General features: G+C 33.5%; 4 protein-coding genes across 4 annotated transcripts; 1 reads left to right on the top strand and 3 right to left on the bottom strand.

The window, feature by feature from the left end:
* Positions 1-35663: 35663 nt before the first annotated feature.
* Positions 35664-40995, bottom strand: LOC119665843. Its single transcript, XM_038075095.1, has 3 exons — positions 40957-40995; positions 39919-40277; positions 35664-36414 (listed from the first exon to the last, which is right to left on the bottom strand). Exons 1-3 carry the CDS (start codon positions 40993-40995, stop codon positions 35664-35666), a joined length of 1149 nt encoding a protein of 382 aa, XP_037931023.1.
* Positions 40996-43085: 2090 nt separating this feature from the next.
* LOC119665844 lies at positions 43086-43544 on the top strand. The gene has a single exon (XM_038075096.1). It carries the CDS (start codon positions 43086-43088, stop codon positions 43542-43544), a length of 459 nt encoding a protein of 152 aa, XP_037931024.1.
* Positions 43545-57216: 13672 nt separating this feature from the next.
* LOC119665845 lies at positions 57217-58899 on the bottom strand. The gene has a single exon (XM_038075097.1). The coding sequence runs from the start codon at positions 58897-58899 to the stop codon at positions 57217-57219; it is 1683 nt and encodes a 560-aa protein (XP_037931025.1).
* Positions 58900-59255: 356 nt separating this feature from the next.
* Positions 59256-62549, bottom strand: LOC119665846. The gene is made up of 2 exons (XM_038075098.1): positions 62292-62549; positions 59256-62213 (listed from the first exon to the last, which is right to left on the bottom strand). The coding sequence occupies exons 1-2, from the start codon at positions 62547-62549 to the stop codon at positions 59256-59258; spliced, it is 3216 nt and encodes a 1071-aa protein (XP_037931026.1).
* Positions 62550-67685: the final 5136 nt, after the last annotated feature.

Consider the following 67685-nt stretch of genomic DNA (forward strand, 5'->3'; position numbering starts at 1 on the left):
GTTGTTTTGATCAAGAGTCGTGGCGAAAAGTTTTAGGCAAAATTAGGAGTTAAAATGATCAATGCTGCCAGAGCAATGTACAATAGTAATATTAATAAAATTATAAGAAATGATGCCAATGTTTTGGAAAATTCGGAATGTATAAAAATGATAAATCACCGTATTAACTGGTACTTTTTGGAAAAACGGTTGAAAGGAAAGGCGCCAGTATTAAACGAGTAACAGGAGTGCCTACGGAAAAGATTTAGGATATAAAAGGAGATATTTGCTGAAAAAGCCTTCTTCTTTTTGATGGTTTGTTGCTTCGATGTGATCGTTTTTTTTTAAGAAATCACAGAAATTAATAATATTTTTAAAGATAAAAAAAAGTGATTTTAATAAGTTTATTAAGTTTGGAATGAATCGCTAGCAAAAGAAATGAAAACGAAAAGTCTCGAGTAAATTAAGATTTGTGTTTAATTGCAAACAAGAAGTCTATAAAGTTATAAATGCTAAAAAGACTAAAAGAAAAATTTTCGGTTACAATATTTTGGTGAAATTTCTGACTGAAATTAAAGAGCTGCGAGTAAACTTAAGATTTGTGTTTAATTGCAAATAAGAAGTCTCTAAAGTTATAAATGCTAAAAAAAGACTAAAAGAAAAATTTTCGGTTACAATATTTTGGTGAAATTTCTGACCGAGCCAAGTGAGTGACAGAACTTGTAATTCATATTCCATGGGCGAATTTACCAGATCAACAGCAGTGGATTCCCATCAAAAGCAGCAAGTATATGGTTAAGTAACCCCCCCACAACTACATCAAATGGCGGCTGTTGCGGTAAGCTAACCTATTTGTAAGCGGAGAGTACAGGATTTAATATTTTACTTGTCGCGAAACCCAATGGAGGTGTCCAGAGAAAAAAAAAAACTTTTTAGTTTTTTTGATGTGCTTAATGTCAATTTTTTTTTTTTGTTTAATTTATTATATTATAAAAAAAAATTTTTTTTTACCTCATTTATTTTTTTTAAAAAAAAAAAGACCTTTTGGTTAACTTGAATTTTCTATTAGTGTCATTTGTATATAAAAGAATTTTTTATTTTTTTTACATGAAAATAAATTCATTTATTAAGAGATTGTACACCTTGTAAAAAAGAAAGAAAAAAAAAATCTTTCTACCAACGTATCAGGTGTCTGGTTTTGTTTATTTTTAAATTTTTATATACATATGTATATATATGTAGATTTTTTTTAAATTTGACTAACTAGGTACTCCAACAACATGAAGTGACGTCATTTCGTCGATGAGGGTAAGTGCCTATTTACAAAATTGCTTGATTTATAAATAAATACAAAAAAAAAAAAGGTAGAAAAACAAAAGCCAGCAAACTGATGTGCAGTAGATTTTTTTTGTTTTTTTTTTTTTAATTGCTTTTTTTTATTATTATTGTATATTTTTTTTATACATATAGTATTTGAATTTTATTTTGATACATATATATATTTATATATACATTTATTGAGAATTTTTTTTGTATTTTTGAGATAATTATTTGAATGATAGTTAACTGAATAATCCGAATAAAAGAATTGTTATTTAAAATTATATATATTGATATTAAGAATTGTTATTTAAAATTATATATTGAACGCTTTTAAATAAATACATATATATAAAAAAAAACACATAATAGAAGGATTATATGCTAGGTCTTTATATTACGGAAAGGTGAGAAGGTTTGTCTCTGTTTCTTCTAATTTTCTATAGTTACTGATCAATCCAACATGATGTCTGGCTAGGAATATATTAAGCTCAAAAGGGTAGTACAGGGACATGTTATGAGGTGTGTATAGGAGTAGAATGAAATAGACTGCTTATGAAGATAGAACAAAAATGACTAAATAGAATTATATAGAATTTGTCAATGGCACGATATTTTTTTTTGTTTGTTGTCAGCAGGTGGCCAATAGTTGCCAAGAACTTACACCCAAAAACGGCGAGCATACCGGGCCTGCCAGCGTGCCATGCTAAGCTTCTAGAACAACCATAATCACAACATATGCTGACACAACAAATGGCGCCCAACGCACGACGAGACAACGACGAGATAACAGACACAACTTTGGGACAGACAACGGAGATTCACACAAGAAGATTTGCATTTCCTTAATTGATTGAGTAGCATTAAGTGGCATAGTTAGTGATTAGCCAGTGGTTTAGTTAACATTCGTCTTGTAAAAGTTTGTTAAAACAAACTATGCATTGCGATGTCACTTAATTTTTTTAGGTAGATTTTTGGTTGAAAATGTTTAGTTTTTTTTAAATTTTTTACTATGAAGTATGGTTAGTTAAACCTGGTAGGTTGACTAACAATTGTCTTGTCTAATTTCTGTTCAGACGGAATAGGCATTGCAGTACTAGCGTAGTTTATTTCGTTTTATATGAAGTCGTTTTACCTTGAACCAGTTAAAAGTAAAACTATGTCTTCAAAGTTTTTTTTAGGAAAGTCAATTACATGAACACTTTCATCCATACCTGAGTAATGATAGATTTAGGTATTGTTGTGTTTGGGCCAGTGGGATTGACTTACTTAACAAGTTATTCTTGAGTAGATATCAGGACGATAGGATTACATGAAAGGCAGACAGATAGACGGACGTTTTATACAAATTCATAAGCAAGGTTACGCCTAATCATGATGTGTCCCGATTAACAGTACTACCCAGAGCTTAGTAGTAATTTGAATTTAATTTATAACAAGTACACAAATTGTCATTATAGTAAGTTGATAATAAGTTTAATAATATCATAATATAATAAGTTTTTTTTGAGTTCCCAAAATTACATTGATTATTTTTTTATCAAGTGGTAACCGAGTTTACCGTTTACTATAATTAGTTAAGACATCTTGTTAGCAAATAAACTCATTATTTTTTTTTTTGACGTATATTATTATACGGATATTGATGTATTTTCCTTGTTAAGTTATTGGTATTTCTGGCATTTAATTAGGAGTTAATGGTAGAAGCATTTTTTTTTGTCCTCTTCTCGTTTTGCAGGGATGAGAACCTAGATTGGCATACCCCTGTAGCTCCTGAAGAAAACAGAGGGGAAGTGAATAATCTTCGACGTATTACACGGAGTGTAACTAAAGCATTAGGCAAGTACGCGACCGGCTATTTATTATCGCAAATTGATACAGGAGTAACTAGGCCTACAGATATAGTGCCCTCGCGAGACGTCCCTCTGTGTGCAGGCGTATTATTTCAGAAACAACCGTCTTCAGCTGAAGAACAAAAAGTGCCTGAACAGTTGAACACAACATCTGATTTCATGTCGCAGGTTGAGAAACTTACACTAAGGGATACCCCTAATGAAGAAGTGGAAGTGGAAGGAGCTGTGGGAACTTCACCTGCTGCCATGGCTAACAACAACACACAAAACTTAATGAAGATGCTAGCTCAACAAACCGAAATAATGAATAATGGTATGCGAGAAATGCAAACAAAATTGGGTACGCTACAGTTACAAGTAAACAATATTTGCAACGAGTCTTCAAACAGGTTGATTCCTAATATGAATGGAAATACTAGATTGGAAGGTATAAATATCGGTAGAATAGATAATGACAAGAGACGAGAATCCATGTTGTTTGTTGAGGATGACAGCGCTCCCAGAAAGAATATAGATTTAGACCGCTGGCGCATCAAGTTTGACGGGTCCAATAAGGAAATGTCAGTCGAAAGTTTCATTTTTAGGATCGAAAAGATGCGAGAACAGTACGAAATTCCATTCCACCAGCTATTCACTGATTTTCATACCTTAGTAGCAGGTCCAGCCGCGAGGTGGTATTGGCAGATACTAGAAGACCATGAAGGTGATAATACATTTGACTACTTTCAGCTAGTTTCCATAATTTAACTTTTAGATTAAGAAAGAAAATGCCGGAGAAGAAGTTAGCTGAAATAATTAAAGCCAACGTGCAGCCAAATATTGCCAGTTTGTTGTTCGCTGCATCGTTTCAGAGTTTCGCAGAGTTAAAAAGGGAATGTAATAGGGCAGAAAAACTGATAAAAGCTAACCGATCGAGGTATAGGCAAGTAAATGAGATTGCACAAGATAGGGAAAGTTACAGAAGAGACGGTTTTGCAATACAGGAAGTAGAAGCTTTTTGCATAGAAAACAACGTTGAAAGAGATCCAAACCAAGTACATACCGGTCCGAAAGGTGGATATAGACCCAAAGAAGTAAATGAACCAGAGAACAAGAAAACGTTAGATCTGTGCCCATTGCCGTTCCATACCACTTTATGCTATTCTTGTGGGATGCGTTAGATCTATGCCCATCGCCGTTCCATACCACTTTATGCTATTCTTGTGGGATGCCAGGTGACTTTAATCTCCTGAACAAAAATATCTCCGAAGAAAAAAAATGTAAGTCCTCGTTTCATGGTATGGTGTGTTTTATTTGTTAGAAAAACATTTCATATTGTCGTCTTAAAAATGAGACGGGAAACGTGTGGCGGACAGCGACGACCGAGGGTCGATGTCATTCCGGAAAGAACTCGGGCAACAAATACAGATTCTGAAGCGGAAAGACCCTATCATCATCACATCTGAAAAAAATGGAGAAAAGCTAAAGCAGAAGTCGTTACACCGAAGGAAACTTCAGTATGAACAGGCTAGGAAAAGAAATAGTAATGAGGAAATCAAAAGTAAAAGATTCAGGAAAATTGACATAATGCGCAGGAGACAGAGATTGGCAAAAGCGTGTAAAAGGAAGTTAGTATCTGCGATAGTGACGTTATCAGAGGATAATAGGCTTTTCGCGAAGACTGAGGTTGACGGTGAGGAAGTCGTTGCTTTATTAGATTCTGGAGCCAGCGTGAATTGTTTTGGTAAAGGGGCATCAGAGTTTTTAGCGAAACGAACAAAAACGATAGGTGAAACTTCCTGGACAAAGTGTCAAAACCGCAAATGGGGAACTAACGGAGGTACAAGACATGATAACACTGCCAGTAAAGTGGGATGGAGTGACGAAGCATATGGATTTTTTTATAGTCCCAGCGTTACAACAACATTTCTATTTTGGAATAGAATTTTGGAAAGTTTTTAATCTGGCTGTTGTCAGTAAAAGAAATAACAGTGAATGTAAGAATTTGAATTTTAAAGGTCTTGAGGAATTAGATTCTACTAACCTAGACCCAGTAATTGTAAGTAAGCAACACCCAATTGACAAGGTTCAGTTAGAGCGTTTAGAGTCAGTAATTAGTAAGTTTCCTTCTTTTAAAGCGTTGGGGCTCGGAAAAACTTCCTACGAAGAGTATGTCATCGAAGTATTAGATGAGAAGACACCCGTGAAGCAGCGACACTATCCAATCTCGCCGGCAATGCAGAAATTAGTGTATGCAGAGTTAGATCGTATGCTAGAGCTTGGAGTTATCGAGGAAAGCCAGAGCAGCTGGAATTCGCCGGTAACACTTGTAATAAAAGGGGAAAAACATCGGCTTTGCTTAGATGCTAGAAAGGTGAACGAGCACACAGTTAAAGACGCATACCCACTGCCACATATTGAAGGGATATTAAGTCGACTACAAGAAACCAGATACATCTCTGCGATAGATTTAAAGGATGCCTTTTGGCAAATACCTTTAGAAAAAAAATCTCGAGAAAAAACTGCCTTTACAGTACCAGGGCGCCCTCTTTACCAGTTTACAATCATGCCTTTTGGGCTCTGCAATGCGGCTCAAAGGATTTGCCGGTTGATGGATAAGGTGATACCAGCGAGGCTCCGTGAATGTGTTTTTGTGTACCTTGATGACCTGTTAGTGTGTTCAGCAGATTTTGATACACATGTAGATTTGTTGGAGAAGGTAGCTGATTGCTTGAATCGAAGTAACCTCACCACTAATGTAGAGAAAAGCAAATTTTGCTACAAAGAAGTCAAGTACTTAGGCTTCATAGTAGGCGACGGGTGTTTGCGAACCGATAAAGGTAAAATCACAGCTATGGAAGAATTCCCTGAACCAAAGACCCCAAGGCAATTACGTCGGTTTTTAGATATGATCGGGTGGTATCGGAGGTTTATAAAAGATTATGCCACAATAGCTGCGCCAAATATATCAATATAAAAAAATTCATACTGTCAGATGAAGCCAGACATGCGTTTTTGGCGCTCAAAACTAGTTTGTCAACAGCACCAGTACTCACTAATCCTGACTTTACAAAAAGATTTTATGTACAATGTGATGCGTCAAAGGAAGGAGTGGGGGGAGTTCTATTTCAGAAAGATGATTTTGGTGATGAACGACCCATTGCGTATATGTCTGCGAAGCTCAACCGAGCTCAGCGAAATTACAGTGTAACGGAATTAGAATGCTACGCGGCCGTATTAAGTATAAAGAAATTTCGTGCCTATATAGAGGGGTTACCGTTTACTGTAATAACTGATTATGCAAGTTTAAAATGGCTAATGCAACTTAAAGATCTATCAGGAAGATTAGCTAGATGGAGCCTCAAACTTCAAGCCTTCGACTTCAGTATTGAGCATCGCAAGAGGGCGCAGAATATTGTACCTGATACGTTGTCAAGAGCACATGTGGAAGAAGTGATAGTGGAGAGAGTAGAGTTGGGGGTAGATTTAAGTTCGCAATTTTTCAAGTCAGATGAATAGAAAAGATAGTTGCAGACCAAGAAAAACTACCAGACCTAACTGTATCTGAAGGGTTCGTGTATAAGCGTTTAGATTTTAATACGCGTGACTTAATTCAGGAAGATAGGGAATGGAAACTTTGGGTTCCGACCGAGTTACGAAAAGAACTTTTAGCATCGGCACATTCTCCTCCTTCAGCAGGACATGGAGGAGTACACAAAACTATTGCAAGATTAAGATCTAATTACTATTGGCCGGGAATGGTAGTTGAGGTACAATCTTTCATTAAGAACTGTGATATATGCAACACCAGTAAGACTTCAAATAAAATGCATAGACCGTTGATGGGTGCACAGCACATCACTGAGAAAGCGTTCCAAAGACTATATATCGACTTTATGGGACCATACCCACGATCATCAGATGGGAACACGATGTTATTCGTATGTTTGGATCACTTTACGAAATATATTTTCTTAAAGCCAAAGAAAGCAGCCACGGCCGCTAAGGTTACTCAATACATTGAAAATGACATTTTTCATATGTTTGGGGTACCTGAGTATATTCATAGTGATAATGGTAAACAATTCACAGCAGAAAAATTTAAGATCCTGCTTTCGAAGTACGGAATCACACATGTCAAAACGGGATTTTATGCTCCGCAGGCAAATGCAGCTGAAAGGGTAAACCGCAGTGTGCCTAGACCTAGGATCGCCATGTCAGTAAGGCGGCATGGGCACTCAGGAGTGTAATACATAGCGCGATTGGGATAGAACCTTACTATGCCTTATTTGGAACTCAGATGATGCTGCATGGTAACTCCTACAAGGTGATGCGAAATATTACTACTATAAAAACAGGTGATTTTTCTGTGATGATGACGTCTGATCGGCAGCAGTTGCTAAGAGAAAAGACAGGGCATGAACTCAAATTGGCTCATCAAAGAGCTGAAAAGGTGTATAATACAAGGAGTAAACCAATTTCTTTTAAAGAAGGACAAATGGTATATAGAAGGAATTTTAAACAAAGCAATGCAGCTGAATGTTATAATGCAAAACTAGCTAAAAAAAATATTAAATGTATTATTCAAAAAAGTGTAGGCAATTCCCTATATATCTTAAAAGGGTTGGATGGTAAGGATATGGGAACTTACCACGCTAAAGATATTTTTGCCAGCTAAAATGTGTTAAGAAGACGTACCTGGCTAATTCATTCAGTAGAACATGAGATCTGAATCAGGGTATGGGTCGAAGCCACACGCTGGGCACAAAAACGCTGATTTTATACACGACAGACTACATTAAAAATATTTTCTACGAAGACGCTCCATATCGCAGGCGACATCGGCAGCTTCGATCCTGTTGTGTAGTCCTGTGTGTGTAGGAGATGATATGTTAACATGAGTTATGAAATGAACAACATGATATTACCTCGCATGTCCCACGTTCTCCAGGCAGTCTCCGTGCAGCACCTGCTTCTTTCACTGTGGTTCCTTTTGTAAAGTTGGCATGCATTTCATCATACAAATTCGCGGCAGTAATATTGTGGCGCACTGTTTACACATTTTTTTATTTTTATTTTATTTTTTTTATATTAATTAAAATTAGCCTGTGCATTGCATGCACAGCAAAATGCCAAAATATGCGAGAAAAAAAAAAGAAAGCTTTTGTACATTTTTTTTTCTTTTGATGTTGTTTTGATCAAGAGTCGTGGCGAAAAGTTTTAGGCAAAATTAGGAGTTAAAATGATCAATGCTGCCAGAGCAATGTACAATAGTAATATTAATAAAATTATAAGAAATGATGCCAATGTTTTGGAAAATTCGGAATGTATAAAAATGATAAATCACCGTATTAACTGGTACTTTTTGGAAAAACGGTTGAAAGGAAAGGCGCCAGTATTAAACGAGTAACAGGAGTGCCTACGGAAAAGATTTAGGATATAAAAGGAGATATTTGCTGAAAAAGCCTTCTTCTTTTTGATGGTTTGTTGCTTCGATGTGATCGTTTTTTTTTAAGAAATCACAGAAATTAATAATATTTTTAAAGATAAAAAAAAGTGATTTTAATAAGTTTATTAAGCTTGCAGTAAATCACTATGTCATCTAGGTAAACGAAACAATTAAGCCCTTGGAGTCCAGTAAGTATGTTGTTCATAATGCGCTGAAACGTCACTGGGGCTTCTGTTAGGCCGAACGACATTCTGAGAAATTCATAATGTCCTGCATTAATGATAAAAGTGGTTTTGTCTCGATTATGGCTGTCGAGGAGCACCTGATGATATCCACTAGCCAGATCAAAAGTAGAAAAATATCTGCTGCAACCTTGTTGGTCCAGAATCGATAATGGGAATAGAAAATACTTGCTTGATAGTTATGTCGTTTAACCACCTGAAATCGACTACCAGTTGCCATTTTTTCTACCCGTTCCTTTTTTTGTTAGGAACTAGTATTATTGGGGAATTCCACGAGGATACACTTGGTGCAATGAAGTCATTTCCAGCATCTTCTCCACCTGTTTAGTAATTTCGGCCTTGTGGGCCTCTGGTAGGCGACATTGCCTAATATTAATGGGGGGTTATCCAGGTTCCGTTTGTATTTCGTGACTCAATGCAGTTGTACAAGTCAGTTTGTCGCCCTTTAGAGTAAATACATCTTTATATTCTTCTAGGCTGCCCATTATGACTGCCCTCTCTTCTCCGTTGAGATATTCATTTAATTTTACCGAATTCATCAGAAAGTCTAAATGCTCGATTCAAGGTTAATTAAGAAGATTAACAATGGGGCCATAATCGATTGTATACCTTATAACACAGATTTCTATAGCAAACTCCAATGGTCTTCGTGGGTTTCGTTTCCATACTGAAGAGTGGGGTCGTAACAGTAGATCTGCGGTTTGCCTACAAATGATACCTTTTTAGTGAACTTCGTTACGCGTTTTAAACTAAACGGTTGGTTCACATTGTAAGTTATTCTAAAGACCACACTCTCGTTGTTTACTACAACTGGAGCCCCTGAGGCGAGTAACCTGTTAATTGCTTCGTGCGTTGAGTTTTTTCTGAAGTCAATAACTCCTCTACAGAAATGCATGAAATATCGCATTCATTTTGAGTATCAGCTTGTAAGGGCTAAATTTACATAAGTAAATTTTGCTCTACATAAACACACAACCACACATCATTGTTTATTTCAAGAAAATTGTTGTAAAAAATGAAGTAGATGAATAAAAATTAATAAAAAAATGGATTTTATTTGAAAATATGATACGTACTTAAATGATTTATTTAGTTGGCTTTTGTATAAATTTTCAAAAGCTACCTACACTGCACACAACTGCAACACGTGGAACTAAGAAAAATAAATTTAAATTAAGAAGTATTTAGTAAAATTATAAATATATACCTTCTAATTTATCACCACAAATTTTAGTCCAACAATTATTCACAATTATTCACAATTATTTTGCACGTTAATAATTTTTATGAATATAAAAAGAAAAAAACCCAAACACCACAATGAAAATAATGAAAGGTTATGAAATCAAAACAAAACAAACAAACGTCAAAAACGTCAATAGTATTCGCCACAGATAGATGATCAAAAGTTGCTAAGCGCACAACTTTGAAAACAGTATCCATAACAAGAATCAGAAACGGGAAAGTAAACAAATCACCACCAAAACGATAGAAAATATTGTATGTGCGCTACACAAAAAGCTCGGCTGATCAGTATAAAAGACGGCGCGTTTTATTAGAAGGTAGTGAGTCTTGTATGATCACTCGGTAGTATTGTATGCCAAAAATTATAAAATAGGATAAATATAAATTGTTCCGTAACACGAAGGCGGTTTTAAGTCGTAGTGTATAATCTATTAAAATATATATATAATTGTTTACGAGTGCATGGGCGGTTTGAAGTCCAGGCGCGTGGACACTATATATATATTCAGTATAAAAAGACATATATACATTCACTAACCCCGTTTCGTCCAGTAGGTACTCATCGAGCAGGATAATCATCGAAATTATACAAAGTTACAACCACGAAACCGGATCAGTCACCACTGTGAACTATACAGGGACTGCCTCCAAATACACCTGGTCTCAAGGAAACATCTCAAGTCATAGCTAATTATGTTTAACCAACCTCTTTGAAATACGAGTAAAGAAATAACATTGTATATGTATATCTTTGAAATACATTTAAAATCTGCATGCGTTTAATTGAAGGAATAATAATTTATATAAAGCTATCTTATATAAATCTTTGAAAATTGTACAAATTGTTAATCTCAAGGTTTTATCTAGTTACGTTTAATTGAAGAAATAATAATCTATATAAAGCTGTCTTATATAAATCTTTCAAAATTGTACAAATTGTTAATCTCAAGGTTTATCTAGTTACGTTTAATTGAATTCTTTTCTTTATTACATATTATTTCAATGAATTATTAATATTTTAAATATTGCATTTAAAATTTAACCGCCATACTTTTATTTTGAGAAGTCCTGTCTTCGCGATTATAAATTTATTGTAGCGACCCCCTGGAAAAGACTGAGGATTCCCCAGCATAAATTATAACGAGACGGGAAAATCCGTGTCGTTACAATTGGCGCCCCAGCAGGGACAGATAGACTTCTCAAATAAATTATAGGGAAACATAAATACTGATATAGGTAAAAATAAATACACAAACAACAATTGCCCAAGCGAAACAAACTGTAGATACTCTTGTCCCGAATACATTAAACATTACAGAACATAAAGCAGAAATCATACAGAATTTTCACGAAGCTCGGAGATCCCCCACGCCAAGTAAATCATGGGTCTATAATATTCGCAAAGATCAACTTAGCAAACAACTAGAAAATTTTCAGTTAGATACGACGGGAACAATGGAAGAACTACTCCGGCGTATGACTAATTTCATTGAAAAAGGCAACTGTGATTCGGTCACTCGCAACGAATTAATCGCATTGGCTCAAAATCATACAAGAACAAGTACCCAATCCAGTCTAGAAGGAAAAATGAGTAACACATCAACACTAGTCCTAACATCACTTAATGTCCCAACCATGGTTTAAATAAGGAGCTGGTCAGTACAATATAATGGTGGAAGGGACCCACTAGCCTTTATCGAGAGAATCGAAGAAGTGGCGGCTATGGGCAATGTCGACACCAACGCTATTCCTCGCACAATGCCGGAACTTTTGAAGGAAAGAGCCTTGATATGGTACCGCAACAATAATAGATAATGGCAACGTTGGGCCCACTTTAAAAGTGATTTTCTACAATTCTTTCTACCTGTTCGATACTTTGAAAAACTGGAAGACGAAATCCGCTCAAGACAACAGAGGCTAAATGCATTATTTAAAGACTATGTCCTAACACTGGAGAATTTAATGCGACATGCTGATTTTTCTCCATTACAACAACTCGAAAGAATATACCGGAACTCTCTGATCAGTTATCAAATATATATTAAGCGAAGAGACTTTGCGACGTTAAATGAACTAATCATTTTAGCTGGAGATTTTGAAATTTTGAAAAATGAACAAGACAAACCTCAATACAATCGAACGAGGATAGAACGCAATCACCTACTAGAAACCTACGAAGGGAAAGTTTCGAATCCACAGCAGGCCTGTCGTCGATGTGGAACATCTGGGCACATAGCTAGGCAATGTCAGAATAATTCAATACGATATTGCTGGGAATGTGGTACTACAGGCATACGTACAATCGAATGTTGTCGTAAGAGTTCGGGAAACTTCGGACGGGGCCGCTCTGTGACAGGGGAAGCGAACAACCCAAGATTCAACCCTGTTCCAGCACCGAAGAACCCATTTGACTAAAACGAAATCGCCTACTAGCACAAATAAGACTAAACGACCACCCCTCTGGAAGCTACCTTAGATACAGGAGCGTCACGCAGTTTCATCAGCCTAGCACAATTGGGCCTCACGTTACGAAAAAATAGTACTTCCATAAAGGTTCGTCTTGCGGATAACACCACAAGGTGTATCCATTCGTATATAGAGGCAGACGTTCAATTGAGGCGAAAGAATATGCGGCAGAAATTATTAATTTTAAATGAAAGTACGGATGAAATCATGTTAGGTTTGGACTATTTTCAAGCAATAGGAACAGCGATACAAGTGGAGATCACCACATCGTCATGAACAATTCGGACCCAATACCAGTGGAGGAATACATATCCAGTGCGTCCCCAGCACAAACAGAACGCGAGCTACCATTAAGCAATTCCTGTACAACGAGCTTAAATATTTCCATGATATGAGTGGCGTCTCTAATATCACCAATTATCAAAGAAAAAGTGAGTGAACTACTTGACAAAAAATGTATAGAGCCATCCAAGAGCCCCTATAGTGCCCCGGTGGTCCTCGTAAAAAAAAAGAATGGCACATGGCATTTCTACGTAGACTACCGGCAACTAAATGCGAATTCAATTCCAGATACCTATCCCTTGCCTCGTATTCACCATATTTTGGATCGTCTTCGCAATGCAAAATTTATAAGTAGCATTGATCTGAAAGACGATTATTGGCAGATTCCAATGGATGAGAAGAGTAAACCATTCACAGCTTTCACAGTACCAAGACGAGGATTGTTCCAGTGGCGCGTACTACCATTTGGCCTACATTCCGCACCGGCTACGTTCCAACGTGCATTAGATCAAGTTATTGGAGCTGACATTGAGCCACACGCATTTGCGTACTTAGACGACATCATCGTCACGGGTACCACATTCGAATATCACGCACGTAACCTAAAGGAAGTACTATATCGTCTCAAAGCAGCCAATCTAAGGATAAATGTAGACAAATGTGAATTTTTCAAAACAGAGACAAAATACTTGGGACACATGATTAGTGCACAAGGAATCCACACTGATGCAGACAAAGTCGCCTCCATTCGAGATCTCCCAATTCCAACCAATATCAAACAAATCAGACAATTTCTTGGTGTAGCGTCATGGTATCGTCGTTTCGTACCTGACTTTACACAAATTATGCACCCACTCACGTCACTATTAAAGAAGGGCAAACATTGGAAGTGGACAGAAACCCACCAACGAGCATTCCAGGAAATTAAAACGCATCTAACTGAAGCACCGATCCTAACATGCCCTGATTATAATATAAAATTTTGTCTACAAACAGATGCCAGCGACATTGGATTAGGTGCCGTATTAACACAAGAGATTGAGGGTGTGGAGAAAGTGATACCGTACGCTAGTAGGCATTTGACCGAAACCGAAGTAAAATATTCTACAACAGAGAAAGAGTGTTTAGCAATTGTATGGGCAGTGCACAAAATGAGGCCATATTTGGAGGGGTACCACTTCGTCATTATAACCGATCATTTAGCATTGAAATGGCTCAATTCCATCGAAAATCCAACAGGGCGAGTGGCCAGATGGGCTTTAGAATTGCAGCAATATCAATTCGACATCCAGTACCGGCGTGGTAAGTTGAACGTAGTAGCCGACATCCTCTCACGACAACCAATAGAAGACGCGAAAAGAATTATAGAGAACCCGAAGGTGAAGCACAGTTGTTGTATATTGTTAAAATGTTGTCTATCGTAGGATTTAAATGTTGTATATCGTACAATGTAACCTTTTTATATTGTACAATATTGTATATTCTTTTTCTTCAACGACTTCTCCAGTAACGTTGTATAGCCAAATAGTTGTTTAATACACTAATCCCATATTCTTTACTGTCCTGTTTCAACTATGGATGTTACGACTAATATCCAAAATCCCCTTAAAGATTGTTCCCATAGTAAAACTACTTTTTTATTTTCTTCACACTATTAGTTCATATGTATATTTTATTATGTTTTGTTCAAATTTTAGTCTTTACTTATGGTTCAGTTTATACACCATAATTTATTATTACAATATCACATTTTTCATATAGATTATGATTTAATTTTTATCCACTTGATTGTTCGTTTTAAATTCCAATTTCAATATTATTTTTTTATTTTTTGTTCACTTAATTGGTTTTATTAAATTTACCTTATGTCCACTTTTACATATTATTTGCCTGACATATCTTTGAGGCTTCACTTAATTTAGATTAATAATTTATTCTTATTTACAATAAAACTTATTTAGAATCCACATTAAGATTTAGATTCATCTTTTAGACTAAGCTTAGGATTTAAATTAACTGCCAAATAATCTTTAGACTTCCAACTAAAAATTAGACTTTTAGATTCCTTAGGACTCCTTCAAAATTAATCTTTTGACTGACACATTTAAAATTCACTTCAAAAGACAACTGCTCTAATTAATAAAACAGACTCTATATATATAGAGCTGCTTTCACCTACGCTTATAACTTTCTCTAATATGACCTTTTTATTAGACATTGCCCCAATAACCCAGAAAAACCTAAAAATTAATTAAAAATTAATTCTGTAATAATAATTTTGCGTAATTCGCAAAATTATTCATTCTACATATTTCAATCTTTACCTTGTTACCATTTCTTTTTTCAAAGTCATTTACAATTGACCCAGATAATAAATATTAACAAAAATCAGCATTTCACTTCGACAATTTGTCTTACTGACTTTTTGTCTTCTTGTTAAAATTATTGCAACTGTAAATAACTTTGCCTTCTTTTAGGTGTAAATAGAAAATGTCCCCATAAAGACTGCTATGCATTTATTAATTATTATTGACTATAAACTTTTAACTTTATTATATTAATTGTCCCAAAAATACGGTCTTAAATCTTACTTTGAGGAACGAAACTATTGTTAACTTTACATCACAACATTCCTTCCCCCTTTGAAGAACATTAAGGCACGAGAATGTTAGGTCTAAAATCCCTAAGGTCAAAAAAAAAAAATTAAAATTTTCTAAGCGTAAGTTTAAAAACTTTGAAATTTATCCTAAAAATATGTCATTAAATGCAACTAGTTCAGTTTGCATATATAATTTTTCTTTAGTCTTCTGCAAGTAAGTTGTATATTGAATTTAAAATTTTCTTTAGTCTTCTGCAAGTAAGTTGTATATTGAATTTAAAATCTCTTATAAACTAATTATTTTTATTTGATGTAGCTGTAATAATATCAGAAACAACATGTATTCCATGGAAGATGATAAATATTGTGCTGGATATGTCCCATATTTTTCCCCCGATAGTTCCGATGATGAGGAGTTCATCGTGAAAACCAATAATTGGTGTAATAAATTGTTTGGTCCTCGAAAAAACAATTATCAATTATGCGATGACGGCCCATACCCTACTGAGAGAGATGAGTTGGATGCTATTCGCCCTTGTGACGAATCCACTGAGCTGGAAATCGTCAGAGCGGAAAATGTTAATTATCAGGAAATACGAGATAGAACCCAGGACCTGCCAAAAGTCCCCCCTTCCTCCGAGAAACGGAAATTGACTAGTCCCAACCCCGGATTTTTATTCAATCGAGGAAAAAGGTTGCGGTTCTGATATTATTATTTACAAAATTTTGTAGAGTAAATAATAAAAATAAATATTAAATATGTATCGTTAACTTACATGAATCTTTTATTTAATATACTTAGATATTAATGGTTTTTAGTTTTAACCTTATTTTTGTTTTCTCTTGCTTAAAACTAAATACTACTAAATATTTTATTATTTAATATTTCAAATATTTTTTAAAGTTTTTATTGTTTATATTTGACATTTTCTTAAAATTACCTGATTTTCTAAATATTATTTATATATTACATTTATGATTATTATTCTTGTTTTTTACATTTTCCCTTGCTTATTTTAAAGTTTACTATCTTTTATCTATTCTTAATTTTACCATTAATGACATATTTCTAAAAATATGATATGTTCAATGAACCCTAATTTAACTAAATTATATTACTAACATTATATACACCTTTCTTATAACAAATATAGTATTAAAATACTCCAGTGAACTGTATTCCTGGATGAGTTGGTGCTAAAGTAGCATTGTTATATTGCATTGGTTGAGGTGGTAACTGTGTTGGTTGTGGTACATAAGGAGTTGTATTTGTATATTGTACAATTGGTGCTTGTACCGGTGGTGGTGATGGTGGAGGATAATGTCTTATAACTGATTGTAAACTTGGTGTTCGCTGTAACGTAGGTTGTTCTTGTTCCGTTGTAGTCTGAGTTATTAACTTCTTATATATTACATACAATAATAAAGATAGCATTACACATGCTCCTACTGATAAACCTCCAACTGCGTTTAACGTTTTCCTATGGAAATGTAATTCTTCAATTCTTTTCAAATTTTCCTTTTGTTTAATTACAATTTCTTCAAATGTTAAAAATTGTTTTCTAGGTTCTAGTTTTTCCATGTTGGTGGGCGGTAAAGCAAAAACTTGATCTATTTTCACTACAGTGTTTCTGAAAAAAATATTATTAACCTGTACCGAACAATTATTAAATGTTAAAAAATAATGTCCCTTAATTGATAGCCTTCTCTGATCACAAGTGCTATTAAGCTGACCATTATTCATATTTAATACTACTATCATGTTACTGTCAATCTCTAATACCTTTTCTTCTAGGTATTTAGTTACAGTACATTTACCTGTAAAAACACAACTTTTACTTGGCTTTAATTCAAAAATAGACTTATCATTTCAAATCTATACCTAGTACCCTTTTTTTCTACTGTTGTTTCTAAATCTATATTTATCTGATTATTTTGCTCATCTGGTATCGGTACAGTTAATCTTTTTTCTACCCATATTGTTTCCGCTGGCACCTTTATTACTAACACTATTGATCTTTGTTTAAACGTGGCTGTTCCTAACTTTATTTGTTTAAGTTTTTGGAAGTCAATATCAAATCTTTGTATCTCTTCCCTACTTAAAATGTTCGGTTGAATCATTCCTGACTTAGCCGCTGCAACACTTTGTTGAATTTTTTCTACTTGCCTTCTTAAACTTGTTATAGAGAAAAGCTGCATAATCGCTATACTTTCCTCTATTATCCCTAAACGAACTTCATCAAACTGCCTCACGTTTTTTCTAATTACTTCTCTGTCATGTTTCATTACTTCTCTGAGGCCCACTATAGTTTTATTGAAATTATCATTAATTAATACTTGTTGATTTTCAGCCGATATTAAATCATGATTATTTTGTTCTAATGTTTTAATGTGTCCCTCTATCGCAGTTTTATCTTCGTCGTTTAAGGTACCAAATGCCCAATTAAACAAACGTCCTCCTGCATTTACTAAACCTCTTTTCATTCTATGGGGCAGTAAGGTATGTAACATATTTTCCGTTAAGGTAATCTCTGAATCTATCAATGTTCTGTAACCTGTATGTTTATTTGTTCTATTCACTGTATATTTAAAACTTTCTAACAACTGTTCAATTTCATATGGGTCTATTGTGTGTAAAATGTAATTGTATTTACTGTCAATCTCAGTTTTTCCAACGTTGATTTCGGTATATCCCAGATTCGTTTCTATCTTCTCCACATACAATTCGGAATTTATCAATACTATTCCAGTGAAAAATAACTGTAGAAAAAATAAAATAGCTTTAAAATTTGTTAAGTACTATAATTCTTAGGGCTAGTTCAAACTATGTCTCATGTAGTTTTAAAAGATTATTGTGAAAAATCTTTTCTCTACCCTTTATAATTATTTTCGTGTTTACGGGAGTAGGTATTTCTGTAACTTGAAAAGGACCTTCCCATATAGGTGAAAATTTAGTTTTTCTATTTGGGTTTTTCAACCACACTTTTCCCCTGTTTTGAACATGCTATTTTTAGTTCCTTTATCATAGTACTCTTTTGCTTTTTCTTTAGCTATTTTATGGTTCTTCCTTACTAATTCATATGACCGTTGTATTTGAAATTTTAACAATTTGGAATAATCGTTATAATTATAAACTGGAGTTGGCTTTCGCTTTAAACTTATTGGTATCTCGAATTCAAAACCAAATAGCGTTTTAGTAGGTTTTTGCTTAGTGGTTGTATGTATTGTATTATTATGTACATGCATTGCATGATGTAACCACTCATCGCAATTTGACTCATCTTCTTGCACAAAATTCCTCAGGAACTCTGCTAAAGGTCTATGACTACGTTCAACGGCTCCGTTTGCCTGTGGATGATAGGGTGTAGTTTGTAAGGATGGAAATTTTAACTAATTTCCAACCTACATACAATCACTGTGGAGTTAATATCTACAATGAAAACTGGTTAATTTTTATTGTAAATTTAAAACGTAAACAACTTACCATAAACCCACCCCCACATGCACGTAATTGCACCAAATGAACAAACCTAAGATTACATTGAAAATGCAAGTAATATAAAATATATTTAAACAAATAAATAATACACTCACCTTTAATATTTGTAATATTTATTTATTTAATAATAAATATTTATAAATAAATAAATTTGTCAATAAATAATAAACCACACACACCGGCACTATATAAAAAACAACAGCAGAACAACAGCAGCAAAAGACAAGTATCAAAAATACCAACGGCAAATGTACCGATGCGCTACAGGAAAAGCTTCGGTCATTTGAGTATAAATAAACGCGCATTGTACAAGCAAAGGGACTTGTTGGGAAACTCTCAAAGATAGTAACACGTCTTTGCGAAACAAGTCAGTAGAACTATAGTGTCAAGGTAGTATATACGTCTTGACAAGTAGATTGTATATGTAGTCTTATATGTAAATCAAGCCAAGGTAGTCATGATACATCTTGACTAGTAGGATTATCTGTAGGTTGAGTTAGGGTAGTAATACGTCCTAACATTAATGCTAACCAAGGCTGTAACCCAGCATAACACTTCTAATCTCTAGATAACGACGTCTTCTGACAAAACACCAAGATTAGCACAAGTAGTGTCGTCTGACAGCAACATTTCAGGCACGTGGAAACAACAATCGGAACAATCATCGAAGCACAATTATTCCAAATAATCGTAGTCATCAAATTAGCAAACTAGCATTATATTATAATTATATTAGATTGTAAACCTTATTTTATTTTAAATTCTCCTAAATAAACAATTGAATTACTATATCACATTGTTTTTGACTTCCAAAATAAAAATTCTATTGCAACGACCCCTGGACGACGGCTGAGTATACTTCAGCATCATCAGCGACAGAAAGTGTGTCGTTACAAGTTTGAAGTTTTTTAATACCCAGAATTTTACATGATTCTTTGAAAAGCTTTGATGTAAAACTCGTTCCATTATCCGTAATTAAAAGTTTAGGAATATTAAACTTTGCGATAATTTCATTAAAAAACTTTCTCGCCACTGTTGAGGCTTCTGCATCTGGTAACGCAGTACATATTAGATATTTTGAGAAATCATCTTGAGAAGTCAAGATGAGTTTATTCCTACTTTCCGTAGTCGGTAATGGACCTACTATATCTATGAATACTTTATCAAACGGTCTTTGGGGCCTGTCAGTTAGAATCAGTGGTAATCTCTCCACTTTTGAACTTTTGTTCTTTTGGCATTTATGACAAGCTGTTATGTATTCTTTTATTTGTTTTTGCATGCCTGCCCATTTGAACTGCTTTCTTATTCGGAAATACGTTTTAGTTACCCCTTTATGACTTCCTATTGGTAAATCATGAAATTTTTTCAAAACTTCCTGAATGTCTTTTTTACTTGTTAAGTATACTGCAAAATCTTCGTGTGTATGCGCTATCGAATTCTCTATTTCCTCTTGGTTTTTTACTGAAATTGTATTTGAGTTTTTTGCAAGTTCCGGCTCTTTTGCTTTACCCCTTGTTATAACCGCTATTGGAAGTCTACTCAAAGCATCCGCATTTTTGTTAGTCTTTCCCGGTTTATAAAAAATCAGAAATAGAAATCATATTCTAGTAGCTTCAAACGAAATCTTCCCAGTCGCGTGTCTTGATCTTTTAGATTAGCAATTCCACGTAATGGCTAATGGTCCGTATATATTTTAAAATGTCTTCCCAGCAAATATGATCTAAAATTTTTTATTGCCCATACTATAGCAAGTAATTCCTTCTCTATAGTTGAGTATCTTTTTTCAGTACTGCTGAGAGCACGGCTTGCGAAGTAAATGGGTAAGTCTGATCCAACTTCTCCTTGGGATAGTACTGCCCCTAATGCTTCGTTATTAGCATCCGTTGTTAATAAAAATTCTTTTGAAAAATCTGGATACTGTAAAATTGGTGGACTAGTTACTGCTACTTTCAACTGGTCCATTGCTTTTTGACATTTCTCATTCCATTCGAACTTTTCCCCTTTCCTCAGTAATTTGTTTAATGGTAAAGACACTTGAGCAGCTTGTGGAATAAATTTTCTATAGTAGTTTATTAGACCTAAAAATGATTGCAGGTCTTTTACATTTCTAGGTACTGGGATGGCTGTAACACATTTTGTTTTCTCCGGGTCTGGTATCACTCCTTTGTCTAAACATTTATGTCCTAAATAAACGACTTCTCTCCTTAATAGTTGACATTTCTCAGTTTGTAGCTTTAAATTGTTTTCCCGAAGTGCTTGTAATACATTCCTAAATCGTTTGTCATGTTCTTCTAAATTACTGCCGTGTATTACAATATCGTCAAGATATACAAAGCAATCAATTCCCTGGAGTCCTGTGAGAATGCTATTCATTATGCGCTGAAATGTTGCGGGTGCTCCCGTCAATCCAAACGGCATACGTCGAAATTCAAAATGTCCAAGTCCCGTACTAAATGCTGTTTTTTCTCTGTCTTTGTCTTCAACTATCACTTGGAGATAGCCACTAGCTAAATCCAAATATCTACTGCAACCTAACTGATCCAAAATTTCATCTATTCTCGGAATTGGAAAAACTTGTTTGATGGTTTTTTCATTTATTTTTCTGAAATCTACCACTAGACGCCATTTCTTTTTCCCATCCGTACCAGGTTTTTTAGGTACTAAAATTATTGGTGAATTCCATGGTGACTTGCTTTTAGTTATAATTCCTTCCTCCAGCATTTTATTTACTTGTTTGTTTATCTCTTCTTTATGTGTTTCTGGTAATCTATATTGGCGTTGATTTATTGGTATCTGACCTAGTTCTGTTGGAATCTCATGTTTCAACACAGAAGTGTATGTAAGTCTATCTCCTGGTAAATGAAACACATCATTATATTCTTTAATAGTTTTTGTTATTAGACTTCTTTCCTCTGCATTTAAATTCTTGTCCAAATTAATTGTTTTTAATAGCAACTCATAACGTTCCTCCATATTAATTTCCTTATTTAAATTGACATTTGGTAGCCTGTATTCATCAAAATTAGACATATCACTACCCTCTAACTCAATTTCTGCATCAATTGTAACAGAATAATTATTTGCATTTAAAATTTTTACGTAGACTATGCCATTTATTACTTTAGTAAGGCATTCTCCTGAGTAAACTTTTGGCAAAATTTCTTTTTTATGAACAATTACTGTTCCCCTTTTAGGTGCTGTTTTTATTGGCACTACCATTGTAAATCTAGGTGGGATCGTGATACACTCAGTTATACAAATCCTACCGTGATCTCCAATGTCTATCAGAGGTAAAACTGCCACTTCTTTCTTATTATTATGAAATTTTAAAACCTTTCCAGTTGTATCCATTGTTGAACGATTCCATAGTTCATCTCTTCCCAGTAATCCATCTGCTGGTATCTTGCTTCCCAATGGAACTACTGTACCCAATGTACTTATGTTACCACCAAAGGCTCCTATTAGTCCCTTTGTATTGCGTTTACATATACAAAGTGTATACAGCGCATTAACCCTTCCACCGTTCTCAATGAACAATAAAATGGTCAAGCACCATATTTTAGAATCCAAACCTAAAGCCACACATATTGTGGCCTGAGCTTTGTTTCCTGCTCAACCCTAACACCAACAATCTATGGTATTAGTGTCAAACCTTAGGAGTTCTACCAAATGGCAAACACCCGCGAGTGACTCTAAGGTCAATTACCCTAGTCCCTAAACCTTTAGAAATAGTGATGGTGAATAAACTTGAACTAAACATATCCTCAACACATATATATATAATATAAACATATATTAAAAATATAAAAATATATTAAATATATTAAAAATTGCTAAAAAATTATTAAATTAACTTAAAATTATTAAAAACATTAATAATATTAAAAATTATTAAAACATTACTATTGTAAAATACTATTTATTAAAAATCTTATCAGTCCACACAAACGTCCGTACAATATGGATTCAAAATCTACAAACTCCCTTTCGGAAGCTAAAAAGTCTCAGTCCTCTGTCAGTTTCCACTGACGCGTTTCGTCTGGGAACTACCCAGACTCATCAGAGTGGATTTAAAATTCTTATAAAGTCGTCGTTAAGTATTTATAAAAGTCATAGTCATTTCCTATTACTTACTTTATGCGAACCATCATATATTGCTTCACACTTTCTATAAACTTTATATATCTTACATATTTTACTATATACACGCACTGACATGCGCACTTCACTATTTACTACAAAAAACTGAAACATGAAGCACAATTTGTCGTCTCAACAAGAAACTGTAAAAACTATTAACCTGAATATAACAAAAATTAGTACAAAATATAGTACTGCCTTATTCTTAAAAGGTAAGTGCATAAACTGCCTTATTCTTTAAAATCAAAAATTGCTATATAATAATAACATGAAATAAAATAATATAAAAATATATAAATTTATATAAAATAAATAAATAAATAAACAAAATAATTAAATAGTTAAAATACAAGCAAAATAAACATAATACTTTGTGTACTTCTGTATATTCTACACGCATGTTTTATGTGGGCTCCACCACACAAACTGGTCTCGAATACAACAGATGTACTCATACCTACATGCACTATGCAATAACTATGCTCCTATAATATCTATTCTCCGTCTGATTACTGCCCTAACTCCACCTACTACATCATATGGCCTATGTTTTCTATTCAATATAAATTAATGCATATCGATCTCTTAAAATAGTTTCTTCACACACAATGTTAATTTTAACCTTACTAAACCTATGATGTTCATTAATATTATATATCATATATCAGCTTATTTCTGGTGGTACCACACCTTAACCTAATTATATCATTATCCCATGTCTACACTATAACTGTGCTATTTCACACATGTTATTATGCAGTCATTTACCCTTTCCTTTGTATCTATCTGTCTATTAAATCTTAGGATAGTAACATAAATATCAAATCCTGAAAGTAATTCTAATTTATACAGCTAAATAAGTGAACTGTAACAATACAAATAATCCTATTTATAAAGCCAATAAAAATAAAATAATAACGATTATTACATAATCTATCTATTATATCACACTACCTTTTTTTTTTTTATACTGAGATATATACTCCTACCAAAAATATTATTATTATACAGCATTCCCCGCGCACAACATATACTAACAATCCACCACCTCCACCCCGCCTGCATATACTTATGACTACAGCGTCAATGGAGATAATAGACCATCTGTAATATGCATCGGTTCTACTGCACATCTTAATGGGTTCCACCATTATCCTATACAAAAATATACCCTTATACTCTTACTAGCTTGCTGGTACACATGCTGCCATCTCAGCTACCATAATTAACAAGCTCTCTACCCTATCCTAAATACCATAAGCTGATCAACATCATATATACAAAGTGTATACAGCGCATTAACCCTTCCACCGTTCTCAATGAACAATAAAATGGTCAAGCACCATATTTTAGAATCCAAACCTAAAGCCACACATATTGTGGCCTGAGCTTTGTTTCCTGCTCAACCCTAACACCAACAATCTATGGTATTAGTGTCAAACCTTAGGAGTTCTACCAAATGGCAAACACCCGCGAGTGACTCTAAGGTCAATTACCCTAGTCCCTAAACCTTTAGAAATAGTGATGGTGAATAAACTTGAACTAAACATATCCTCAACACATATATATATAATATAAACATATATTAAAAATATAAAAATATATTAAATATATTAAAAATTGCTAAAAAATTATTAAATTAACTTAAAATTATTAAAAACATTAATAATATTAAAAATTATTAAAACATTACTATTGTAAAATACTATTTATTAAAAATCTTATCAGTCCACACAAACGTCCGTACAATATGGATTCAAAATCTACAAACTCCCTTTCGGAAGCTAAAAAGTCTCAGTCCTCTGTCAGTTTCCACTGACGCGTTTCGTCTGGGAACTACCCAGACTCATCAGAGTGGATTTAAAATTCTTATAAAGTCGTCGTTAAGTATTTATAAAAGTCATAGTCATTTCCTATTACTTACTTTATGCGAACCATCATATATTGCTTCACACTTTCTTTAAACTTTATATATCCTACATATTTTACTATATACACGCACTGACATGCGCACTTCACTATTTACTACAAAAAACTGAAACATGAAGCACAATTTGTCGTCTCAACAAGAAACTGTAAAAACTATTAACCTGAATATAACAAAAATCAGTACAAAATATAGTACTGCCTTATTCTTAAAAGGTTAGTGCATAAACTGCCTTATTCTTATAAAATCAAAAATTGCTATATAATAATAACATTAAATAAAATAATATAAAAATATATAAATTTATATAAAATAAATAAATAAATAAACAAAATAATTAAATAGTTAAAATACAAGCAAAATAAACATAATACTTTGTGTACTTCTGTATATTCTACACGCATGTTTTATGTGGGCTCCACCACACAAACTGGTCTCGAATACAACAGATGTACTCATACCTACATGCACTATGCAATAACTATGCTCCTATAATATCTATTCTCCGTCTGATTACTGCCCTAACTCCACCTACTACATCATATGGCCTATGTTTTCTATTCAATATAAATTAATGCATATCGATCTCTTAAAATAGTTTCTTCACACACAATGTTAATTTTAACCTTACTAAACCTATGATGTTCATTAATATTATATATCATATATCAGCTTATTTCTGGTGGTACCACACCTTAACCTAATTATATCATTATCCCATGTCTACACTATAACTGTGCTATTTCACACATGTTATTATGCAGTCATTTACCCTTTCCTTTGTATCTATCTGTCTATTAAATATTAGGATAGTAACATAAATATCAAATCCTGAAAGTAATTCTAATTTATACAGCTAAATAAGTGAACTGTAACAATACAAATAATCCTATTTATAAAGCCAATAAAAATAAAATAATAACGATTATTACATAATCTATCTATCACACTACCTTTTTTTTTATACTGAGATATATACTCCTACCAAAAATATTATTATTATACAGCATTCCCCGCGCACAACATATACTAACAATCCACCACCTCCACCCCGCCTGCATATACTTATGACTACAGCGTCAATGGAGATAATAGACCATCTGTAATATGCATCGGTTCTACTGCACATCTTAATGGGTTCCACCATTATCCTATACAAAAATATACCCTTATACTCTTACTAGCTTGCTGGTACACATGCTGCCATCTCAGCTACCATAATTAACAAGCTCTCTACCCTATCCTAAATACCATAAGCTGATCAACATCATATATACAAAGTGTATACAGCGCATTAACCCTTCCACCGTTCTCAATGAACAATAAAATGGTCAAGCACCATATTTTAGAATCCAAACCTAAAGCCACACATATTGTGGCCTGAGCTTTGTTTCCTGCTCAACCCTAACACCAACAATCTATGGTATTAGTGTCAAACCTTAGGAGTTCTACCAAATGGCAAACACCCGCGAGTGACTCTAAGGTCAATTACCCTAGTCCCTAAACCTTTAGAAATAGTGATGGTGAATAAACTTGAACTAAACATATCCTCAACACATATATATATAATATAAACATATATTAAAAATATAAAAATATATTAAATATATTAAAAATTGCTAAAAAATTATTAAATTAACTTAAAATTATTAAAAACATTAATAATATTAAAAATTATTAAAACATTACTATTGTAAAATACTATTTATTAAAAATCTTATCAGTCCACACAAACGTCCGTACAATATGGATTCAAAATCTACAAACTCCCTTTCGGAAGCTAAAAAGTCTCAGTCCTCTGTCAGTTTCCACTGACGCGTTTCGTCTGGGAACTACCCAGACTCATCAGAGTGGATTTAAAATTCTTATAAAGTCGTCGTTAAGTATTTATAAAAGTCATAGTCATTTCCTATTACTTACTTTATGCGAACCATCATATATTGCTTCACACTTTCTTTAAACTTTATATATCCTACATATTTTACTATATACACGCACTGACATGCGCACTTCACTATTTACTACAAAAAACTGAAACATGAAGCACAATTTGTCGTCTCAACAAGAAACTGTAAAAACTATTAACCTGAATATAACAAAAATCAGTACAAAATATAGTACTGCCTTATTCTTAAAAGGTTAGTACATAAACTGCCTTATTCTTATAAAATCAAAAATTGCTATATAATAATAACATGAAATAAAATAATATAAAAATATATAAATTTATATAAAATAAATAAATAAATAAACAAAATAATTAAATAGTTAAAATACAAGCAAAATAAACATAATACTTTGTGTACTTCTGTATATTCTACACGCATGTTTTATGTGGGCTCCACCACACAAACTGGTCTCGAATACAACAGATGTACTCATACCTACATGCACTATACAATAACTATGCTCCTATAATATCTATTCTCCGTCTGATTACTGCCCTAACTCCACCTACTACATCATATGGCCTATGTTTTCTATTCAATATAAATTAATGCATATCGATCTCTTAAAATAGTTTCTTCACACACAATGTTAATTTTAACCTTACTAAACCTATGATGTTCATTAATATTATATATCATATATCAGCTTATTTCTGGTGGTACCACACCTTAACCTAATTCTATCATTATCCCATGTCTACACTATAACTGTGCTATTTCACACATGTTATTATGCAGTCATTTACCCTTTCCTTTGTATCTATCTGTCTATTAAATATTGTAAACAATGTAATGAGCTGTCGCTAGAATAAATCTGACAGCTGTGGGACGAGCGGTTTAGAAATGACAGCAGTCTGAAGTTGGTTGCAGTTTTTTCATCTCACCTTGTATTTATTTCTGCTTTATTTAATAACGCTTCGGACTTTATCAAACTTGTGTCAGCTCCGGAATCCACTAGAAGTAACAATTTATTGCCCACTGCCTGTTTACAAGGTACTTCTATATAGGCATCATCGAACGATTGACTAATACCGTCCATGGTATTGTAAATCGTTCCCGTAACCCGTGGTATTCGAAAATTCTGAGACATCCAATTTTTATTGATTTTCAATTGCTCCCAGAGTGTTGAAAAAACTGACATTATTAACATGCATATAATCAGTACATGTATTACAATAATTCCCAAATATTTCTTACATTCATTTGATAATTGTTCTTAAAATTTCTTAAATGTATAATCTGTCATATTTGTTAACTTTATGCTATTTACTTTCAAGTTATGAGATTCTTTTGCTTCTATTATGTTTAATTTATTTTCTTTCTTTTTTTCTAATACATTCCTTTGGACTTTATCTTTTATTTTTGATGCTGGTTCCCATTTTTGTGTTATATTTATCCTTCTTTCTTTGTCGGCATTCCAGTCTAGCGTCTTAGACTGGGCCGGTTGGAGTTTCCCTGCTGAATAGGTAGCGTTACTCGGCAAACCTTTGCCATATGCCCTTCTTTTCCACATCTGAAACATTTCATTTTCTCTCCTCCAGAGCTACTGCTCACTTGGTCATTCTGTGGTTTATTTCTGTGTTGTGAATAATTTTGGTTACTTGTCCAACGACTATAATTATTTGTTATTTGGCGTTGATTTCTATTGTCTGAATTTACAAATTTACAAAACCTATTTTGTTCATGCCCCTTTACTTTACAAATATTACAAAACAACGTATTCAATTTCTTAAAACATTTTGAAGAGTCATGCCCCATTTTTTTTACAGAAATCACATGTTATTTGTTTCGTAGTTATCTCATTAATTGTACCAATTCTACATTTTGGGCCATTCCCATGACCATATTTACCACAATTTGAGCAATACGGTGTGTTTTGTCTGTCTTGGCAATTTACCCATCCGTGTTCTAATTTGTTACAAAAAACACACTTTGTTTCTGCTAACGACATGTTAATATTAGAACGATGTTCCTCTTCCTGACAGCTAACTGTTTGTACTCTCTTAATTGCGACATGATTTCCACTTCACCCCCTTGATTTTTTATTTGTGTCTCCGCTTCGTGGAGTAGAGCCTGTAGGCGCCCCCCATAAGCGGTAGCAGATTCATTCTGTCTTTGCTTGTTTAGTGTTAAATCCTCTTTGATGTGCTCTGGGGTCCTCCTTCTTAAATACGTTCGTTTGACAGCTTCGCACAAATCGTTTATTGTAAAGTAGGGTCTATTAGCAATATTGTCGTATGCTAAACCCACTAACCGTTGTTTTACACAACTTACAATATATTGTGCTCCAGCTTGAGGTAAAGCTTGTTGCACTAGTTCGCAACCAGCTACAAATTTATGTACCGCTCCTCTTAGCTCCGGGCCTTCTGTTCCAGCGAAGTATGGAACCACTTTAGATACTGTTTCCATAATTACACTTATGGACGTCATGTTTTGTTCCGTTCCTAATCCTTTATTATTTGCCAACTCCTCTTCCGTTGTTTGATTATTTGTTTTTATCATTGGTTTATTTTCGTCGAAATCACTTTTATTTTTCCTTGGATTTTCCTGATCCGTTTTATAATAGCGTTCTAATTCTTTTTGTAATTGTTTTACTTGTAGCACGAGTTTCTTTATTGTTTCTTCCTTTTCCCTAATTTGGTTTTCTAACTCACTGTCCTCCTCTAGGTATATGCTAATGTCTTTATCTGACTTTCCTTCTCTTCGAAGGGCTTTTTCCAAGCTTAACGTCTGATTTTCTGCGTCTTGAAGTAAAACAGTCAATTCTTTTGTCTGTAGAACTAGCTGTTTGCATTTATACTCCAAGCCACACTTAGCATCTGTTAATTCTTCTAATGTACTCTGTAATTTTGCTGTTTTTATTCCTTCAACTTTCTCTATCTGTTCTTTTATATATTCTAACTCGTCTATTTTTGGCAATCTATTATGTCTTATGTAATCTTTAGCTTATTCAAGAAATTCTTTATCTGGATTCAATTCTACTAGTTTGTCCCACGCTTGATTCAACGTACTTGTTAAATATTTATTTAATTTGAATAATTCTTGTTCTAAAATTCTTATTCTCTCCTCCATTTATGAATTTATTGTAAGAAGTTTGAATGAAACTCGAACAAAAACTTCCTCAAATAGACTTCCTCACAAAAAAAAAAAAAAAAAATTTTATGTAATCTTTAGCCAGCAATTTTGAACCAACAATTACATAAATCTCAAAATCATAAACCCCAGACAAAAATCTCTAACTTTAATTATTATAATTCATTGGGTTTAAGCATAATATTATTAGCCAACATACAGAAAAACAAAAATTTTCGTGAATCAAAAACCCACATTCTTTTCACACATTTATTAACCAGCAAAAACTCTTTGCTTACCAACCAGCAAAATTCTTTGCTTGAAACATCAAAAACAAATCAAAATTTAGTCTGCGAAAATATTTTTCATACTTTATTTTAATGCCATATTTTGTAATTCATTAACACAATAATTTTTGTACAATTTGTATAAATTTTCGAAATTTATATGACTAATAAAAATAAATTCAATTAATTTTCTTTATTATAAACCTCTATTATTTTCTGTTGCCATTTCCTAATGGCTTCTTTACCTAAGTGTTTTACCTTGTTAAACTCTAAATTATAAAGAAACTCTCCGCCTTTGTCTTTTAAAATCGATTCTACCGTAATTCTGTCCACTAAATCATTCACCTTTTCTAATAACTTATCATGAATCCTCAAATGTGATTCAATCTTTTCTTTCCTAACTCTCTCCTCACATACAAAACCATATGAGTACTTCATAATACCCCCCCCAAAATATTCAAAAGTGGTACAATATAACCAACAGAAAATGCACAAAACTTATTGAAATTTATAAATCATAAATGTAAATTTGAATATTAAATGGATATTAAATGTTAAATTAAACAATTTTAAAAATGATTAATATGAATTTTCATGCTATTATACAATTTAATTTTTTATGCTAGCTTACAGCTTAAATTTTTCATGCTAGCTTTCTGTATAAGATAATTCAAATTTTCTTGATAGATTATTTACTTAAAAATAACAATTGTTGTATCACTTACATATATTTTAGAGTATTGTTTTCCGTTTGATGTCATCTTCAAAAAGGTCTCTCGCAGAATGATGTAAAAATTAAAATTTATTTTTTGTAGAGCGATATGATATGTTTCCCACGTAGGTTGTTGAAAGGAAAATCCTTTTCAGGTACCGGCTGCGCCAATGTTGTATATTACAATATGTTGTATATCGTAGGATTTAAATGTTGTATATCGTACAATGTAACCTTTTTATATTGTACAATATTGTATATTCTTTTTCTTCAATGACTTCTTGTATAGCCAAATAGTTGTTTAATACAATAATCTCATATTCTTTACTGTCCTGTTTCAACTATGGATGTTACGAATAATATCCAAAATCCCCTTAAAGATTGTTCCCATAGTAAAACTACTTTTTTATTTTCTTCACACTATTAGTTCATATATTTTATTATGTTTTGTTCAAATTTTAGTCTTTACTTATGGTTCAGTTTATACACCATAATTTATTATTACAATATCACATTTTTCAAATAGATTATGATATAATTTTTATCCACTTGATTGTTCGTTTTAAATTCCAATTTCAATATTATTTTTCATTTTTGTTCACTTAATTGGTTTTATTAAATTTACCTTATGTAAACTTTTACATATTATTTGCCTGACATATCTTTGAGGCTTCACTTAATTTAGATTAATAATTTATTCTTATTTACAATAAAACTTATTTAGAATCCACATTAAGATTTAGATTCATCTTTTAGACTAAGCTTAGGATTTAAATTAACTGCCAAATAATCTTTAGACTTCCAACTAAAAATTAGACTTTTAGATTCCTTAGGACTCCTTCAAAAATTAATCTTTTGACTGACACATTTAAAATTCACTTAAAAACTGCTTCAAACATAATTCACTTAAAAACTTCTTCAAACATAATCTTGGTTGGTTGGTTGGTTGCAGTGGCAGGCCATAAGATAACTTCAAATGTACCTCAATTAGCGATTTTTCGCCGTTTTGTTACCACATTCCACGCAAGAACCCCAGTATAGAAGAGTAGAGACTAAATCCATCCCACTGAATTTAGGTAATTTAATAGGTCTTTCATCTTCACCATTGAGCAGTCTGATAAACTATCACAAAAGTATTTTCCTAAGAACCTATATCTTCTGGATGCTAGAGCTGGGCATTCACAGAGAAAATGTATTATTGTTTCTCTCTCCTGCGGGTTTCTACAACTTCTGCAGTGAGAGTTATAGGGAATACGCAGTTTCTCTGCGTGAGTTCCTATACACCAATGACCAGTAAGAACTGCAATAAGCCTTGCAGTGTTTACGCGATCTCTTTTGATCAGTTCCAGGGATTTATTTTTATTATAGGTGGGCCACGTTAACCTCGAAATTGCACATGACCTTAGCGCTTTCCATCTGTTATTGGCGAGTTGCAGAAAGTAAAGGAAGGTACTTCTTTTGATGGTCTCCAGGGTAATATAAACTGGTACCGCCAGTGACGCGTCTAGGGAGGCACCAGAGCGGGCTAAACTATCAGCTTTCTCATTCCCGACGATGTTCCCATGCCCAGGAACCCAGATGAGTGTGATATCGGCCAACCGATTTAGCTCGTCGATTGCTTCTCTACATTCTTTTACTATTTTTGATTTTGTTATAAAGGATTCAAGAGCTTTAATTGCTTCCTGGCTGTCAATAAAAATAGCAACACTACATCTGTTCTCGATGTGGCTTGCAATTTGCCGACAGGCTTCTCTTATTGCTAGGATTTCAGCCTGAAAAACCGTAGCCTCATTAGGTAGCCTAAGAGAGTTATTTATATTTTTAGATGGTACGTAGATTTCTGTTCCTGCCCCACCGCTCATTTTCGAGCCATCTGTATATATTGAGATATCGTAATTTGCTTCGAAATTTTTCCTTTTCCACTCATTTCTTGAAGGGAATATTGTCTGAAAATTCCTTTCGAAGTCTATATACGGATTCATATAATCCGATGTCATCCTATACAGACAATTTGGAACTGTACCTAGAATCCGACTATGTCCATATGTTCGTTCCAACCATACGCCTGTTACTTTTAGTCTTACAGCGCTATTACAAACTATGTTTTTAATGTGAAGATCAATAGGTAGCAAATGTAGCATCACGTTTAGGGCGTCCGAGGGAGCCGTCCTAAAAGCTCCTGTGATGCCTACACATGCCGTCCTCTGAATTCTGTTAAGTTTGTCGATATTATAGCTCTTGTTTAGAGCCGGCCACCACACGACAGCACCATACGTGAGAATTGGGCGTACAATTGCCGTGTACATCCAGTGGGTAATATCGGGACGAATCCCCCATTTTTTGCCAAACATCCTCTTGCAAGAATAAAAAGCTACACATGCCTTCTTGATACGAAGATCGACATTGTGTTTCCAGTTTAACTTACTATCCAACAGAATTCCTAGATATTTGGCTTTTTCCGATAGTTTTAACTGTTGCCCGTTTAGTGAAGGCAACCTGAAAGTTGGTATTTTGGTTTTAGTAGTAAACAGCATCATTTCAGTTTTTCCTGGGTTAATACCTAGTCCACAACCTGTGGCCCAGGTATTTATCTTAGCCAAGGCCCTTTCCATAATGTCGCTAATTATGTTAGGGAACATACCTGACACAAGTATAACCACGTCATCCGCGTACGCTACTGCTTTCACACCTATCTTATTTAGAATATTAAGAATATTATCCACGACCAGCAGCCACAGTAAAGGTGAAATAACCCCTCCTTGTGGCGTCCCCCTACTGACGTGCTTCGTTTGGGTTATGCTGCCTAACTTTGATTGAATAATCCTTGTTTTAAGCATAGTAACTATCCAATTTTTAAACTCTTCCTCTAAACCTATTCTGGAAAGAGAGTCATGAATAGCTTTATTGCTTACATTGTTAAAAGCCCCTTCAATATCTAAAAAGGTTGCCAACCAGTATTGCTTAAAATGAAACGATTTTTCCACAGTACGAATGACCTCATGCAGAGCTGTTTCCGTAGATCTACCCTTGAGGTAAGCGTGCTGGGATTTGGAGATTGGAAAACGTTCTACCTTTTGTCTTAGGTGGAGCTCTATTACCCTCTCCATTGTTTTTAGTAAGAATGAAGTTAGGCTAATCGGCCTGTAATCTTTGGCGGACTCATATCCGATTTTGCCTGCCTTGGGTATAAAGACTACTTTAACCTGTCTCCAACTAAGTGGTACATAACTGTATTTAAGACATGCTTTGTAAATATCCCCTAACCATGGAACCACTAAGTCTTGTAGTTTTTGTAACATAATAGGGAAAATACCGTCCAAACCTGGCGATTTATAGGAACAGAAACTGTTAATTGAATATCTAATTTTTTCCGCTGTGACTATTGTTTCAGCCATCTGTGATGGTGTGCTTGCCAGGGTGATTGAACCGTTTTCTCTAGCATCATCGTCACAGTTTGGAAAATGAGTATCTAATAGTAGTCTTAGTGTCTCAGCAGAGGTTTCAGTCCATGTGCCGTCCTCTTTCTTGAAATAAGAAGGATTAGCACTTTCCTTGGATAGAACCTTGCTGAGCCTAGCAGAGGATGAGGTTGATTCAATTGACATACAAAATTCCTTCCAGCCATTACTTTTGGCCTCCCTGATAGCTTTCTTGTAAGTCTTAAGACAGTCCCTATATTCATGCCAACTATTGTCCTTATAGCTTTCGTTAAACTGTTTTCGTGTTTTCTGCCTGAGATCACTTAATTCTGAATTCCACCAGGGTGGAAAAGATTTTTTGCTTCTACTTATTGGACAAGATTTCTTGTAAGCTATATTAAAAGCTGCCTCAAGATTATATATCCTCTCGTCTAACTTACTAGTAGAGTCTATCTTGATTTGTCTTACTTTATTAAGTTCCACCTTAGTTACCCTTGTAAAAATATCCCATTTTATCTTCTTCGGGTTTCTAAAGGGGATGGTATGATTTGGTTTGATGTTTAAGTTGAAGAGAATCCAACTATGATCTGAAAAGGATTTTTTGTCAGATATCTTCCAATTACTAACTACAATATCTGGATTTTCGGATAGGAGTGTTATATCTAGCACTTCTTCCCATCCATCAAACCCTTGTGAACTGGGGAAAGTGAAAGTAGGTGTTTTACCTCTATTACAAATTAAAAGATTTGAATTGTTAATAAAATCAAACAGGTACTCACCCCTGTCATTGGTTTCCAAACTGCCCCAAAGCGTATGCCGCGCATTGGCGTCACATACAATTAACGTGAATATCTTTTGATGTACTTCTGTTTACTAGCGCGACTACCTCTTCCGGAGGAGCATCTCTATCATGTGCCATGTAGGCAGAAGCCGCAATAAAATTTTGTCCACCTGGCATTTCGATCCTTACTACTGTTAGATCATTATCGCTATACTGTGGACATAAAAAGGCATTAATACATTTTTTAACTAGGACACATGATCTTGGCTTACCATTGTTCCTAATATACAAATTGTTATAATTTTTCAGCATTAGCCCCATGACGTCCTTACCTCTGACCCATGGCTCTTGCACGATGCTGACATCGACATCCTCCTCGATGAGAAAGATGGCGAGATTGTCCGAGGCGATTTTCGAATGCTGAAGGTTGATTTGTGCTACTTTCAGCATTCGGGCAGGCTTATTAAGTTTCTGAAGCTTCTTCCTGAAGCTTCATGCCGTCAAGCAATTTGTTAGCATCCTCTAACTCCTTGCCATCATCATCATTGCCTGTTGGGCGGAATATTTTTATTTTCGTGTACCGTACGCCAAACCTCAGCTTACAGTCCATTTCTTCCAGTGGCTTCACGGATTCCTCGTTTATCACCAGAAGAAGCGTCATATTGTTCTTTTGTGTGACCTCATCCTTGATGACTACCCAGTCATTCATTGGCACATTTTGGTTCTGCCGTTGTAGCAGCTGGAGTACTTTCTCGTTCTCCAACTTCATAATTGGCAGCCAAATGCGGGCCCTTGGTCTTCTAGGGATATCGTTGGCTGGGATAAGCTTTAGCCTTAAACCCTCCCATGCATCACTTACCTTAGCAATGCAGTTACCAAGAAATACTTTGGATAGCTGGTCATCACATTTGAAGACCCTGCAACCACGAACCACTTCTGATGAATCAAATCCTGGTGTGGGGGCGTCTAGATTTGTTAAAAGGTGTTCCATCACCATTTCAGCCAGCTTGGGCTCAATCTCACCCCATTTCTCCAGCACCTTTTTTCCATTGCCGGTAATATCATCAATGAGCGCCACCTGTAGCTCATCCCTTGCTACTTCGTTATATGCCCTTTTCGCACTCGTTGACGGTTTACTAGTAGAAATTGTTCTCGCTACCTTACTTTTTGAAGTATGGGCCGTCTCGTCCTGAGACCGATCCCTTGTAGTATATCTACATATTAACAAACAAAATAATTATTTGTTAATGGTAATATGAAGACATACGTTACTGGCACATGCCAAAAGCAAAGACATTGATCACACACCTACCATGTGAAGAAGCACAAAAGAAAAGTAATTTGATTCTTTTGTTTTGCGCAAATGAAATTCGTAAAGTGCATTAACTTGCATTGGAATTTCATTATTTAGTATTTCAGGTAATTATTAAATAATAATAATAAATTCATATTTTTAAATTAATTGAAATGCATATTAAGCATTTTTATATGAAAATTACTAGGCGAACATAATATTCAGGTAGGTTAGTGTTTAGTTTGAATAAGTATATATACTGTACAAATTTAATAAAGAATTCAGATTCAAACAGAACATTGAGTCTCGCTGATTATTTTATTCAAGTTGCCTAGTTGCAACCTAGTTTTATTCGCCTCGTTGCGAACAAGAAAGGCCCCTCGCTGCGCTAGGAAAAACCAAACATAACCATATCCAATCCAATCTTATTACATGGCGATCCTGGCCAATTAAGATCCTGAGATCTTAAGACCAATAAAGATCCTGAGATCTTTAGACCAATAAAGATCCTGAGACCTTTAGACCAATAAAGATCCTGAAATCATTAGAGAATTAAGTAGAACTTAATTCAGATTTTAGAGATGATTACTTTGAAAGTATATTTTTTTGTCCAGCATAACCTTTGATGTTATGGTTGCGAACAAATTATACTACAATTCCTATGTCTACAACAACAATTACTACAATAATAATGACAACAAAACCAAGATTAAAGGCAATATTATAGATGACCGAAACAGCCGTTGACAAAAGCGAATGTATTGCAGAAAACACAATAGTTGAAGCGACAACAATACAGCTAACAGCAACTAGAATGCCAGCAACTAAACCGTATGCGACATCAAATGTTGCAAATTCCAAAACTCTAGCAAATTTTATAGCAAGAAAAAATAAAAAGCATGGCGGTCCAAGAACTTCCAATAATGGCGACTGGACACCTAAGAATTACGAAGACATGTACTACATCCATCAACGATACATTAGCAAAGACGACAGCACCAACGAAAATAATGACGAAATATTAAGAGAAAACTGCATGGCTTAAGTGCACATAACGTCAGATGAACCGAAAGTTTAAACCAATTACGAAATTGCACTTCTATGATGACAGCACAACTCAGAACAAAAACCATGATAATTATTACAGAAAAAATATTTATAATGTTAAGTCTAATTGTTTTCCAACTTTTAGCTTCTTTATTATACCTTGACATCTACCCATGCCAAGTGTTTTAATAAATTATACAAATTACTGATATATCAATAAGAATTTAATTCCGAACATGTTAAAATGTGTAGATTATTATTTATTATATATATATAAAAAAAAAAAAAAATAATACAAAATTATTTTATTTTCTTATAGAATGTAAATTAATACATTCAAAAATATGTATGAAACTTAGGCTAATAATAAAGAATAAAGAAACATGAAAAAATAATTATTAAAATAAATTAATAAAGAAACATGAAACAAATTATTAAAATAAATTAATAAAGAAACATGAAACAAATTATTAAAATAAATTAATAAAGAAACATGGAACAAATTATTAAAATAAATTAATAAAGAAACATGAAACAAATTATTAAAATTATTAAAATATATTTTAAAATGTTAGAATATTAAAATGCATAGTATAACTAACGTGCATATACTCTTAATAGAGTACAACATATATATATAACAATTTCAGTAATAACTGTAGTAATTATAAGTAATTATATGTATACATAATAATGATTATGTCTCAAAAAAAAAAAAAAAAATTGAACATTTTAACAAGAAACATGAAAAAACAAAATACAATGGTGAATAATAGAAAAACGATTGCGGCAATATATCCATAAAGTCTGATCAACTATATATATGGGATTGCACGTCAATTGCAGAAATAAAACAAAAAAAAAAAATGTTGCTAAGATAAGGTTCGAACCAATAAAAATAAAAGGATCCTATAAAAAATGTAATAAAAATGAAATGACGTCAAAAAATGGAGTATATCGAAAAAACGATGATACCAGCACTGTGAGATGTAGCGATAATCCATCGAATCTAGATTCGCTTTTGGAGAAGCTCACATCATTTACGCACAGGAATGATATAAAATTAGTAGCGCTTAAAAATAAACGGATCCTGTAAAAAGAAATATAATAGAAATGAAATGACGTCAAATATTGAATATATAGAAAAAAACGATAATACCATCACTGTGAGATGTAGCGATAATCCATCGAATCTAGATTCGCTTTTGGAGAAGCTCACATCATTTACGCACAGGAATGATATAAAAATCGTAGCGCTTAAAAATAATGATGAAAATACTCGAGTTTAAAGAAAAATATAATACTTTGCAAAGATTATTAAAGCAACAAGGTCGACTAAAATTAAATATATGTATTCACACACCATTGATAAAAATAACAAAACAACTAATTATGTTCAAAATAATTCAATAAAAATGTACTGAATTAGTATTTTATAAAATATGTTAACCATATGAGACAATCATTAACAAATTAGCTGGTATATAATATATTAACATAATAGGGAAAAATACTCTTGTATCTTATGAAAACTTGCAGCTTGGTGCATATTTAACAATAAATAAGTATGTATTAAAAAATTATTACACAATATATACGTATATACAATTACATATAGATATGTACTATTTGTAAATTATACCGAAAAATATATTAACTTAAAAATGTAAAAACAATAATACAAAACCAAAAACAATATAATTAACATACAAAAGTTATTTGAGTATGTAAACTGAATATTATGTACACCAAAGGAATTAAGAACATATTAACAAAAGTAATTAACAAAAAAAAAAAAATTTTAATTTCTTCAAGAATAAAATAAAAATTTTTTAAAAAAAAAAAGGGTAAGGGTGTAGTATATCTACATATTAACAAACAAAATAATTATTTGTTAATGGTAATATGAAGACATACGTTACTGGCACATGCCAAAAGCAAAGACATTGATCACACACTTACCATGTGAAGAAGCGCAAAAGAAAAGTAATTTGATTCTTTTGTTTTGCGCAAATGAAATTCGTAAAGTGCATTAACTTGCATTGGAATTTCATTATTTAGTATTTCAGGTAATTATTAAATAATAATAATAAATTCATATTTTTAAATTAATTGAAATGCATATTAAGCATTTTTATATGAAAATTACTAGGCGAATATAATATTCAGGTAGGTTAGTGTTTAGGTTAGAATAAGTATATATACTGTTCAAATTTAATAAAGAATTCAGATTCAAACAGAACATTGAGTCTCGCTGATTATTTTATTCAAGTTGCCTAGTTGCAACCTAGTTTTATTCGCCTCGTTGCGAACAAGAAAGGCGCCTCGCTGCGCTAGGAAAAACCAAACATAACCATATCCAATCCAATCTTATTACACCCTCTTCATTGCCTTTGCGGGTTTTGATAGGGTGGCCTGGTATTCCCTGTACTCATCGACCACCTTCTGGTATCGTACTTTGTCTGTACGGTCAAACGCCTGTTCTTTACCTTCAGCTTCATTTTTAGCAATCTTGCCAAGAATGAACATAGCCTTCTGGTACCTTTGACGTCTGATCTTTGCCTCAGACTTTTTTGATTTTTCAGCAGGCGCACTATGGCTGGCGCGCTTGTCTGTCGATTTTTCTGTTATATGCGAAGTAGGCGCAGTGCGGCTGCTACTGCCTACATTGGCAAGTATGGCGGTTTCGATTCGCTCATTTTCTTGACTTGAGGAGCTCGTTTTCAGAACTGGTACCTAGTTCCTTGTTAGTTTTTTGTTTGTTAATTTTTTTAAAAGAGTCCATAAATGTTCCCACGATTGTAGGGGAAAGGGAGGTCGTCCGAAGCATAGCCCCCTTTACTCTGGAAAGGCTGAATTGAAACCGGAGGTCGCCAGGTATCCGGAGTCCACCGTTCTAAGACACACTTACGCAGTGCCATTCATCCTTGGGCACGGTCCTTCATACACCCAGGATTGCGGGTTTTATCGAGTTTTCCTCTCTAGATCCGCCATAATATGTGGCTCTGCACCACGTATGGACGGTCTTGGTTTATCATAAACACTGGTCCCCAGACACCTAGTGGACCTACACACTTCCAATCATTCTAAAAGACAGAAAAACACACATGCATACATAAAGAGACAAAGACACACATACATGCACATAAACTACAGGACAACACAATTACTGGTAGTTCTTTGTTGTACCCACAAGCCAGACCGACAACAGGTCTCCTGACCATTTCCTAGACAGTGAGCAGGAGACCAATAGTCAGCAAGCTTGCCTGTAGCTAAGCCCCTACACCACGTCAAGGTGCCTACCACGCAGGGGAAACATAATCTTTTTACTGACACATTTCAAATTCACTTCAAAAAACAACTGCCCTAATTAATAAAACAGACTCTATACATATATAGAGCTGCTTTCACCTACGCTTAGAACTTTCTCTAATATGACCTTTATATTAGACATTGCCCCAATAACCCAGAAAAATTTAAAAATTAATTAAAAATTATTTCTGTAATAATAATTTTGCGTAATTCGCAAAATTATTCATTCTATATATTTCAGTCTACCTTGTTACCATTTCTTTTTTCAAAGTCATTTACAATTGACCCAGATAATAAATATTAACAAAAATCAGCATTTTACTTCGACAATTTGTCTTACTGACTTTTTGTCTTGTTAAAATTATTGCAACTGTAAATAACTTTGCCTACTTTTAGGTGTAAATAGAAAATGTCCCCATAAAGACTGCTATACATTTATTAATTATTATTAACTAAAAACTTTTAACTTTATTATATTAATTGTCCCAAAAATACGGTCTTAAATCTTATTTTGAGGAACGAAACTATTGTTAACTTTACATCACAACACCAGGCATTCATTTCGAACACAAAGAAGTCATCAAAAGATCACAAGCAGAATGGAAAATCATAGCATATTATGACTTAAGTCCATTGCAGCAGGAGTTTGAATTCATTGAAAATGGAACCGAATCCTTAGCGAACGTGTGTAAGTTGATGAATGGATATAATCACTGCTGGACGTTAGTTGAACTATTCAAGGCAACGAGAAATGAATTGTTATCTGCAAACATAATGCAGATTAACAAAAGAAAGAAGACGAGTTCAAGAGCAACATGCAATGTCTGAGTTCGAAGTAGCAGAATAGGATTGACTGGCGTCAATCGGGGGCAGAATGTCCAATTTAGACATAATAATGATCAGCCTACGATCGACAAATCTTGTATTTTAAGTAATATATTACAAATTATATATTTCAGATTTATTCTATTATTTTTGTTTTGTTGTCAAAGCAAATTTTTATTCTCATAATGTTAATTACTTGATGTCTTAGCCTTGAACGGTAGGTTAAGATATCAAAATTTATCAAAACAACAACAACAGTTGTATATCACACGAGCACACTTTGCTCGTCATATGAAACTGCAGATAAGCCATGCATTTAGCATGTGCAATTCTTTAATATAGAACATTATGAGAAATTAAAATTTGCTTGTGCAAGGTCAGTATTGTACTTATTAAATAATAATTATGTTTGTAAAGCAAGCTGGTATATGAACTTAATTCAAGGTTAAAAGAAAATAAGTTTACAAGCATATACCAGGTTGCTAAGGAAATTGCGCAAGTAATATTCTTATTTGTCAATGCATACAATTTTCATGAGAACTGTGACCGTTCCCACGACTAAGCTGAGCGATATCTAATCGCTACTTTAATGCAGCTTAAGGTATAGAGCATTATCGTGGGAATTGTATGTATCAACACCTTGCCAAATTTGTATAAAAGCACAACATTACATTATAAGCACAATACCAAACATTCCTTGAGTTTTAATTAGTTCAAGTGCTCATTAAAACTTAAACGCAAATAGGTTCAAGTGCCTAGTTGCTTAAAAATATTATTTGAATTCACCTGAAGTTGGTTTAATTGCCAAATTCAGATTTTGCAATAGGAACTGGTTCAAGTGCCAGATTCCTACACATAAGCAACACTGAATCCATTCAAGTGTCGATTCAGTTTCAATAAGAAACGACTTATTGAACAGCTTATGTATTTTCATTTTCATTAAAGTACAAAATCAGCGCTATATATTGGTGACTCCGACGTGATTTGAACACGCAACACACGAGCATGCCGGTTACACATTCAGATGATGAATCTGGATTCAGACCATTTCAATTAAACAATTCAACTGATCACATCTCACAACAGGAACAATTACATCCGACTTAGCGACATCATCCTATTAGAGAAGAAGTTTCTCGAATTGCAGTTTAAATACCTCCTTTCTGGCACGCTAGGCCTGAGTTGTGGTTTGTGCAGATAGAGTCGCAGTTTGTTACTTCAGGTATTACCACAGAGCAGACCAAATTTCATACAGTAGTCGCGTCAATTGATGGAGTTATCCTCGCGAAAGTCAGTGATTTGGTACTTAACTTGCCTACTGAAAATCAGTACTCCACTCGGAAGAAGCGTTTGCTTGAAGAATTTTCAATTTCCGAGCAAAAAAGGTTGAGAAAACTGCTTGAAGACATGGATCTGGGTGACTTGCGCCCTTCTCAACTCCTGCGTGAGATGAAAAACTTGACCGAAACACAAGTGGATGATGCTTTACTTAGGTCAACGTGGATGACACACTTGCCAGCGAATATGCGTGGTATCATTTCAGTAAGCAGCGAACCTCTGGATAAAATCGCTATCATGGCACATAAGATCGCCGAAGCGAATGACGCTTGTTCTATTCAAGAAGTTCGTTTGCCGACAACCTCCACGATAAGTGATGTTTCTCTTCACCAACAGATATCACAGTTATCGAAGGAAGTGGCCGAGTTAAGGGCTGAACTCAGACGTTCTCGCAGCCGTGCAGCTTCAAGACACCGTAGTCGAAGGAACAGTGTTGACCGTGACGACGAAGGTCTCTGCTGGTATCATCGCAAGTTTGGTCGTAGCGCCAAAAAATGCAAAGAACCATGCAGCAAAAAGTTAAACTAGATTGTCTGTCTTTAACGGCGATACCAGACATACAACCTCAAGCATGTCACCGACTTACTTTATTCGACAAAAGCTCATGTCTGAAGTTCTTAGTGGACACGGGAGCTGAAGTTAGTGTTATTCCACCAAATGCTCAACAAGAACGCTGTCCAGACCAGCATATACACTTATTCGCAGCCAACAAGTCGCCAATCAAAACGTTCGGTAGAAAAAGGCTTGCATTGAATTTGGGCTTACGTCGCACTTTCTCCTGAAACTTTACCATTGCTAAGGTTTCACAACCTATATTGGGGGCAGACTTTTGGGAATATCATAATATTGTCGTCGACTTACGAAATCGTAAACTACTCGATGGCATTACCAACCTGACTGTCAGCTGTGTTCTTACTGCAGTCAATCACCCAATATCTGGTCTATCAACAATCAATAATGATGATGAATATCATAATTTGTTAAAGGAATTCCCAGTAATCATTAATGATTCGCCGGTTTCTCTAGCTTCAACTCGTGACGTATTTCATCATATCGTTACTAATGGACACCGGTTTTCTCAAAATTTCGTCGCCTTTCTCCTGACATGATGAAAGCTGCTAAAGCAGAGATTCAATCTCACCTTGATACTGGAATTTATAGACCATCTCATAGTCCTTGGGCCAGTCCTTTGCATATGGTTAAAAAAACGGAGAATGGAGACCTTGCGGTGACTACAGAAGACTTATGGTAATTCTAATAAGTGACTACATGATTTCACACATTGGCTAGAAGATTGCAATGTTTTCTCGACTATTGATCTTCGTAAAGCTTATCATCAGATTCCTGTTCATCCTGCAAATGTTTCCAAAACAGCTATCACCACACCATTCGGAATGTTTGAATTCGTTCAAATGACGATTGGTTTACGCAATGCTAGTCAAACTTTTCAACGTTTTATGGACCACACTATACGTGATTTTAATTTTGCTTTTGCGTATCTTGATGATATTCTAATAGCATCAAAGAATATTGAGGAACACAAGCAACACATAAAACTTGTTTTTGGCAGGCTGCAGCAATTTGAGGTAAAAATAAATCCTTCCAAATGTAATTTCGGTAAGGACGAAGTTATTTTTCTCGGATTTATAATTAACAAGAATGGTGTTAAACCAACACCAGACAAAGTCAAAGCTATAATGCAGAGCTTATCACCCTGCTTCTAATGGCATTATTGAAAGGTTTCACAGATCTTTAAAAGCAGCCATTAAGTGTTATCAGAATGACAACTGGGGTGAAATCTTACCTCTCATCCTTTTAGGAGCTAGAGTTGTAGTAAAGGAAGATATTAACGCATGTCCTTCACAACTGGTTTTTGGCGTTGGCTTACGTTTACCTGGAGAATTCATTTCAGAAGTTAATCGCGACGTCTCAACCCCTCAGGCAGAATTTGTAGCTAAACTGAAAAGATTTATGAATGACTTAAGACCTACTCAAACTGCTCATCATTCCAGTGGAAAGGTTTTTATTGAAAAAGATCTTTATTCCTCGGATCAGGTTTTCGTCAGAAATTCCATGATTTGTAAACCACTACAAGCTCCATACGAAGGTCCGTTCACTGTACTTAAGCGTTTTGATAGTATTTTGTCGTGAATATTAAGGGAAGAAAAGCGATCATCTCGGTGGATAGCCTCAAAGCAGCCTTCAGTGAGCAATATATTAAGGAACAAGAGATTAAGCATTCTGTTACTCATAAGCATGATCGTCAGTTATACACTTCGCGTTACGGTCACAAGGTTGTTTCACGAAAGGGGGAATAATGTGGCTGTCGATATTTAATCACAGTAAGCTGAGTTACAATTTAATTATATTGACAACACAAAATTTGTAAAATTAGATAGAAAAATATTTTCTTTGATATAAGTTTCATCTTTCCGGTTGAGTTAAAATAAACGGAATTTAATAAATAATTTTCAAATTTAAATATAGCTTATGTATTTTTATTTCATTAAAGTACAAAATCAGCGCTATATATGTATTAAATTTTTAAATATATAGGGGTTTTTGAATAGCAAAGAAAGAAATAAAGGACAAACACAAAAACTTATTTTAATTTTATTGAAGTTTGGCTGACCATACAACGCTGTTTCGAGTATTGCCAAGTACTCTTCATCAGTGGTCTTTGGAATAATCGAATTTTTATTTAATTAGTTTATAGTCCGTATATAATTTGTTTGGACTGTAAGTGCCAGGCTTAGAACTCGTGCCTGTCAAATTAGAAGCGATGACCAATCGTGTTTATCCACAAGAAGCCAAGGCTGCACAAACTTTCAATGCTCAAGTTCCAAACTTCAATAAAATTAAATAACGATATAAATAAATAAAATATAAAATAAATAACGATATATAAATAACGATATATGCTTACGTATGCATATGTGCGCTTAAGAAGCATTTAAGGTAGTTTTAAGACTGTAATTTTTTAGTTATTTAATAAAGAGCTAAACAGCTAAAACAGTCTTTTACTTTACGGAACATTACAACGTCCTTGATTTACGTCCTTGATCTATGTCGTTCACTTCGGGGTCTCCAAATTTTATGTATATTTAAAAAGCCTTAATTCTTATAGTATTCAACAAGCGCTTTAACTTATTGAATATTGCTTATTGGTTATGGATTAAGCACTTGAAACTTACTCTATATGAGGCAGAATTAGGTTTTCGACGAGAATCAAAGAATAGATTTTATTGATTGAATAATTTCTTTATTGTTTCAATTTCTTTTATACAATTTTTTGAACAAAAATATTATCAATATTAATAATACCTCAGCAACAAATTAATTGAAATACTGTTAATAGTGCATAATTCAACGTTGCATATTTCACCGTTGCAACTGTTAAGTTGTTGCAGACATCATTCGTGCTCCCTCTGCAGTAGAAAAATTCGAAACGCCTAAAGAGCAATTAATTCAAGATTTTGCAGACTCCGAAAATTGAAAAGTGCGGCGACTAGTACAGGAGTGCCAGTTAGGTGACAGCAAAACCACACATTTTTTGCGTACCATGCGAGATTTAGCCAGCGGCGCCATGAATGATGAAGCAATAAAACAATTGTGGCGGGATCGTTTGCCAGAAGCAGTGTGAGCAATCGTTTCAATTTCGTAGGCTGACTTGGACTAATGTGCGCAACAGGCATATCTGATGCTGCAATTCTGTAGCTGTCATCAATACATCTACACAGAATAATGATCATATCATGAAAGTTGTAGACGCCTTGGGTAAGCAGGTTGCGGAGATAAAAACTGCACAAAATCGAATCAGAACAAGATCTCAAACTCCAGATCGCACGCATTATATTTTATTAAAACGCACAAAACTTAAGTTTTATGCATACTTTATTAAATATATCTTAAGACTAACTTATATCTAACATCTTTGCTTATATTTATAGTGAGGATTCGAAGTATCGAAACCTGATAAGACAATTCGTTGTTTGGTTAGGCTGAACAACGATAATAATATTTGAAAAATACAAAGTTTTTGTATTTTTTTTAAGTTAAATTTATAAAAAATGAGAATCACAATACTTTATATTTTATTTAAGTTAAATTTATTAAAAATGAAAACTACAATAGTTTTGTATTTATTTTAAATTAATTTTACACTTAATTTAAGAAATTAAAATTTTAAATTCAATGTAAGTTAAGAAATTATAATTTAAAAGATTATTTAGAAAATTTAATTTTAGACTCAAAAACGCGTGCTGTTCATTCGGGACTTGAAATGCAAGAGCGCGATCGAGAATGCCAGTTCAATAGTGAAGCTAAAGAACTGTAAAAATTAATGTTGTTTTTTTGTATTTGGAAGTACCGTATATGTGCAAGGTTGACGAAAGTCAACATTGGGTTGCATATTGACAATAAAAAATGAGCAGCACGCGCGTTATTTTAACTACTTTAAAGAAAAGCAAATTAAACAAAGCAAAAAATATAAAACATTCAACACCGGCCGCGTTGAAGCACGATTATGTGTTCAATTTTCCGGTAGCACCGCTAATTTGTGAACTGGACGCCTCAGAATTCCGTTGCTGGTATTGACGTCAACGACCCTGACTTTATTGTCGGGACCTATAATTACGGCTTTCACCCTTCCGAGCTTTCACTAGTGAGAGGGAAGATTGTCTTCTTGGACGACGACTAGTCGGCCGACTGCGATATTCGGCTGCTCGAATACCCATTTGTTCTTGGACTGCAGCTGTAGGATGTAATCTTTCGACCAGGCCTGCCAAAACCTCCGTTTGAGCTCGCATAACAGACGCCATCTTCTCAAAGTGCTCAATTTGTTGTCGGAGACGCCTTGCGCGGATTCTTGCGGCAGCGTGTGGAGAGTACCTCCTATCAACAAATGTGCTGGTGTTAGCGCCTCTTTGTCGTTCGGGTCTTGACTCAATGAACTGAGTGGCCGAGAATTTAGCAGGGCTTCTACCTCTATGAGCACTGTTTGCAGTTCTTCGCTGGTAAGGAGCGCACTGTTGGTTGTTCGTTGTATGTGGTGTTTTGTTGATTTTACCGCCGCTTCCCATAATCCTCCGAAATGAGGTACTCTGGGTGGTATAAAGACAAACTCTATGCCCCTTTGTGCAGCATAATATGCCAGATCGTCCTTGCGCTCTTGAAACGCCTCTATCAGCTCTCTCAGCTTGCGATCGGCACCTACAAAATTTGTCGCATTGTCGCAATAGATTTTTTCTGGGAGTCCTTGTCTTCCGGCAAACCTTTTAAGACAAAAAATAAAACAGTTAGTAGTCAGATCTGTTACAAGTTCTAGATGTATATCCTTTGACGTGAAACAGACAAACACTGCTATATACATTTTAACTGGTGGTCAACCACGAATTTTCAAAGTAGTGTATACAGGCCCACAAAAATCGACACCGCTAATTAAACAGAGTCGTAGTGCCTTTAACCGATCCGCAGGCAAGTTTTCCATTACTTGGGTTAACAGCTTAGGTTTGTATCGAAAACAATGTATGCATTCTCTTGCGGTTTTACTGCATGCCTTGCTTGAATTTATGACCCAAATTTTTTCACGAAGCAACACTTCTAAGTCTTTTGGACCAGCATGACAATTGGTTGTATGAAGAAATCTCGACAAAATGCAATTTTTTTGGTAACAGCAAGGGAAATTTTGAATCATAACAAAGTGGTGCGTTTAGTAAACGACCTCCTACACGAAGCAAATTGCATGTTCGAGAACCATCTTGGACTGTATGAATGAACGGAGTTAGTTTCTGAATGCTAACTTGCAATTTATGCGACTTCTTCATTTTTTCGATCTCATCCCTGAATTCATGATTTTGAATGAATTCAACGATTTTCAAGAATGCCCAATTAAGCTCCTTTGTGGTCGGAATAAGAGCGTTAGCTCTCTCATTTTTCTTAGTCATAAAACGTAGAATGTACGCGAAAATTCTCAGCAGTCTTGGGTAAGATGATTGGCTACAGATTAGTTTTGAAATGACATTAGTGTCAATTTCAACTGCTAAAAGTCCGACCTTGACCTTTCGTTTCTCCAAACTTTTTTCATCTGTTGATAGTGGAAAATGACTATTTTTTGGCCAGTTAGTGGCATCTTGAAGCACATATGGGGGACCTTTGAACCATATTGAGGTATTAAGCTCGTTGACAGTACAACCTCTGGAAACTATGTCTGCTGACCATTCTTGAATTTCTGGCACTCGATTTGCCACAAATGTTGTGAGTGTAGACTGATGACTCTTGATCCAATATAATGTAATTTCTGAGTCAGTCGAAAAATATGCATTCTTGACGGCACAAGAAATGAATGGCTGTACTCGAGTCCATAGTTTAGCCAGAAGGTGAGCCGCACATAATTCGAGTCTGGGTAAAGACTTTGTACTGAGCGGAGCGACCCTTGATTTAGCAGTGAGCAACGCTGTATGGATACCATTAGAGTCGTGAGTCCGGAATACTTATCGAGGCGTCTGCGAAACCGTGAATTTCGCATTTGGAATTTGGGATCACATTTACCTATCGTGGAATTGCGATAGCATCCAGTGAAGATAAATCCGCTTTGATGGCTTGCCAATTGGTGTCAAGGTGCATAGGTATCGATTCATCCCAATCAAGTTTTTGAAGCCAAAGTTCTTGCAATAATATTTTTGCTTTAGTGATAATTGGACAAATTAAACCGAGGGGGTCGAAAAGTCGATCTGAAACCGACAATATATTTCTCTTTGTCGCTCGTAAATGATTGAATTTTTCTTCTAAATGAAATTTGAAAATATCACTCTTTGGCAACCAATGGATTCCAAGGGCCTTTGTAATATCACTGTCATTGACTTTCAAGGGTTTTCTAACAGCTCGGTGCTTTCATAGGCTGAGTGGTTTGAGAACCATTTCGCTAATTGAAATCCTGCTTCATTGAGAATATAACTGACTTCTTTTCGAATTGTTTCTAAAGCAAAGGCGGAGCATGAATTTATTACATGTTCCTTCGCATTACAGGACAAACATCTACTTTCCTCTTGCGAACTATTTTTTTTGCACATAAGTGAAAATTTTGCATTCTTACTTTGCCAGTTGTCCTGTTTTGGCCTGTTCGATCGAGACCTTGACGTGGAAGCTTCGTCAGCAGAAATGTGTTGATATCGCTTATTTAACGCAGTCTCATTTCATTTCTGGCAGTTCAAAAGGCTGCGAGATACTATCCAAAAAGACTAAACAAGTGTTATCGTAAACTCTTTTTAAACTAGCTAATGCCTTTGAGTAATTTGTTTCAGTAAGTTGAAATGCCTTAACTGTATTTAAGGCATGTTTCAGACAAACACGAAATGAGATGATTGAATTTTTCAATATCAGTTAGCGACTGATCCTTGTGCACTAAGCTTTCAAAAAGGCTTATGAAGTTTTTGTATTCAGAATGTTTCCCGCTAAATTTAGGTAAACGCATACTTGGCAGCCTGGAACGATGATTGCCGCATTCATGCGAAGTATCAGGGATACTAAACTTGTGGTTTTTACCTAACGCCTATAAGAGCAATGATTTTGAAGCAACACAAATTTCTTCTAGATCTGGTCGAAATACATCAAACTCATTGATACATTCTATTTTTTGCTGGCAAGTCATGGCCTGTTTAATATATGAATTGAGAATGTCCAACCTACATTCCAGTTCTTCAGGGTTTAAATCAAAAGTTTTCTCCAATATTACTTTTTTAATACGCAGGATTTTGGCCACTACAGTTTCTCGCTGCTGGATTAGTTTATCCAAATCTTCATTTTTTTGCGAGGATGGTGGTCGCTTTTTAATTGACATAGTGAACACAATTTACTAGCATTCCAAAAAGAAGGCAATGCAGCGCAAAGAACGATAATAATATTTGAGTATTGTTGAGCGACGTTGTAAGTAAATTCCAACAAAAGTGAACGCGAGAAAGTAACGAAACGAAAGATGCACTCACTTTGTTTATAACGATAATAAGGAAAAAAAAACGATAAATAGTCAAATATTGTTATTATGAATAAATTTCAGCAAAGTGGATGCGAGTAACTAGCGAAAACGAAAACGAAAAATGCATTCAGTTTGTATATAATTTGCCCCTGCAAATTACTCAATTATTTGTATTAAACAATTGGATTTACCGAACATATATGTTTTATGAAGCTCAACCTAAGCTTGGTAAATTTGTTTCACGTTTTGTAAATTATTTATTATGTATACGAATAAATATAAACATATGTATTTTAAAAATGCAAATAATTACCAGTGCAAAAGTTATTTGAAATACTTTCTTTGACTATTATGTTTAGTCAGAGCATAACCTGGTACAACAATTTCATTACTTGCACTTTCTTACCTGACAAAGGGCAGTGGTGTTACAGTTGCACTCCATCCAGAAAGAAAAAGAAACAGCAGCAGTGGTGAATAGCAGCAGCAATGAAGAGCAGTATCAATCTGCAGTGACAGCGAACAGCAGCAGCGATATGCAGTAGCATTCTGCAGTAGCAGCGGCCAGTAGCAGCAATGAGGAATTAATGGCAGTAAACTGCAGTAGTAGCGGCCAACAGCTGCAATGAGAATTAAGCAGGAAACTGCCGTAGCAGCGGCCAACAGTAGCAATGAAGAATTAATCAAGAAACAACCAATAGCAGCAGCCTGCAAATTATTTCATTCGAGTTCGGTTATGTGTTTTAAAAAAGATAAATTTATTAATGGGTAGAATTCGCTTCTAACCCTCTTAAAACCGTACAAAAGAATGAAAACTTAAAACTGACTTAAAACTAAAAATGAAAACTTCAATGTTCTACATATTACGATATTTACTTTAAAATGCTTAGCCGACAAAATCCAACAAAGTGAGCGATGCTCTTGCTTTTATATTCAAATGGTCTGAGCTTACAAATAAAGCTTTTTACTCAAAGCTTGCTCAGATCGTAATTTAAATTCTAACTTGTTCTCTATATTTTCTCTTACAAAATAACTTACTGTTTTATACTTAACCCTATAAAGTGAGAGCATGCGATAACACCCCTCTTTCTTAAAGAGAAACGTCCCGTTTCTTTAGATGAGATAAAGCGGCTGCTCTTATGCGGTGGCTGTCTATTGTTTTTTCTTTTTGAAGTTGCTTGCTGATTTATTTGGTGGTTGATTTTTGTGTGTTTGAAGAATTTTGTTTACGTCTAGGTTTTGAAAAATTTGTTTATGTCTGGACTGTTTTATGCGTCTGCTCAGTTTATGACTGTCGTACACGATGATGATGATTGTTTGCAAGAGTGTTGCTGCTGAGGTAATAAAGCGTTGCGTTGATCTTGAAATTATGTTTCGGTTTTTCAAGTTTAAATTCTTCATTATGATTTACAATATATTTTATTATCTTAAAATTTTGGATAGTTCATCTTTAAATGATTATTAATTACAATTGTTTTTTGTTTAATTTAGATATGTAATATTGTCTATTGTTACATTAAATTTCTATTCTTTTCTTTTATTTTAGTGCATGATGCTTTACGGTGATTTAGTAGGTTTGTTAAGCGGCTCCCATTTAAGGATAGTTTACGAAGATTATTACTTAATTCTATTTTACAAATTTGAACATTTTGAAATATATTGTTACATCCAATTAATAATTTGCCATCTTTTTTACTTATAGCTCTACTTTCATATAATTTACAATTGGTTTTGATAATAGGATATGTAATATGTATTACTATTAAATCTGAGTTTTGTAAAATTTTGAATTTGGATACGTCCATTAAATCTGTTAAGGTGACTCTGGTATTCTCGTGTTTGACTATGTCTTGGATTTCTTTTAAATCTAGTATCGCTGTGTTTAATATACCTGCTTTGGCTAGTGTAACTGTTTGTAATAGGTTCTGTAGTTCAATTAGTATTAGTCTGTTTGTTTGTTTCGTTACCTTTGTCTTTCGCGAACTATTTTCTAAATTTTAAATCATTTTTTATACTGAATAGAGCTTTAAATGTTTATGAGTTGGTTGTTAATTGTTCGTTGCTGTTTTCATGAATTTTATGTAAACTTAATTAGTAGTTACAATTATTTGATTTTGAAAATGTTTGGTAAGCTTATAATTTTTTATGGTAAAGATATTTAAATATTTGGCCATATATCCGGTCAGTAGTAATTATTATATCTATTTTAAAATTTGACAAAGGTTTGTTTATTAGCAAATGATAACCAGTATTATGAAAGAAATTTATAAACGGATCATTAGTCTTTTATTATCGGAAATACGTAAGTTATTTATTGGTTAGGCACAATATCTAAGTGGTTCGTTACTATATTTTTCGACAAACTAAGATTTAAGTATCTATGTGCTAAAAATTTAATAAGTGTTACAGTTCTGTGGTTAAGAATTGTAATTAATTAATTAAGTGAAGAAAAAGAAATATATTAATTTTTATGTAATTTTAAATTAGCTTTTAAAGATACTTCATTAAATAATTTTCGGAATCTCTGTCAGATTCATATTGTATATATTTATATATATTTGTTACATTAGTTAATTTAAACATTAATTAATTTAAAAAAAATTATTGTTTCATATCAGTACCCCCCTCTTTCTTAAGAATTGGGGCCTCGCCAATTGGTGTGTTTTTTTATATTTTATTTTCTTTTAATATGTTAAAATAATATGTTGTTATGTCTGTTGGTTATACATTTTTCAGTTTTATTGTGTGATTGACTATAAATGATTTCTTAGTTTTATTCGTGTGGGAAGTTGTGTATTCAAGAATGCGCTTAAATTTATGGTCAAATATAAAATATATAGTATTTATTTGTATCGCATAATTATTCTAATTAAGATATTTTTATTAGTTATAATGGGATTCTTGAGAATGTAGTGTCACCAATATATGTCTTTGCTGTATTAGGTTCAGGAAGTTTTAATAATGTAATAAATAATTTGTTTTTTATATGTTTATATGTTTTCGTATATTCTATTTTATTTTATGTGTATGTTATAAATATTATTTTATATATATCGAATATTTTATTAAGTCAAATATAGATGCTATCATATGTGTAACAAAATGGTAACCTTATAAACTAATTTCTTTAAAATAAATTAAAAGTATTTATTCATTGTATTGTATTTACTACTTAATTAATTGTTTTATTTAATTATTATCTTTTATATATATATCTTTTTGTTTTTTTTGTATTTTTTCTTATTATATGAAGTCATTAGTCATAGTCATTGATCGTCAAGTTCGTATATAACTCGGTAATTTAAATAGGGAATATTTATTATTAGAAATATTGGAATTTTTAATTTATTCATTTACTCTTGGATACTTTAATTATTATAGAGACAGTTTGACGGTAGCAGAAAAGTCTTCAGTAGCTGTGGGTCTAGCTAAAATAATACATTTTCTAACTTGTTTTTATTCTGTCCATTAGGGTTCAATATATTATTGTTATGAAATCCTCCACGAAAGTTAGATATGAACATTGTTTACTCCATATAGGAGTTTCAACAATTGTTCGAATTCCCGCTTTCTTTTTATAATACAATGAAGTGGCTGATACTAAATGTATCCCCTTTTCCTCTTTATTTTAATAAAGCTACTAAGGAGCCTCATTCTACACATGCAAAATAATATTGGAATTGATTCATGATTTATATATTGCCGATAGTTGCTTCGGCTCAAACTTTAGAGTTTTTTCCAAGGTAATATATTTATCAATGTTTATTTTATATTTTTCATTTAATATGTTGCCGGTAATTTCTTCGGCTGGCGCCTTAGGATTTTTTTATCCCAAGGAGGTATCTTTATGTATTTTATATAACTATTTTCTTATATTGCCGGTAAATTCTTCGGCTGGCGCCTTAGGATATTCTTTATCCCAAGGTGGATACCTTTATATTTATATATATATTTCTTTTATATATTTTTATATCGATATTTTTCCTTTTATTTTTATTTATTTTTACCTTTTTCCGGTATTGTCATCGGCTGGCTTCCCAGGCTTGTTTTGCCCCGGAATATTATTTAATTTATTTAATTTTGAGTCGTTGGGGAAAGTCGGTAAACTTCAGTCGTTGTCATGGGTTTTCGTTTAAGATCTTTATTTTTCATCATATTATTTCTTTTATATCGTATATATACTTATTTTTTGATTTTAATTTTGTTGAAATTTTTTATTAATAATAATTAGTTCAGTTATGTTATTAAAATTCTGCTTTTATTTAAATATATTTATTTTGTATATATTATAATAATATATTATTAATTATTATATTATTTTTCTTCTTTATTTTATTATTATCAAAACAATGTTATAAAATGTTTATTGTTATTTTTAATTTCTAATTTTCTTCATAGTGGTTAATCTAAACTAAGAGATTATTATACTTGTATTATATTTGCCATTCAATATTTATTTTCAAAGTTTAATTCAATTTTGACTTCTATTAGAATTTTATTTTGGAATTTTTACATAATTTATGCAAAAATTAGTCACGTAGGGTGATATGAAACTAATATCAAATATGTGTATAACATATTTAGTAGTGTAATACATATTTTTATTTAATATTATTAAATTGTGTTCAGGTTTTCCTTTTAGGAAAATCTAATATATATATATGTTTAAATAACAACACGAATATGTTTTTAGTGGGAAATTAAAATATTTATATTACGTTTTATTTCTTTTTATATAATATAAGTGTAAACTATTATTGAAGTACCCAAGTTCATCTTTACTTGTGTAATATTACTTTTAATTTTCATACTTATTATGAGGTATAACTATAATAGCTAAATTATAGTTTATAATTGCTAAATAATAAATTTATAACTTCTATAAACAATATTCTTCCTTTTATTAACAATTTTTATAATTAATAAATCATTTGTAATGTTGTATTTTTATAATTTTCTATCACTAAAAAGTGGATTAATTTAAAAAAATAATATTACTTCAATGAGTTGAATTTATTCATTGCTTAAAATCTATTAGATATATTTCCTCAAAACTTTAGACTTATGTATTTTTATGTTAAGTTTTAAAAAATTTATTATAGTTTTAAACCGTTTTTCCTTATTATTAGGGAAAATTGCTACAAAATTTAATATCTATAGAAAAATGTTTATCAATTATGAAATATATATATTGTATTTGTAGGTATTAAACATCGATAATAAAATTTTTTGTAATACTTTATACATATAATTATTGATAAGAACGCGTTTGTTCTTATTAATTTCCAAGAAGTTATATCAAACTTCCAACACGCACATGCACGCGTTGGATGATATATTTTGTATTTATTAATGGTAAACTGCCGAGCACTTAAACTCGTAGTTTGCCTTACTAATCAAATTTGTAATAAAAAGATCAACTCCAAAATTCTTATTTGTATTTTATGTGTTTATTTATTTCTTTATTTATTTCCAGGTAGTTTGGACAATTTGTTGTTAAATGTGCTATTTTTTACCAGTTGTTACTCGTCTGACCGTTCAACCAAAAAGAGGAAGTCTTTTAGCTTGAACTCAACACAGAAGCTGCTCTCATGTCCCTAATCAAGCTTAAAGCTTACTTCATTCTCCTTTTGTTGCCAAACAGCTGATTACTAGTGTTTGACAACGTTAAGAAGATGAAGTCTTTTATGTAGCTATTACGACCAAGATTTTACCTTACGGAGATTTAACATCCTCCCCCGCGTTGAATTATTTGAATAATTTGAATAATTTAACTAAAAGTACGATAAAATGCATGCCTGCAATTGATATGGCATAACTGCACCTTAATTTTAAATAAACAAGTTGATCTAGGTCATGAGAGCTTGCTTCTGTGTTGTTTTTTTTGCTTGTTTACATCTTAAATTGCACATGATTTTCAACTGTCAAAATTGTAAAAAGCATTGTTAACATTTTTTGTTATTAAGTTTATAAGAACAATTAAAAGTTTCATATGTGAATTTTAATAATTTCAATTAGTTACAATTAATTTATTGGTTATTAATTCAAAATTTTGAATGTATTTATAAAATTTAAATTTAAATTTAAAAGTGAATTTAAGCCATATTAAATATTACGTTGATGAATCATAGACTGAAGTACATCGCTGGACGCCTCATCAGATAACTGTGTACTTATATTATTTAAAAATTTTACATCATGTTTTGTCTTCCCCAGATTTTTGGTGTGAGATCAGCAGTTGCTCGATCGTTTGGATACCTTCGAATTGCGTCCGAAATGATTGATACTACTAACCGATGAATTTGGTACCTGTATAGGCCTTTTTGATGCTGTCACTTGTTGCTTTGTTGCTTCTTTTGGTTGTATTGGTGGTATCTTGTCATCTTCACTGTCGTTGGTTTCAGAAAAAAGTGGAGCCAAATTATGTATGGCACGTCTCACAATACCTGATGCTGTTTTAACATCGACCACACGTACCATTCCGTCAGTACCCTTATGTATATTGGTTACTCGACCCAATGCCCACTGAAGAGGAGGTAAATTTCCATCCTTCATGATGACTAAAGTGTTTTCTTGCAAATTTTTGCATTCTTCTCGCCATTTACGTCGGTATTGTAGCTCATTTAGATATTCAGAGTTCCACCGTCTCCAGAATTCATGTTTTATGTGGGACACCAATTTCCACCTCGTTAGTAATGATGTCTTTAAATTTGTTGTGGTTGTACTTGCTGGTGCTGTAAGAGCTTCACCAATTAGAAAGTGGCCTGGCGTAAGTGCTTCAAAGTCATTTGGATCATTCGACATTGGAGTAATCGGTCTTGAATTTAAAATCGCCTCTATTTCAATAACAACTGTTTCTAACTCTTCGTACGTTAAGGATTCTGTGGCAACGCTGCGCACAAGTAAATGTTTCGCCGACTTCACTGCTGCTTCCCAGAGTCCTCCGAAGTGAGGCGTACGAGGAGGAATGAAGTTAAATTTAATACCTTTTTTGCTGCACGCTCTTTCAATTACTTCTCCTGATTTTTTTGAGTAAATTATTTCTACTAGTTCATTCAGTTTGTTATTGGCTCCAACAAAATTAGTTGCATTGTCACAAAATAGATTTTGGCAAAGCCCACGCCTCGCAACAAAACGTTTAACTGATCCAATAAATGCGTCGGTAGTTAGGTCACTTACCAGCTCCAAATGTACTGCCTTGGTGGCAAAACAACAGAAAACAGCAATATATGCCTTGTGCGGCCGCTTTCCTCTTACTTTGTAGTGTACCCAAATTGGTCCACAAAAATCGACTCCCGTGTTAAGAAATGGTCTACTTGGATGGACTCGAGCATGTGGAAGATTTCCCATAATTTGATTGAAAGTTACAGGTCTACACCTTGTACAACGAATACAGTGTTGCACGATGGACCGTGCCATTACCTTCCCCTTGATCGGCCAAAATTTTTGCCGTGTCGCTGCCAATAATGCTTGGCCACCGCAATGCATGTTTTCTTCGTGAATTTTCTTCATTAATAGCTTAACTATGCAGTCATTGTATGGGAGGAGCATTTGATGTTTAGCATTATATGTTAGATTTGATGCGTCTAATCTTCCTCCGACCCGAACGATATCATATTTATCTAAAAACGGAGTCAATGCAGCTAACGAGCTAGATGCTTTCACCAGTTTGCGATGCTTTAAATCAATTACCTCTTCCTTGAATTCAGTAGCCTGAATGCATTTCACGATGTACCTAAGTGATTCTTCTAACTCTTCCGGATGTAATTCATTGGTATGATTATTAAATTGAAGTCGCTTACTACGCCTTATGAACCGTAGCACATAACCAACAATGTGAAGCAATGTGTTAAAAGAATTTCTGTGGTTTACCTTGTATATCCATTCAGTATCATCTTCGGTTGCTGTTAGCATCACTTTCTGCGAAGTTTTTTTTAACTCGGCGTTGTCTGGCTGATTGCATAGGGCCTTATTAAATTTGGCCACATATCTTCACGACCATGTAGAAACATAGGACCATAGAACCATAAATTATGAGTTTGCAATTGAGATGGTTTGATGCCGCGTGAGAAGGCATCTGCTGGATTTAGTCTTGAACTTACATTTCGCCACTGACTTGGTGCGGATAAGTCTTGAATTGCCGCAGTCCTGTTTGCTACAAATTGTTGATGTTTTGCTGGCAATGAATTAATCCAGTAGAGTACAATTTCAGAATCAGTCCAGTAATATGATTCTGTCTTATGATTTAAATCGCCCTTTACCCTATTCATTTATGTGGCTCCTAGAAGAGCAGCGCACAATTCTAAGCGTGGAATGGTTTGCTTTTTGAGTGGGGCGACCCGAGATTTAGAGCATAGCAGTCGATTGATCAAGCGTCCATCTTTCAGTGTTGCTCGAATGTATATAGCTGCTCCATAAGCCTTTTCGGAAGCGTCACAAAATGCATGGAGTTGCACCGATGAAGCAATCTGCTGTCCAAAAATATGCCTATCTATCTGAAAATGGTGCAATGACCTTAACTCGTCACAGAAATTAATCCATCTGGTATGTACTTCACTCGGCACAGCTTCGTCCCATGATAAGTTGAGTTGCCACAGATCTTGAATTAGTATTTTTGCTGTTACTAACACTGGACCCAAAATACCCAGGGGATCGAATATTTTTGCTAAACTAGAAGTTATCGATCTTTTTGTTATTCGCTTAGATGGGGTTAAATCAATCCTTATGCTGAATTTGTCACGCTTTGGTTGCCACGATAATCCTAATGTTTTGACTGATGCTTGGTCTTCATTGCTGAAATCTAAATCGACCTCTTGGTCCTCTTTTGCTATGTCTTGAAGCAGCAAAGGATTATTAGCACACCATTTTCGCAATTTGAAACCAGCTGATTCCAATAAATCGTGAAGTTGACGTTGTATTTCTAAAGCTGTGTCAAGACTATCTGATCCACTAAGACAATCGTCCACATAAAAATCATTTATAATTGCCAAGGCTCCAAGCGGGTATTTAGTTGATTTGTCTTTTGCTAGTTGCTGCAAACACTTCGTAGCCAGATATGGCGCTGACCTTGTGCCATAAGTTACTGTATTTAATTGATAAAACTGCAATGGGTCGTTAGGCAATCTTCTCCACGCAATGATTTGGTATTTTCTATCATTTGGATGTATAAGGATTTGTCTATACATCTTTTCAATATCTGTGCAAAATGCAAATCTGGGGCATCTGAAACGAAGTAAAATGGAAAACAATTCACTCTGAATTTTTGGGCCTGTTAACAATATGTCATTTAATGATAACCCGTTGTTGGTCTTGCACGATGCGTCAAACACTACTCTCAATTTTGTTGAACTACTGGTAGGTCGAATTACACAATGATGTGGGATCAAATAATGTGATGTGATGTCCTCGATATGAATTTTGCTCATGTGGGCCAACTTTTCGTACTCATCCATAAATTCTACATACTGCTTCCAGACTGCTTCATCTTTGCTTAATCTTCTTTCTAGGGCATAAAATCGGTTTATCGCTGTGTTTTGAGACTCTCCGAGAATTGATGGATTTTGTTGAAACGGTAATCTCACAATAAATCGACCATGGTTGGTTTTTTGTACATTGTTTATAAAATGTGATTCGCACAACTCTTCTTGCTGAGTTACGTTTTTGTTTGTAGGTGATGCTTGATCGAGTTGCCAAAATTTCTCTATCACCTTTTCTATTTGTTCTTCATCGTCCGAGCAAATGCCGCATGTTTGCATCTGCACACCTAAATTGTTGTCAGTTATTTTTCCTATCACAATCCAGCCCAGTAACGTATTTTGCAATATTGGAAGATTATTGCCAATTTTAATCTGTCCGATCGACAGCAGTTCATGTGAAAATTCTGCCCCCAGTAAGAGATCAATATTACCCTTTTGGTGAAAGCAAGGATCAGCCAACTTAATATTGCTCGGTATGTCCCAATTTGAAATGTCGAGCTGCATGCTCGGTTGATCAGACACGATACTTGGTAACATGTACGCTTCCACTCTTGCGGCATATTCATTGATTTTGGAACTAAAACCCAAATTTACTCGCCTTTGAGCATTTTGTTTCCTTTGTCCAATACCTTCGATGCATGCGGATACATTCATTGGATTTTCTCCTAGTTTTTTGATGAGTCTTTCCGTTACAAGATTTACTTGTGAACCGGAGTCTAATAATGCTCTACATTCAACCTTGATGCCTTTATTGCTTTGTATTATTACGCGTGCTGTTCCCAATACAACATAACCCTTGTTGTAATTGTTATAATTGGAGATCAGGCTTATTGACTTACTCGAATTTGTTATTTTATTTGGGTTAGTGCATGTTGCATCTTCCAGATGTAAAAGAGAATTGTGTTTTTTATTGCATATTTTACAATTGCCTGACGAGCATTCTCTTGCAAAATGGCCAAACTTTAAACAATTAATGCACAACCGCATTTGTTTAACTAACTGAAGTCTTTTAGTGGGAAGTTCTTGTATGAATGACTTGCACGTGTACAATGGGTGACGATCATTCTTGCATGCCGGACATAGTTTTTCGTAATTTGATCCTTCGTTTGTTGCAGCAACTACTCTCGATGTGTTTAAGACCTTTACGTTGAATCCTCTGGCAAAAGCCTCCAGTGACAGAAATCGGCTTTCAATAAACTGTAGAAGTTCTTCGAACGACACGAGTGAACGATTATCCTTTAGAGATTGTTCAAATGCTGTTTGAGTTCCTCTATCTAATTTCTTTAACGTGAGGTGCACCAATATTGCATCCCATTCTTCTATTAGAATACCCTGTGCCTTTAAGCCCAAAATGCACTCCTTAGTGACATCATGCAGCGACTTCAAACCTGATGAAGTTTCCGCAGTTAAAGACGATTGGCTTAACAACTTGTTGAGTAACGCTGTAATGAGTAGACGTTTATTGTCGTATCGAGATCTTAAAATTTGCCATGCTGTGGCATAATTTTCTGTTGAAGCTGGCAAATGTTTGATTAAATTTTTCGGTTCACCGATTAAATTGGTGGTTAAATAAAACATTTTTTGCATTGGTTTAAATGGTTGCTCGTCAATGAGCTGTAAAAACAAATCGCGAAATTGTACCCACATTAATGGGTTTCCGTCAAAACTTGGAAGCGTAATTTGTGGCAATTTTACTGATTGCAATGTTACTGTATTTTCTGAGATACCATCACTAGAATTTAACAATTTTAGCTTTGATTTTATTAACATCAATTTATTGTGTAGTTTTGTTTCTATTTCAAAAAACACATCCCAACTGTAGTCCTTTACCGTGTCTGCAGTGGTGGAGTTCCATATTATATCATTGTTTTGTTCTAACTTGCTGAGATAATTTTCCAGCTGTGCCTGACTTGTCCTGTAAGCCACTTCTTGTTGCGGTTCTTCAAATGTTGATTCTATTTCCTTCATGGTCTTTTCAATGACGCGAATCAGCGCCCTTTGATTCCGTAACGGTTTTGTCACGTTTTTGTCTTCGGTCGACACCGGCTTGATCCCTTCTTGTTTCTTATCTCCTTCAATGGTTGCCATTTTTTACGTGAAAAATTAATACCTATATGAAATTAACAGTTGGTACCAGATGAATTTTGACTGAATATAATTGATCACGTGTCTTAATGCAATCACGTTATGTGTACATGCACCAAATTCTTAGCTGCCGTAGATTACGCACCAAGTGATGATCCTGTTAATGCTGCAATCACGTCGGGGTCACCAAAATGATAAGAACGCGTTTGTTCTTATTAATTTCCAAGAAGTTATATCAAACTTCCAACACGCACATGCACGCGTTGGATGATATATTTTGTATTTATTAATGGTAAACTGCCGAGCACTTAAACTCGTAGTTTGCCTTACTAATCAAATTTGTAATAAAAAGATCAATTCCAAAATTCTTATTTGTATTTTATGTGTTTATTTATTTCTTTATTTATTTCCAGGTAGTTTGGACAATTTGTTGTTAAATGTGCTATTTTTTACCAGTTGTTACTCGTCTGACCGTTCAACCAAAAAGAGGAAGAGCAGCACAGAAGCTGCTCTCATGTCCCTAATCAAGCTTAAAGCTTACTTCATTCTCCTTTTGTTGCCAAACAGCTGATTACTAGTGTTTGACAACGTTAAGAAGATGAAGTCTTTTATGTAGCTATTACGACCAAGATTTTACCTTACGGAGATTTAACAATTATTTTAAAATGTATATTGAAAATTTCAAAAATTTAATTTGAAACTCTAATTTATTTGTATGATTATTATATTTTTTATAATATTTTATTAATCTAAATGTACTAGGGTATTATTTAAAATGATTAATTTCTTGCAAAAAAAATATATTTTCTGTAACATTAATACTATTAATACTGGAAAGAAATTTATTTAGATATGTTAATTTCTTAAGACTTTTAAAAAACTTGTTGTTTTTTTTTTTTTAATAATAGGGAAATTTGGTTATTGGTAATATAAAAAGAAAAATACCTCCACCAATTCGTTAAGAAATGTGGCAAATGGTGATGTTGAGGGTGATGATGTTGGGTTGTTGTAAGGCCTTATAGTTTTTATTATACAGTATGTTTTTTATATTATTATTTTTTTAATTATTAATTTTAGTTCTTCCAGATTTAAGGGTGATTAACAATATAATTTCAATATAGTTTTAATTTTAATATATTTGAAAAAAATAATATTTTCAAATTTTATTTTTTTAATATAATTCAATAATATATTTAATATTTTTAGTAATAATTTTTTAATATAATTTTATGTTCGTTTTTTTTTTTAATTTTAAATTGAATTATATAATATTTAATATTCTTAATAAGATTTTTTCAATAAAGTTTTATGTTCGTTTTTTCTTCACGATGGCAATTCAAAAATAATAACAATAATTTGATTTTATTCATACAAAAATTAATTTTTTTGTTAAACCTAACTCACGTTTCTCCTGATGATGAGGATACTTGATTGTTGATGGTTGGGTTCTTTGCTGTCCAGGAATCCTTTTCTTCAGCTCCAGTTGGCAGCAGATAAATAATTTGTTCGAAGCGGCTGATTATAGGAAGTCACTTTCTTATTAAATTATTTTAATGTCTTGAAATTAGTGTTTATGACCGCGCGATTCTTTATTATTGAATTTGGCTTTTTTGTGATTTAAAAATTTTTTGGGTTACTTTTAATTTTTCACCACTTTGTTATTCACTTTATAATCCACCAAATGTTTTATTCAAATAGCACTTTGATCACTTTCCGAATAACACTTTTTTATCAAGGTTTATCAAGGTTTTCTTTTCTCCTTTCTTAGGATACTTGTTAGTTTTTAATCCACTGCAAACACCTTTGTTATCGGGTGTTATATATTGCAGGAATTTTATATTTTACACTCGCGTCGCGTACTTTTTATGTTTTCTGCAATTGTGACGAGTGTCCCTGCTCGGGCGCCAATTATTTCATTCGAGTTCGGTTATGTGTTTTAAAAAAGATAAATTTATTAATGGGTAGAATTCGCTTCTAACCCTCTTAAAACCGTGCAAAAGAATGAAAACTTAAAACTAACTTAAAACTAAAAATGAAAACTTCAATGTTCTACATATTACGATATTTACTTTAAAATGCTTAGCCGACAAAATCCAACAAAGTGAGCGATGCTCTTGCTTTTATATTCAAATGGTCCGAGCTTACAAATAAAGCTTTTTACTCAAAGCTTGCTCAGATCGTAATTTAAATTCTACTTGTTCTCTATATTTTCTCTTACAAAATAACTTTCTGTTTTATACTTAACCCAACAAAGTGAGAGCATGCGATAACATGCACGTGTTTTCATCAGAATATATGAAATTGGATGCTTCTTTGTCCATGCTCGGGCGCCAATGAAAAATACAATGGTTTTTGTATTTTTTTTAAGTTAAATTTATAAAAAATGAGAATCACAATACTTTATATTTTATTTAAGTTAAATTTATTAAAAATGAAAACTACAATAGTTTTGTATTTATTTTAAATTAATTTTACACTTAATTTAAGAAATTAAAATTTTAAATTCAATGTACATAAGTTAAGAAATTATAATTTTAAAGATTACTTAGAAAATTTAATTTTAGACTCAAAAACGCGTGCTGTTTATTCGGGACTTGAAATGCAAGAGCGCGATCGAGAATGCCAGTTCAATAGTGAAGCTAAAGAACTGTAAAAATTAATGTTGTTTTTTTGTATTTGGAAGTACCGTATATGTGCAAGGTTGACGAAAGTCAACATTGGGTTGCATATTGACAATAAAAAATGAGCAGCACGCGCGTTATTTTAACTACTTTAAAGAAAGCAAATTAAACAAAGCAAAAAAAATATAAAACATTCAACAATATTTATAGTTACAATGTTTAGTTAAAGATAATAGAATATAATAAAGTATGATGTAGATCTTTCGTTGTTTGATTAGGTCGAACAACGATAATAAAATAATTAGTAGGATGCAATGTAGATGTTTCGTTGTTTGATTAGGTGAATTTTAATTTTGCTGAGGTATCATTCAGTCGCGGTCCGGGTCGTTGCAATAAATTTGTTTTGTTGACTAGTTCGAAGCTCTGAGACCAAGGAAAAGCAAAGACGCTGTTTGTAGTGTTAAAATGACTGTCTTTATTATAAAATTTTATTGACTCAAGAGAGCTTCCAAATTAACTTATGCTAATTATTATGCTACAGAAGTTATACAAATTTCCACTAAATAGCTTCTAGTCAGAACATCAGAGGCGTTATATAACATTACTCTATTCACTGGACTCTAGCCAACGATGTCAGAACATCTGAGTCGTTATATACGATTCTACAAATTTATTTAGCCTTAGTATCAAAATACTATAGACTTTCAAAAAGACTTAGCGTTAGAGCAGGTGACTACTCACTTCGGGATGCTGGCGCTAAGTGATTTTGCATACAAAAATCTCGTCTAATTATATGCAATTATTGTCACTTTATTATTTGCACGCACAACCGCACAAGTGTAATTCCGCGTGCGTAAACAAATAATGCATTTCTTCGCGAGGTAACGGCTCTGCCGTGAGCTTGGCTTGACTTGTGCTGGCTTTGCGTGTGGATGTTCGCTGCTTGTTTCTTTATAATATATAAATAGATTGTTACGCAGACGAAATTATTGTAAAAATTATAAGTTTATATAAGGCGGAAATTTGTACAAAATTCCGTCCTTACAGTGAGAAGTAAGGAAAGCAAAAAAAAAAAAATTTGTTCAATCCCATTCTTTCTTTTAATTTGGTTTAGTTCGATTTCATCGACCTTATTGTCTTGAATATTATTTACAATTTTTATTTGGTCCTTTCTTTTATAAACATATAACACAATTATAATGATTAATACAATTCTTTTATTTCTTTTTTATATTTAAATTTTTCTAAATGAATATTTTCAAATTCTGGTATTTCTTGCGTTAAGGAGTTATCCAATTGTAATTGATATTTTTCATAGAATTCCTTTTTTTGATTATTATATTCAATGTTTGAAATTTTTATTTGACAGTTTGAAAAATTAATTAAATTATTTTTATTCAAAACTACTTTCCTTTTTGTACAATTTTAGGATAGGCTTAAATTTACAGCATTTTTTATTAATATAGAATCATCTTCAATAGGAATAACTTCTGTTACATTGTTTATTTTATATTGGTATGAGTTAGAAAATATACAACTCTTACTTAATTCTAGTTCCTTGAGCAAGGTATTTTCTTTATAATTATAATATTTTCCGCTAATGTTTATTACTAATTCGTTTTTTCCTACAATTTCTAAATTATTTTTGTTTGGTAATGGAATAATTAGATTTAGATCTGCCGTCACATAGTGTTCAAATTTAAATAAATTTTCTCAACATTCTTATCTTAAGGAAAACTCTGCGGCCTTTACTATTTAGCTATTTTATATTTAGGCATGATAAAATTGGTTTTTTAATGTATTTAGGATAAGAAATCCGTGCACATTAGCAGTGGTGGTTGTTTAAATTGCTTATCATTCATGTAAGCAAAATACCACCAACGCACAAGAAGATAACAATTACTTGATTATTTAGGATAGAGTATTTTCTTGTCTGCTCAAATTGCTTATTTACGCATGCTCAAATTACTTGTGTATTTAGGATAGAATATTTTCTTTGTTTATTTTATGATCAAATATTTTGTATCTTCAATTTGAGAGATAAACCAATATCATGCATTTAGTGATAAGGATAGATTTTAAGTTACTATATAAGCAGTTCATTTTTAAAAATAAATTTAGTGTCTTACAAACATTCAATGCGTATTAAACTTTTACTACGGGGTAATTTTTTAATATTTTTGGTCCTTCGAGTTTTTTTGTATCCACCACCAGTGGTAAGATACTTAAGGTATTAGAATCAGTGAATAAGCGTATCTGTAGCTTAGACAACAGACAAGTGTTTAAATTTGTGAAAAAGCGTATCTGTGGCTTAGACAACAGGCAAGTGTTTAAATTTGTGAAAAGCGTATCTGTGGCTTAAACAACAGATTATATATTTATAGCTGCTACTTCGAGTTTGATAAAATCCGTCGAATTTATTATGCGTGCCTGTGGCTTGAACAGCAGGTTAAAATATTAAACGGTTATATCGGACGCGTTTATAAAAAAAAAACGGTTAAAATGCCTATATCCAGAA

Source organism: Teleopsis dalmanni, chromosome 1 (assembly GCF_002237135.1).
Source record: "Teleopsis dalmanni isolate 2A chromosome 1, ASM223713v2, whole genome shotgun sequence".
Lineage (NCBI taxonomy): Eukaryota > Metazoa > Arthropoda > Insecta > Diptera > Diopsidae > Teleopsis > Teleopsis dalmanni.

Bases quoted from the DNA above. Each gene is read 5' to 3' on its own strand.
- LOC119665844 (XM_038075096.1), top strand. From the start codon at position 43,086: ATGGATCTGGGTGACTTGCGCCCTTCTCAACTCCTGCGTGAGATGAAA.
- LOC119665843 (XM_038075095.1), bottom strand. From the start codon at position 40,995: ATGTCTAATATAAAGGTCATATTAGAGAAAGTTCTAAGC. The intron at 40,278-40,956 runs GTAGGTGAAAGC...ACAAGGAACTAG, and splicing joins TATTAGAGAAAGTTCTAAGC to GTACCAGTTCTGAAAACGAG. The intron at 36,415-39,918 runs GTAATAAGATTG...GTTAATATGTAG, and splicing joins GCAAAGGCAATGAAGAGGGT to ATATACTACAAGGGATCGGT.
- LOC119665846 (XM_038075098.1), bottom strand. From the start codon at position 62,549: ATGGCAACCATTGAAGGAGATAAGAAACAAGAAGGGATCAAGCCGGTG. The intron at 62,214-62,291 runs GTAAAGGACTAC...ATAAAATCAAAG, and splicing joins ACTCCACCACTGCAGACACG to CTAAAATTGTTAAATTCTAG.
- LOC119665845 (XM_038075097.1), bottom strand. From the start codon at position 58,899: ATGCTAACAGCAACCGAAGATGATACTGAATGGATATACAAGGTAAAC.